This window comes from Oncorhynchus mykiss, chromosome 21, assembly GCF_013265735.2.
Source record: "Oncorhynchus mykiss isolate Arlee chromosome 21, USDA_OmykA_1.1, whole genome shotgun sequence".
NCBI classification, from domain to species: domain Eukaryota; kingdom Metazoa; phylum Chordata; class Actinopteri; order Salmoniformes; family Salmonidae; genus Oncorhynchus; species Oncorhynchus mykiss.
The window spans coordinates 32,102,210-32,163,157 of NC_048585.1; the positions used below are offsets into that span (position 1 = coordinate 32,102,210).

A 60,948-nucleotide genomic window follows, 5' to 3' on the forward strand; every position below is an offset into this window, starting at 1 on the left:
CAACACTGAATCGAAATGCCATTCATGGGAGAGTTGCTAGGAAGAAGCCTCTGCTGTCAAAAAAAGAACCAAACTGCCCGTCTTAACTTTGCCAGAGACCACCTGGAGAAATCTGAAGGTTTCTGGAAGTCAATGCTCTTGACCGATGAGTCCAAAATTGACGTTTTTGGTCACAATCAACACAGCTTTCTGATGAAAACCCAACACTGCCTACTCCCAAAATAACCTTATTCCAACAGTCAAGCATGGTGGTGGGAATGTCAAGATCTGTAGCTGCATTTCCTCCTCTGGACCTGGACAACTCCACATCATTAAGGAAACCATGAATTCTGAGGTATTACCAGGAGATTCTTGAACAGAACGTAAGGGCATCAGTCAAGGAGCTAAAGTTGGCTGAAAATGTGTCTTCCAACAAGACAGCGGCCCAAAGCATTCAAGCACATGTAACAGTATAGCTTCCGTCCCTCTCCTCGCCCCAACCTGGGCTCGAAACAGGGACCCTCTGCACACATCAACAGTCACCCTCGAAGCATCGTTACCCATCGCTCCACAAAAGCCATGGCCCTTTCAGAGCAAGGGGAACCACTACTTCAAGGTCTCAAAGCGAGTGACGTCACTGATTGAAACGCTAATAGTGCGTACCACTGCTAACTAGCTAGCCATTTCACATCGGTTACACACATCTACCAAAGAATGGCTCAGGAGAAAGAAGATGTGTTTTTGATTGGTAAAAGTCCTGACTTAAATCCAATCAAGATACTGTGGGAGGACTTGAAGTGGGCAGTTCATGCCAGACACCCCTCAAACCTCACTCAATTGGCTGAGTTCTATAAGGAGGAGTGGGCAAAAATCCCTCAAAACAGATGTCAGAGACTGATTACTGGCTATAGGTGACGTTTACTCCAAGTTATCGCTGCTAATGGAGGTGCCACAAGCTATTGACTGAAGAGGTTCACATATTTTTTGCACACATCAAATCTGAATGTCTTAAATAAACAATGAACATATCTTTTTTTGTTTCTGTCATTTAATTGGGATGTCTTTATTACAAATTGGGGTTTAGATAAGGATTGTATATATTTATTTTAATTTATAGCAAAATAATGACCAGCCCTATAGGGTTCATACTTTCAAGCAGCACTGTGTGTGTGTGTGTATGTATGTATATAAATATAATACCAAGAGTGTGCAAATATAAAATATATATTTTGATTTAACACTTTTGGTTAATACATGATTCCATATGTGTTATTTCATAGTTTTGATGTCTTCACTATTATAAAATGGAGAAAATAGTAAAAAATAAAAACCCTTGAATGAGTAGCTGTGTCCAAACATTTGACTGCTAATGTATATGGTTTATTTTATGGAGCCATCCCTTTTATCATTTTCTGGGCCTCCCAGGTATTTGCATTTAAAGTAACGTTTACTGCCGCTAAAGAGAGCTGCGACATCAATGGGGAACGTTAGTGAGATGAGGTTTTGTATTTCTTCAATCTTGGGAACGCCTACTACTGAACACTAAAGTATCGCCGTCTCATTTCACCCTGTTAATTCAGGTATGTAAAGTGCAAAATGAGATTTAAAATATTGCGATAACATGGTTAACTACATAGTCCATGAGTTTGAAGGCAATTGAAAGGAGTTTAAACCTGGTTGGTATTTTCCCCATTGTAAGTAATGGATGTTGGCTAGGTTTTACAGTCCAAACGGTCCAACAACCGTGAGAGAGAGGAAAAAAAAAACGTGGCGCAAACAGCAAATAATCCCGCACAAAGCATAGCAGGCAGCGGAGGTTAATAAACCCACCGAAATTAACTAATAGGACACAGGTGTAAACAAAACAGACAGACACAAACGAAAAATAAAAATGGATCGGTGGCAGCTAGTAGGCCAGCGACGACGACCGCCGAGCACCGCCCGAACAGGGAGAGGAGCCACCTTCGGTGGAAGTCGTGACAGGTGGAGATCAAATGAAGTTGTGGTGGAGGGGTGTCTATAGATACTCCATATTCTGACCTTGATTTAATTCCACAACCTTTACGCTCAAGAAAACCATGAAAAAGGTTGAGCGAACCAGGTTCCAAGTGGAAGAACCATATATTTATTTTCTGATGGAGAATGCTGTTATTTATATGCACTGTAATGTATAAATTGATATAAAGCTATTGATAATAGCTAGGTAAATGAGGAATCCGTTTGGAGAACGGGATTGTAAATACAAAGAGCAATTGTTTTATATTTTATCCCTGGAGAATAATGTGAAACCAGTTATATGGAATCAAACTGAAAATCATATCAACATGACATGTATTTCGGCTATAAATAGCTATACTATAATTCAACATTTTTATTGTAAACCCTCATAATTTGCAGGGATGAAATTTTGAGACCCAAGGGAAGAGAAAGAGGATACCTAGTCAGTTGCACAGCATAATGCATTCAACCCAAATGTCTCTTCTGGATTTAACCCAGCCCCTCTGAATCAGAGAGGTGCAGGGCTGCCTTCATCAGCGCCTTGGAAGCAGTTGTTGTTGGGGGTTAACTGTCTTGCTCAAGGGCAGAACAGCAGATTTTTCCACCTTGCCGGCTCGGGGATTTGAACTAACGACCTTTCGGCTACTGGCTCAACGCTCTTAAACGCTAGGCAACCAGCTAACCAAGCTATCGGCTTTTGTAGCACCGAACCTATCAAGTTGATTTATGCGCTTTCTAATGTTTTAATTATATTCCCTGGCTTTCCTCCATTTTATTTGGCAATTTGTACCATGTTAAATATTAGCCACTCTATGTAATACCCACATACTTGTAGTGTTAGTTTCCTTCAATTTGTAGCCTACATTTTGCGTCATTCCATTCTGTTTACCTTTCCCTGTCACGTCCGTGTAGTTGTTCTTGAGGGTTGCTAGCAATAGTAGATCGTATTATGCTAACATTGTGCAATAATTTGGGATATGTAGCCTATTTGAATCATTATGTAACGCGGACCATACGTAGCCGCTTAAACCTGGAGCACGGCTCACGATGACTGACCTTTGCCATTACAGTTCCATGATTAGTGAGGATTAGGATAGATTTATAGGACTAGCCTATTGTACACTTTTTTCACCTTCCAATATTTATTTCGATGTATTCTAGTGAGTCTGTCGACACAATTGGAAAGGTAAACCGTATTTAGAGGGATTTCTTAAGATAAATCTACTGAAAACTCTTATTAAATGAAAACTCTACAAGAAAATCTGTTGGCCAGCAAGTGGGAGGGTTTTCAGCGGTTGAATACAATTTATTTCAGACTGTGGAAGGGAACCTTGCCTGCAAAGCCAGTTAAGAGCCTGCATAAGGTAAATCTGAATACCAACTACTGAGAAGTGCAAGGTAAGGAAGGGCATGCGTTGGAAAAACGTACATTTTCCTAAGTCTAAATCTACTCCATTATGCATAAAACGGACAACATACCCCATGGACATTGGCTCAAGGTTACCCCAAGGCAAACATTTTGACTATATTAGCCCACACAGCTACAAGGATGCACTTTCATGCTAGGTTTAGGACCTCTTCCTAAATATTTAGTCACATGATTAATTTTGTGTATGGTTTCCTCGAAACAAGTGGTGGTTCAACGAACCCTTTGGCTCAATTTAACCCACTCTCCCCTACAGTTTAGCTAGCATAAAGCCTGGGCAGCAATTTTTCAACTAACCTTTACCTTCAACTAACATTACTTCCTCTCAACCTGGAAGTTACCGCTGTCTTCATCTCCCATCGATAGTTACAGGTGGAAAGTAAGCATTTGGAAAATGATCTTAATAAATGAAATCTATTTTTGCTCCATGAGGTAATCCAATTCATGTAAATAAATTATAGTGAGTGAGAAGCGGAAACTCTCTGATTGGATGAGATGTCATCAGTGCGGGTTTGTTTGCATGAACACCATGGTAACAGCATACAGTAACGTTTCTCATAGCCTATATGACTGACTATGCACTGATTTCTGCAGATGAGCATATGCTCTTAACCTCTCAACCAGGCCCAACATGATTGATTGTTCTCTATCCGTAAAGGGCCTGTGTGGTTGCAAGCTTTTATTCCACCCCAGTAGCATGACGAGTCTGAAGGACTTTGAACATGATCATGTAGACCCCTCCCACAGTATCATATCCTACATCCACTCTATCCCTAATTTATCAAGCTAGAAATGGGAGACCACTAGGGCCAACACAACAACATGCCTGCCAGTGGTGTTCTGACATATTGTTTAAAGGGTAATTCTACCACTTTTCAACCTCATATTCATTATCTCCACCAAGAAACCATGTATTATTGTCTATATATAAGAAATAAAATAATATTCTATAAAGAGCTAGGCACAGAGGATGTATGAGTGGAGTGACTAGCAGGACTCTACTGCCATCTGGTGGCAGCATGCTGCAGGGCCATAGAACCCTCTTCAGGATGCAGTCTTGTCTGTCGAAATGCATAGTGTCACGAGAAATGAGCAGGTCCTGGGGGCAGTGGCAATCTCGATCTTGGTGGGGCAAACTCCCCCCCAAAATGTTGATGCATGCCAGCAAAGCCACTACACAACACTAAACAATACATTCATGGCACTATAATGGTGACAAACAGTGCCCACAAACCTGTAGAGTCTACATAAAGCTGTCCCAACAGCAGAGCTTTCTTTTCAGAACCATGGAGTGAATCCATACCACCGCTACACCTGGCTATCAGCAGAGCCTTGTCTGGCAGCGAAACAGTTAATTCAGCTTAATTTCCTTCCTTTAAAAATACATAGCTGATATGGCTGACTTGCTTAAACAAATGTGGTTTCTACTGACAATTGAGATGTACAAACTATGGCATAAGGGAACGATGAGTGGATCAGATGCAATCCGTAATATCAATGAAGACATTAATGAGAGAGCTAAGACGGATGTAGGCAATATCACTATTTGTTCAGCACTTTTGAAATGAGCAGCGACAGAATTCAGAACATGGGCCGTTCTTACAGTATTCTCCCTGTACACCACGTCAGAATCATATGAGTAATAAAGGGGGCATATATGCAGACAATAAAAGCTCTTACAATATTCGATAATTACATTTCTCTAAAACAGGCTACATGTGCACCACCAAGTCAGAACAGTAGGCTAAGTTATGAGAGGGAAAGGGACCAAATTATTAGGGTGAGGCACATACACTTAGTATTTCTTTCTTAGCTACAGCATAAAATACATTTTTGGACTCACCTTGATGTGCTGTGCTCACTTGAACAAGAAGGTGAAGCGGCAGTCCTTCTTGTGGGCAAACTTTGTCACCAAAGTCTGCCACTCTCTGGATTTATGGTGCTTTCAAGACAACCGGGAACTCGGAAAAACTTGTTTACGTGCTGCTGTGTGGTTTGTTGCTAACCTTACTTTAATACCTGCCAACTTTACGGTTTTTACTTTTTAATTACCGTTTATATTTTTAGTTTATCCCTCGCTCAACTTTTTTCATTCCATTTTTTCACCCCGAACGCTTTATCTGGACGTGGTTCGTCAGGACCTCCACCAGCCGAAGCTAGGTAGTAACATTAACATGATGCCTTCTAATTGCAGTCGCTGTACTCGTATTATACAGGAGAACGATCGCCTGTATATAGGATATAGGATAGCTGTGCTGCAAGCCCAGCTTCAGACGCAATCGTTAGGCAAGGGTAATTTATGTGTAGGAAAGGATGAAACAGTGTCTGTGCCACCAGTAAGTAAAGGTAGTAGTATAAATCCACTCGCACAGTCCCCGCAGCCGGACACTTTTCTCATGGCTTCTGGAAGGAAATGCTGTAGGAATGCTCAACCGGTGTCGCTCATTCAGCCAACAGAATCTTTCAATCGGTTCTCTCCGTTAAGCAACGGGTCGGAGTCAGAGGCAGAGCCTTCTCTGGTCTCTACTCCTCCCGTTACGGGGTCTGAAACGCCGAAGCCTCCCACCATTAGCTCTGACAGATTGAAAATCCTAGTCATTGGTGACTCCATTACCCGCAGTATTAGACTTAAAACGAATCACCCAGCAATCATACACTGTTTACCAGTGGGCAGGGCTACCGACGTTAAGGTTAATCTGAAGATAGTGCTGGCTAAAGCTAAAACTGGTGAGTGTAGAGAGTATAGGGATATTGTTAACCACATCGGCACAAACGATGTTAGGAGGAAACAGTCAGAGGTCACCAAGCACAACATAGCTTCAGCGTGTAAATCGGCCAGAAAGATGTGTCGGCATTGAGTAATTGTCTCTGGCCCCCTCCCAGTTAAGGGGAGTGATGAGCTGTTAGCCAGCCTGCCAGCATAGAGCCTGCCACTAGCACAGTCAGTGTAGTTCGCTCAGCTATCCCCATTGAGGCCGTGTCTGTGCCTCGATCTAGGTTGGGCAAAACTAAACATGGCGGTGTTCGCCTTAACAATCTCACTGGAATAAAGACCTCCTCCATTCCTGCCATGATTGAAAGAGATTGTGATATCTTAAAATAGGGCTACTTAATGTAGGGCTACTTAATGAACTAATAACTGATCATAATGTTAATGTGATTGGCCTGACTGAAACATGGCTTAAGCCTGATGAATTTACTGTGTTAAATGAGGCCTCACCTCCTGGTTACACTAGTGACCATATCCCCCACGCAAAGGCTCCGTGTTGCTAACATTTATGATAGCAAATTTCAATTTACAAAAAAGAATGAAGTTTTCGTCTTTTGAGCGTCTAGTCATGAAATCTATGCAGCCTACTCACTTTTTATAGCTACTGTTTACAGGCCTCCTTGGCCATATATAGCGTTCCTGACCGAGTTCCCTGAATTCCTATCGGACCTTGTAGTCATGGCAGATAATATTCACATTTTTGGTGACTTTAATATTCACATGGAAAAGTCCACAGGCCCACTCCAAAAGGCTTTCGGAGCCATCATCGACTCAGTGGGTTTTGTCCAACATGTCTCAGGACCTACTCACTGCCACAGTCATACTCTGGACCTAGTTTTGTCCTGTGGAATAAATGTTGTGGATCTTAATGTTTTTCCTCATAATCCTGGACTATCGGACCACCATTTTATTACGTTTGCAATCGCAACAAATAAACTGCTCAGACCCCAACCAAGGATCAACAAAAGCAGTGCTATAAATTCTCAGACAACCCAAAGATTCCTAGATGCCCTTCCAGACACCCTCCACCTACCCACGTCAGAGTACACAAATCAGTTAACCACCTAACTGAGGAACTCAATTTAACCTTGCGCAATACCCTAGATGCAGTCGCACCCCTAAAAACATTTGTCATATGAAACTAGCTCCCTGGTATACAGAAAATACCCGAGCTCTGAAGCAGGCTTCCAGAAAATTGGAATGGAAATGGCGCTACACCAAACTGGAAGTCTTCCGACTATCTTGGAAAGAAAGTACCATGCAGTATTGAAGAGCCCTCACTGCTGCTCGATCATCCTATTTTTCCAACTTAATCGAGGAAAATAAGAACAATCCAAAATGTATTTTAGATACTGTCGCAAAGCTAACCAAAAAGCAACATTCTCCAAGAGAGGATGGCTTTCACTTCAGCAGTGATAAATTTATGAACTTCTTTGAGGAAAAGATCATTAGAAAGCAAATTACGGACTCCTCTTTAAATCTGCGTATTCCTCCAAAGCTCAGTTGTCCTGAGTTGGCACAACTCTGCCAGGACCTAGGATCAAGGGAGACACTCAGGTTTTTTAATACTATATCTCTTGACACATTGATGAATGTAATCATGGCCTCTAAAACTTCAAGCTGCATACTGGACCCTATTCCAACTAAACTACTGAAAGAGCTACTTGCTGTGCTTGGCCCTCCTATGTTGAACATAATAAACGACTCACTAAAAGTGGCAGTAATAAAGCCTCTCTTGAAAAAGCCAAACCTTGAACCAGAAAATATAAAAAACGGCCGATATCGAATCTCCCATTCCTCTCAAAAATGTTAGAAAAAGTTGTTGCGCAGCCACTCGCTGCCTTCCTGCAAACAAACAATATATATGAAACGCTTCGGTCTGGTTTTAGACCCCATCATAGCACTGAGACTGCACTTGTGAAGGTGGTAAATTACCTTTTAATGGCGTCAGACCAGGGCTCTGCATCTCCTCGTGCTCCTAGACTTTAGTGCTGCTTTTGATACCATCGATCACCACATTCTTTTGGAGAGATTGGAAACCCAAATTGGTCATCACTGGCAAGTTCTGGCCTGGTTTAGATCTTATCTTTCGGAAAGATATCAGTTTGTCTCTGTGGATTGTTTGTCCTCTGACAAATCAACTGTACATTTCGGTGTTTTGGTAATTTTCATAATTTTGGTGTCTTCACTATTATTCTACAATGTAGAAAATTGTAAAAAATAAAGAAAAACCCATGAATGAGTAGGTGTGTCCAAACTTTTGATTGTGGTACTGTGTGTGTATATATATATATATATTTTGCTAAACAGGTGGGGCTCAAAACAGGTGGGGCTCAAAACCTGCCCTGAACAAAACTCCCGTTCATAACCAAGTGAGAAGATGGTTTTTACCACATACGACTTGGAAAAATCCACATGCTGACCTCTGACGTCAGCTCCGACTTCTCCCACATGCTAACCTCTGACTTCAGCAACAACAAAACAGTATTTATAAAAAGCAATCTACAGTATTTATAAAAAGCAAGTTTTCTAACACTATAATTTGTTTACAAGCATGATAGCTGTACTTTAAGTTTATGGTTGACATAGCTTGTTGCCATTAGCCAATCAAATCAAATACAATTTTTGAATGCAACAGGTGTAGACTTCACCGTGAAATGCTTACGTATGAGCTCTTCCCCAACGATGCCGAGATCAAATTAAGAAAATAAAAACACGAGGAATAAAAAATACACAAGAATGAATTTGCAGTATGTACAGTGCTATATCAATGTGCTGGGATATGACAGTTGTATGTACAGTTAGTGCCTTCAAAGTATTCCTACCCCTTCACTTATTCCACATGTTGTGTTACAGCCTGAATTCAAAATATATATGTACACATTTTGAAAAATGTGAAAACATGTTTTTAGTCATGTTTGCACATTTATTGAAAATGAAATACAGAAATATCTAATTTACATAAGTATTCAAACCCCTGAGTCAATACATGTTAGAATCACCTTTGGCAGTGATTACAGCTGTAAGTCTTTCTGGGTAAGTCTTTAATTTGCCCCAAACCTAACGCTTTGTATCCAGGACATGAAGTTAATTTCTTTGCTACATTTTTTGCAGTTTTACTTTAGGGCAAACAGGATGCATGTTTTGGAATATTTGTATTCTGTACAGGCTCCCTTCTTTTCACTCTGTTGTTTAGGTTGCTATTGTGGATTAAATACAACGTTGTTGATCCATCCTCAGTTCTCGTATCACAGCCAATAAAGTCTAACTGTTTTAAAGTCACCATTGGCCTCATGGTGAAATTCCTAAGCGGTTTCCTTCCTCTCTGGGTTAGGGACGACACCTGTATCTTTGTAGTGACTGGTTGTATTGACACACCATCGAAAGTGTCATTAATAACTTCACCATGCTCAAAAACTTCACCGTGCCCTTCTTTGCGAGACATTGGGAAACCTCCTTGGTCTTTGTGGTTGAATCTGTGTTTGAAATTCACTGTTCACCTGAGGTACCTTTCAGATAATTGTATGTGTTAGATCCAGAGATAAGGTAGTCATAAAAAAAATCCCTATTATTACACACAGAGTGAGTCCATACAACTTATGTGACTTGTTAAGCACGTTTACTCCTTTACTTATTTAGGCTTGCCATAGCAAAGGGGTTTCATTTTTGATAAGGCAATTCAGCTTTTCATTTTTTATTCATTTGTAAACATTTCTAAAAACAGAATTCCACTTTGACATTATGGGATATTGTGTGTAGGCCAGTGACACAAAATCTCAATTGAATCCATTTGAAATTCAGGCTGTAACACGACAGTGTGGAAAAAGTAAAGGACTAGAAAATTACAGAGATGTAGTCTATGTTCCTAGGTCAAGGGGCATGAATACTTTCTGAAGGCTCTGTACATGTAGGCAGGGGTATATTGAAACAATCCGTGTTTCTCAACCAGTTCAAAGCATGTGAATGCATCCAACTGGTAAATACCACTTTCCCACATGGTAAGTTAAAATGGCCAACTAGGACTATTTGAGTTACTCCAGATATATCTAGCTATATTTATGACAATATTCCATAGAATAATTACTGGTAGATTTCAATTAATTGGTTGCCTTTCTAATCAATGCTTGGATAGAGTTAAATCCAGTACTGTGTCCTCAGAATAAGAATTCAATAAGCAACATTGGCTGCATTTACATTTACATGCAGCCCAATTGTGTTCTTTTGCCACAAATTGGTCTTTAGTCCAATCAGATATTTTGCCAATAAAAGATCAGAATTGGGCTGCCTGTGTAAACGCAGCTATTATGGCTTGTAATTTTTCATGCAAGCTTCTAGACCCCCTTTCAACTATAGCCAGTCTTTCTCTGTTAGCACTTACCTCAGAGTTGAAATGTGTCTCCTCCATACTGTAGAAAACAAGTTATTTTAGGCTACCTGCAGGCACGCACCTGTGTTGCACTGCTGACCCAAACCCCCTCTAAATGAATCTCACAAATGACCTAATTAGGATTTTAATAACTGACCTATTAGTCATCCGTAGCGACCTGTCATTCAGGGCCTTTTGAGCCCCATCTGTTTTGAGCCCCACATTTTTAGATTTTTTTTTTGTTGCCCGTTTTGCATGTTATTTTGGCATTAATACCTGTCACATATCAGTTTGCAAACACTGTAAAAATATAATTGAGATTAACAAAGCCACATACAAACATGGTCTCCTTTTTGTTTTCTTGAGTAAGGCAACTCCAAAATGCAGGTGTTTCAGCCTAGCTCAGTGCTTTTTGTGGTGGTGGGGCAAGCCAACAGAAATTACAGAGTGTTGTGCAGTGATTGGCTCAGTGTTGTCACTCATGGGGACTCTACAGTACGTCACCGCCAAGTCTAAGGGTAGAGCTCTAAAATTCTAGCCCCTTGGGTGCTGCCATTGAGTTACATTAGATGTGCCCATCCAAGAAGGCTCAAGGTGATTGGCCACAGATAAAGACATCAAATCACGTTATGTCTACAGTAGCTATGATTGGCCTCCCCTGAGTTCCCAGTTGTCTTGAAAGCAGCATTAATCCAGAGAATGCCAGACTTTGATGACAAAATTTGGCCACTGTGATGCAGAGAGTCGAGAAGTAGGTGCAGGTGGTAAGTTTAATAAAAGAAGGAACATGGACCGATACAACATGTTTCTTGACATGAAACAGAAACAATACTGCCTGGGGAATGAACCTAAGGGAGTGCCAGATAAAGGGGAGGCAATGGAGTCCAGGTGTGCCTCATGATGATGCCAGGTGTGTGTAATGATGGTTGCCAGGACCGGTGGTTAGTAAACCAGTGACTTCGAAGCCGGAGGGGAGTAGCCACAGGACGATGCCGGCCAGAGTAACGGCCCCGAGGAGCGGGCCGGTCGGCGAAAATGGAAATCACGGATGATGTTGGGATTCAGAATGTCATCCACCGGAACCCAACACTGTTCCTCTGGGCCGTACTCCTCCCTGTCCACAAGGTATTGGAGCCCACTCCCCGTCGGGAGTCCATTAGGCATTGGAAAGAGCTGCAACAAACACTCAAAGTGGAAAGTTTTATCTCAATCTCTTCATTCAAAGACTCAATTATGGACACACTTAGTGATAGTTGTGGCTGATTTGCGTGATGTATTGTTGTCTCTACCTTCTTGCTGTTGTCTGTGCTCAATATTTTACCCTGTTTTGTGCTGCTACCATGTGTTGCTGCCATGCTATGTTGTATTAGGTCTCTCTTTATGTCGAGTTGTCTCTCCTGTCATGTGTTTTTGTCCTATATTTTCATTTATTTTTAATCCCAGCCCCCTTCCCCTCAGGAGGCCTTTCGGTAGGCTGTCATTGTAAATAATAATTTGTTCTAAATAACTGACTTGCCTGGTTAAATAAAAACATCTGATTCCATGTGCTTTTTGCCTGCAGCTAAAAAGAACGGGCTCGAATCGAAAAAAGATTTGAGTCACTTCAAACTGCCAATGTGAACAAGGTTTAAGTGGTCACTGTCGGCTTAACTGTCAATCATCTCTGGGTACACGCCCCCGAGTTTCACCCTTTCCCATGGCATTGAGCAGCATGCAGTTTAGCGTAGCTCATAGTTTGTGTGAAAGGTTACTACAGGGTTAGGTCACAGACATAAATTGCACATAGTACTCACGCAAACACCCCGGGAGAAACTCCGGCGAACGAGACGGACCAGTGTTCCGCTGGATTACCTAGTGGGCGTGCACCCCTCTCTTACCGCAGCCCAGTGCGTGTAGGCTTCTGCCGCGCTCATTGAGCTTGCTAATGGGAATTTGTTACTACCTGCTTCCCAGTTGACAGCTCACAGAACCCGTAGCATGGCTCAGGCGGTCACGGGCGGCTCTATGGAAAGGGTGATTCTGGCTGATTGAGCGTTGTATCCGCCATCCCTTGGGGAGGAATAATACATTCTGTTGTTGCGGCAGTGAGTGGATCTATTCCCTAGTATGTAACCTGTGGTTTGCGATAGTGCCTCGGGCATCGTGGACGCGCGGTGGAACGGAATAATCAATATTTGGACCGTTATCTGATTGACCATCGTTAGTGCGCCGACATGTCGAACCTGGTCAGGAGCAAGAAGGACAAGGAGATAATTGCAGAGTATGAGAGCCAGGTGAAAGGTATGTTTTTCTAAGAAACTATCACTAACGCGTCACACATCCACACCCACGCGAACCCGCGCACATGCACACACCGATATGTACGCACACATATACACCCCTCATACACAACCTCATGTTTATACATCCCCCTCTCTCATAGGCACATTCATATACACACACACCTGTCCATGTACACTACACCTGCCTATTATGTCTGATCAACCGCCTCTCACACATGGCTTGTTTGGAAAATGGATGTGTAGTGGGGATGACACCTCATAATGAGAAGTTAGTATCTCTGGGTTCATCCTGAGTGCTGTAAGGTGCCTGGTGGGGAGAGGATGAGGGGTGGATTCTGCAGCACCCTTGATCATTCTCAGCCATGTGGAAGTGAGGGTGTTTGCCAGTAGTAGGCTACACTACAGTCAGTGGGTATAGAGTGGAGTAGTAGTGGGTATTTGTCATAGCTGGGAGCTCTGAATGTCTCTCTGTCTGTGTTGGTTCTGTTCCACTAATGGTTTGCATGTATTGGTTTACTTCAGAGGCTGTGACTGCAGCGGGCCCCCTCCCCCGGTGTGTCTGACAAACTGTATATAATGAGCACTGCACTCTGCGTATGGTGGGAGTGGGACATGGCGTAGGTTTCATCGTCTTGTCAACCCCACTGATGTCCCCAAGGAGAGAGGCGTGTTATGGTTACTGTGACAGTCGGAACTCTGCACAGTGCTGTAACTATGGAACTGCACCGTCTCCCCACCACGATGTCCTGTGGTACGGTATGAGATGAGGGAAGCATCTGGGGAGAGCACTGACTGACTGTACAGGTGTTCCACGTGAGACTGATTCTGTTAAATGTCACATCTTACAATAGCACTGAACTAAATACATCCTCAGTCATGGATGGATGTTGAATACAGACTTGTAATCACGGGTGACCTGGCTACTTTGTGTGGTGAGCGTTCTGGCGCCCGGAGCTGCTGAGGCATCAGCATCCTACACTGTGTTACACAGAGTGGAAGAGGAGAAGTGCAGTGGCTAGAATCAAATCAAATGTTATGTCACATACGCCGAGTACAACAGGTAGACCTTACAGTGAAATGTTTACTTACAAGCCCTTACCAACAATGCAGTTTTAAGAAAAATCAGTGTTAAGTCAAAATAACCGTAGCGAGGCTTTATACAGGAGGTACTGGTACAGAGTCAATGTGTGGGGCACAGGTTAGTCGAGGTAATTGAGGTAATATGTACATGTAAGTGGAGTTGGTGTCCACATCCCCATCAAACTATCAAGGTCCAAACACACCAAGACAAGCTTCCTGCCATCCAGGACCTCTATACCAGGCAGTGTCAAAGGAAGGCCCCAAAAAATGTTAGACTCCAGCCACCTGGCCCAAGTGATGTACTTCCTTCCGGTCGGAGGCCGAGCAGTTGCCATACCAGGCGGAGATGCAGGATGCTCTCGATGGTGCAGCTGTAGAACATTTTAAGGATCTGAGGACCCATGCCAAATCTTTTCAGTCTCCTGAGGGGGAATAGGCTTTGTCGTGACCTCTTCACGACAGTCTTGGTGTGTTTGGACCATGATAGTTTGATGGTGATGTGGACACCAAGGAACTTGAAGCTCTTAACCTGCACCACTACAGTCCCGTAGATGAGAATGGGGGTGTGCTCGGTCCTCCTTTTCCTGTAGTCCGCAATCATCTCCTTTGTCTTGATCACATTGAGGGAGAGGTTGTTATCCTGGCACCACACAGCCAGGTCTCTGACCTCCTCTCTATAGGCTGTTTCATCGTTGTCAGTGTTGTGTCGTCGGGAAAAACTTAATGATGGTGTTGGAGTCGTGCCTGGCAATGCAGTCATGGATGAACAGGGAGTAAATCAAATTTTATTGGTCACATACACATGTTTAGCAGATGTTTATGCGAGTGTAGCGAAATGCTTATGCTTCTAGTTCTGACAGTGCAGTAATAACTAACAAGTAATCTAACAATTCCCCAACAACTACCTAATACACACAAATCGAAATAAGAATATGTACATATAAATATATGGATTAGCGATGGCCGAGCGGCATAGGTGCAATAGATGGTATAAAATACAGTATATAAACGTCCCTTTTTCAGGACCGTCTTTCAAAGATAATTCGTAAAAATCCAAATAACTTCACAGATCTTCATTGTAAAGGGTTTAAACACAGTTTCCCATGCTTGTTCAATGAACCATAACCAATTAATGAACATGCACCTGTGGAACGGTCATTAAGACACTAACAGCTTACAGACGGTAGGCAATTAAGGTCACAGATATGAAAACTTAGGACACTAAAGAGGCCTTTCTACTAACTCTGAAAAACACAAAGAAATATGCCCAGGGTCCCTGCTCATCTGCGCAAACGTGCCTTAGGCATGCTGCAAGGAGGCATGAGGATTGCAGATGTGGCCAGGGCAATAAATTGCTATGTCTGTACGGTGAGACACCTAAGACAGCACTACAGGGAGACAGGACGGACAGCTGATCGTCCTCGCAGTGGCAGACCACAGACCTACAGCTGCAACATAGAGAGCATCCTGGTTGCATCACTGCCTGGTACGACAATTGCTCTGCCTCCGACCACAAGGCACTACAGAGGATAGTGCGTACGCCCAGTACATCACTGGGGTTAAGCTGCCTGCCATCCAGGACCTCTACACCAGGCGGTGTCAGAGGAAGGCCCTAAAAATTGTCAAAGACCCCAGCCACCCCAATTATAGACTATTCTCTCTACTACCGCATGGCAATCGGTACCGGAGTGCCAAGTCTAGGACAAAAAGGCTTCTCAACAGTTTTTATCCCCAAGCCATAAGACTCCTGAACAGGTAATCAAATGGCTACCCGGACTATTTGCATTGTGTGTCCCCCCAACCCCTCTTTTATGCTGCTGCTACTCTCTGTTTATCATATATGCACAGTCACTTTAACTATACATTCATGTACATATGTACATACTATCTCAATTGGCCCAACCAACCAGTGCTCCCGCACATTGGCTAACCGGGCTATCTGCTGTGTGTCCCGCCACCCACCAACCCCACTTTACGCTACTGCTAATCTCTGTTCATCATATATGCATAGTCACTTTAACCATATCTACATGTACATACTACCTCAATCAGCCTGACTAACCGGTGTCTGTATGTAGCCTCGTCACTTTCATAGCCTCGCTATTGTATATAGCCTCGCTACTGTTTTTCCCCACTGTCTTTTTACTGTTTTTATTTCTTTACTTACCTATTGTTCACCTAATACCTTTTCTGCACTATTGGTTAGAGCCTGTAAGTAAGCATTTCACTGTAAAGTACCTGTTGTATACCTGTTGTATTCGGTGCACGTGACAAATAAACTTTGATTTGATTTGAGACCATGTGTAACAACACCTGCACAGGATCGGTACATCCGAACATCACACCTGCGGGACTGGTACAGGATGGCAACAACAACTACCCGAGTTACACCAGGAATGTACAATCCCGAAAGGCTGGACTGAGGGCTTGTAGGCCTATGCAAGGCAGGTCCTCACCAGACATCACCGGCAACAACGTCGCCTATGGGCACAAGCTCACTGTTGCTGGGCCAGACAGAACTGGCAAAAAGTTCTCTTCACTGACGAGTCGCGGTTTTGTCTCACCAGGGGTGGTTGGATTCACGTTTATCGTCGAAGGAATGAGCATTACACCGAGGCCTGTACTCTGGAGTGGGATCGATTTGGAGGTGGAGGGTCCGTCATGGTCTGGGGCGGTGTGTCACAGCATCATCGAACTGAGCTTGATGTCATTTCAGGCAACCTCAATGCTGTGCGTTACAGGGAAGACATCCTCCTCCCTCATGTGGTACCCTTCAGGCTGATCCTGACATGATCCTCAAGCATGACAATGCCACCAGCCATACTGCTCGTTCTGTGCGTGATTTCCTGCACGACAGGAATGTCAGTGTTCTGCCATGTCCACTGAAGAGCCCGGATCTCAATCCCATTGAGCATGTCTGGGAACTGTTGGATCGGAGGGTGAGGGCTAGGAAATGTCCAGGTGCCTTGGCGGAAGAGTGGGGTAACATCTCACGAGGAGATGCACTGCAGTACTTAATGCAGCTGGTGGCCACACCAGATACTGACTGTTACTTTTGATTTTGACCCTCCCCCCTTAGTTCAGGGACACATTATTCCATTTCGGTTAGTCACATGTCTGTGGAACTTATTCAGTTTATGTATTTGTTCAGTTTATCTCTCAGTTGTTGAGTCTTGTTATGTTCATACAAATATTTACACATGTTAAGTTTGCTGAAAATAAACGCAGTTGACAGTGAGAGGATGTTTCTTTTTTTTGTTGAGTTTACATATGATATGAGTAATATTAGATATGAAAACATTATTAAAGTGGCATTATTTAAAGTGACTAGTGATCCATTTATTAAAGAGGCCAGTGATTTGGGTCTCAATATAGGCAACAGCCTCTCTGAGTTAGTGATTGCTGTTTAGCAGTCTGATGGCCTTGAGATAGAAGCTGTTTTTCAGTCTCTCGGTCCCAGCTTTGATGCACCTGTACTGACCTCTCCTTCTGGATGGTAGCGGGGTGAACAGGTAGTGGCTCGGGTGGTGGTTGTCCTTGATGGTCTTTTTGGCCAGCCTGTGACATTGGGTGCTCTAGGTGTCATGGAGGGCAGGTAGTTTGCGTTGTGCAGACCGCACCACCCTCTGGAGAGCCTTGCCGTTGAGGGCAGTGCAGTTCCCATACCAGGCTGTGATACAGCCTGACAGGATGCTCTCGATGGTGCATCTGTAAAAGTTTGTCAGGGTATTGGGTGACAAGCCAAATTTCATCAGCCTCCTGAGGTTGAAGAGGCGCTGTTGCCCCTTCTTCACCACACTGTCTATGTGGGTGGACCATTTCAGTTTGTCTGTGATGTGTATGCCGTGGAACTTAAAACGTTCCACCTTCTCCACTGCTGTCCCTTCGATGTGGATAGGGGGGTGCTCCCTCTGCTGTTTCCTGAAGTCCACGATCATCTCCTTTGTTTTGTTGACGTTGAGTGAGAGGTTGTTTTCCTGACACCACACTTCGAGTGCCATCACCTCTTTCCTGTAGGTTGTCTCATTGTTGTTGGTAATCAAGCCCACTACTGTTGTGTCATCTGCAAACTTGATGATTGAGTTGGAGGCGTGCATGGCCACGCTGTCGTGGGTGAGCAGGGAGTACAGGAGGGGGCTGAGCACGCACCCTTGTGGGGCCCCGGTGTTGAGGGTCAGCGAAGTAGAGATGTTGTTTCCTACCTTCACCACCGGGGGCGGCCCGTCAAAGTCCAGGACCCAATTGCACAGAGCGGGGTTGAGACCCAGGGCCTCCAGCTTGGAGGGTTCTATGGTGTTGAATGCTGAGCTCTAGTAAATGAACAGCATTCTTACAAAAGTATTCCTCTTGTCCAGATGGGATAGGGCAGTGTGATGGTGAATGCATCGTCTGTGGACCTGTTGGGGGGTATGCAAACTGAAGTGGGTCTAGGGTGGCCGGTAAGGTGGTGATATGATCCTTGCCCAGCCCCTCAAAGCACTTCATGATGACAGAAGTGAGTGCTACAGAGCGGTAGACATTTAGTTCAGTTACCTTTGCCTTCTTGGGTACAAGAAAAATGGTGGACATCTTGAAGCATGTGGAGACTGCAGACTAGGATAGGGAGCGATTGAATATGTCAGTAAACACACCAGCCAGCTGGTCTGCGCATGCTCTGAGGACACGACTAGGGATGCCATCTGGGCTAGCAGCCTTGCAAGGATTAACACATTTTAAGTGTCTTACTCACGTCGGCCATGGAGAAGGAGAAGGGGGGGTGGCACAGTCCTTGTAAGCTGGCCGCGATGGTGGCACTGTATTATCCTAAAAGCGGGAGGGGACTGAGCACGGGGCCCACGTGTTGAGGATCTGCGTTGCAGGTGTGTTGATACCTACCCTTACCACCTGGGGGCGTCCCGTCAGGAAGTCCAGGATCCAGTTGCAGAGGGAGGTGTTTATTCCAAGGGTCTTTAACTTAGTGATGAGCTTTGAAGGAACTATGGTGTTGAACGCTGAGCTGTAGTCAATGAATAGTATTCTCACGTAGGTGTTCCTTTTGTCCAGGTGGGAAAGGGCAGTGTGGAGTGCAGTAGAGATTGCATCATCTGTGGATCTGTTGGGCCGGTTTTCAAATTGGAGTCGGTCTAGGGTTTCTGGGATAAGGGTGTTGATGTGAGCCATGACCAGCCTTTCAAAGCACTTCATGGCTACAGACGTGAATGCTACGGGTCGGTCGTCATTTAGGCAGGTTACCTTCGTGTTCTTGAGCACAGGGACTATGGTGGTCTGCTTGAAACATGTTGGTATTACAGACTCAGTCAGGGACAGGTGGTCAGTACATGCTCGGAGTACACATCCTGGCAATCCGTCTAGCCCTGAGGCCTTGTGAATGTTGACCTGTTTCTAAAGGTCTTATTCACATCAGCTATGGAGAGCGTGATCACACAGTCGTCCGGAACAGCTGATGCTCTCATGCATACTTCAGTGTTGCTTGCCTCGACGCGAGCATAGAAGTAATTTAGCTTGTCTGGTAGGCATGTGTCACTGGGCAGCTTGCGGCTGTGCTTCCCTTTGTAGTCTGTAATACAGTTGTTTGCAAGCCCTGCCACATCCGACGAGCGTTGGAGCCGATGTAGTATGATTCAATCTTAGTGCTGTATTGACGCTTTGCCTGTTTGATGGTTTGTCTCATGGCATAGCAGGATTTCTTATAAGCGATCGGGTTCGAGTCCTGCTCCTTGAAAGTGGCAGCTCTACCCTTAAACTGCTGCCTGTAATCCATGGCTTCTGGTTGGGGTATGTACGTACGGTCAATGTGGGGACAACGTCACTGATACACTTATTGATGAAGCCAGTGACTGATGTGGTCACTGCCATCGGAAGAATCCCGGAACATATTCCAGTCTGTGCTAGCAAAACAGTCCTGTAGCTTAGCATCTGCATCATCTGACCACTTCTTTATTGACCGAGTCACTGGTGCTTCCTGCTTTAGTTTTTGCCTGTAAGCAGGAATCAGGAGGACAGAATTATGTTCAGATTTGCCAAATGGAGGGTGAGGGAGAGCTTTGTGCGTGTCTCTGTGTGTGGAGTAAAGGTGGCCTAGAGTTAGTTTTTTTCCTCTGGTTGCACATTTAACATGCTGGTAGAAATGAGGTTAAACTAATTTAATTTTCCCTGCATTAAAGTCCCCGGCTACTAGGAGCACTGCCTCTGGATGAGCGTTTTCCTGTTTGCTTATGGCCTTATACAACTCATTGAGTGCGGACTTTATGCCAGTATCGGTTTGTGGTGGTAAATAGACAGCTATGAAAAATATACCAACTCTCTTGGTAAATAGTGTGGTCTACAGCTTATCATGAGATACTCTACCTCAGACCAAACCTCGAGACTTCCTTAATATTAGATTTCGTGCACCAGCTGTTGTTTAAAAATATACACAGACCCACACCCCTTGTCTTTAACGGAGGCAATAGTTCTATCTTGCCGATGCAGCGTAAACCCCACCAGCTGTATTTTATCAATGTCGTTGTTCAACCATGACTCGGTAAAACATAAGATATTACAGTTTTAATGTCCCGTTGGTAGGATATTCGTGATCGTAGCTTGTCTATTTTGTTATCCAATGATTGTACGTTAGCTAATAGGACTGATGGTAGAGGCAGATCACCCACTTGCCGTCGGATCCTTACAAGGCACCCCGCCCTACGTCCCCAATGTCTCTTTCTCCTGCGAATGACTGGGATGTGGGCCTTGTCGGGTGTCTGAAGTAAATCCTTCGTGTCCGAATCGTTAAAGTAAAAATCTTTGTCCAGTACAAGGTGAGTAATTGCTGTCCTGATATCCAGAAGTTATTTTCGGTCATAAGAGATGGTGGCAGAAACATTATGTTCAAAATAAGTTACAAATAATGTGAAAAAACACACAATAGCACAATTGTTAAGAGCCCGTAAAATCTCCTCCGGCGCCATTCAGGTCCAAGTGTAAGACGCCCTCTACAAGATCATCAGCGGACTCCATAACAATGATCTACCACCCTCTGACCAGCTCTCTCCATTCACCCATGAACGGACACTCACCATCTTTGTAGGATGCAGCTTTCAAAGACTTGGCCTCTATCGGTTGACCTGAATACAGTGGGGCAAAAAAGTATTTAGTCAGCCACCAATTGTGCAAGTTCTCCCACTTAAAAAGATGAGAGGCCTGTAATTTTCATCATAGGTACACTTCAACTATGACAGACAAAATGAGAAAAAAAATCCAGAAAATCACATTGTAGGATTTCTTATGAATTTATTTGCAAATTATGGTGGAAAATAAGTATTTGGACACCTACAAACAAGCACGATTTCTGGCTCTCACAGACCTGTAACTTCTTCTTTAAGAGACTCCTCTGTCCTCCACTCGTTACCTGTATTAATGGCACCTGTTTGAACTTGTTATCAGTATAAAAGACACCTGTCCACAACCTCAAACAGTCACACTCCAAACTCCACTATGGCCAAGACCAAAGAGCTGTCAAAGGACACCAGAAACAAAATTGTAGACATGCACCAGGCTGGGAAGACTGAATCTGCAATAGGTAAGCAGCTTGGTTTGAATAAATCAACTGTGGGAGCAATTATTAGGAAATGGAAGACATACAAGACCACTGATAATCTCCCTCGATCTGGGGCTCCACGCAAGATCTCACCCCGTGGGGTCAAAATTATCACAAGAACGGGGAGCAAAAATCCCAGAACCACACGGGGGGGACCTAGTGAATGACCTGCAGAGAGCTGGGACCAAAGTAACAAAGCCTACCATCAGTAACACACTACGCCGCCAGGGACTCAAATCCTGCAGTGCCAGACGTGTCCCCCTGCTTAAGCCAGTACATGTCCAGGCCCGTTTGAAGTTTGCTAGAGAGCATTTGGATGATCTAGAAGAAGATTGCGAGAATGTCATATGGTCAGATGAAACCAAAATATAACTTTTTGGTAAAAACTCAACTCGTCGTGTTTGGAGGACAAAGAATGCTGAGTTGCATCCAAAGAACACCATACCTACTGTGAAGCATGGGGGTGGAAACATCATACTTTGGGGCTGTTTTTCTGCAAAGGGACCAGGACGACTGATCCGTGTAAAGGAAAGAATGAATGGGGCCATGTATCGTGAGATTTTGAGTGACAACCTCCTTCCATCAGCAAGGGCATTGAAGATGAAACGTGGCTGGGTCTTTCAGCATGACAATGATCCCAAACACACCGCCCGGGCAACGAAGGAGTGGCTTCGTAAGAAGCATTTCAAGGTCCTGGAGTGGCCTTGCCAGTCTCCAGATCTCAACCCCATAGAAAATCTTTGGAGGGAGTTGAAAGTCCGTGTTGCCCAGCAACAGCCCCAAAACATCACTGCTCTAGAGGAGATCTGCATGGAGGAATGGGCCAAAATACCAGCAACAGTGTGTGAACCTTGTGAAGACTTACAGAAAACGTCATTGCCAACAAAGGGTATATAACAAATTATTGAGAAACTTTTGTTATTGACCAAACACTTATTTTCCACCATAATTTGCAAATAAATTCATTAAAAATCCTACAATGTGATTTTCTGGATTTTTTTTCTCATTTTGTCTGTCATAGTTGAAGTGTACCTATGATGAAAATTAAGTCGGAGAACTTGCACTATTGGTGGCTGACTAAATACTTTTTTTGCCCTACTGTATTGCTTGTTTGTTTTTTGCTTTTGAAGTGCTTTGAGATTCTATGAAAAACACTATACAAATGTAATTTATTATTATTATACTGAGGACTGCACACATAACAGTAGGATATTCCAACCAAGGTGGTTGCCAGGCCACATACACTGAACATGGCTCTACACCCATCATAATTACATGGGCATGTTGTAGGGCTGTGTGGGATGAACTCTCTTACTCTTTCGCCCTCACATGCTCTCTCACAGCACCACAGAGCACATAAAACACATTCTGACTTTATCACCTGCACTGCAGTGCCTTCATGATCACTTATCTCAGAAAAGGAAATGGCTTTCACTTTTCACAGGAAAGAACTCCACATTGTTGTGAAAAAGCCTGATGTCCCTGCAGGTTGATATCAAAGAGAAAGGAGGAAATGGAGAGGACTGTTAAGAGTTTGGACTGAAATGGCATTGTGTGTGTGTGTGTGTGTTCTGATCAGGAAAGGTCACGAATACATCCTCAGCTCAGCCACGCACACAGACACACATTGCTGAGTGGATCTCAAGAGTATATAGAAGAGAATTTCCTCCTTGCTTCTTTACTCATCTCTTTCTCTCCCTGTCTCTCCCTCCTGTTGTGCTCTTTCTGTCACTGATGAACTCGGAATGCACAGGCTCTTCCCTGGGCACACAAATCAAATCAAAGTTTATTTGTTACGTGCGCCGAATACAACAGGTGTAGTAGACCTTACAGTGAAATGCTTACTTACAGGCTCTAACCAACAGTGCAAAAAATGTATTAATTAGATGAACAATAGGTAAGTAAAGAAATATAAACAACAGTAAAAATACAGTGAAAAATAACAGTAGCGAGGCTGTATACAGTAGCGAGGCTATAACAGTTGCGGGGCTATATACAGGCACCGGTTAGTCGGGCTGATTTGAGGTAGTATGTACATGTAGATATGGTTAAAGTGACTATGCATATATGATAAACAGAGAGTAGCAGTAGTGTAAAAGAGGCGGTGGTGGGACACAATGCAGATACCCCGGTTAGCCAATGTGCGGGGGCCCGACCACTGTTTGGTCGGGCCAATTGAGGTAGTATGTACATGAATGTATAATTAAAGTGACTATGCATATATGAGTGTATCCGGCGCCAACAGAGATGGCTGGCTCGCTTCGCGTTCTTAGGAAACTATGCAGTATTTAGTTTTTTTGTGTATTATTTCTTACACTGTTACCCCAGGAAATCTTAAGTCTTATTACATACAACTGGGAGGAACTATTGGATATAAGAGCAATGTCAACTTACCAACATTATGACCAGGAATACGACTTTCCCGAAGCGGATCCTCTGTTTGGTCCACCACCCAGGACAATGGATCGGATCAAAGCAGGCGACCCCAAACAACGGCGCCGCAGACGGAGCGGTTTTCTGGTCAGGCTCCGTTGACGGGCACGTTGCCCACCGCTCCCGAGTATACTACTCGCCAATGTCCAGTCTCTTAACAACAAGGTAGACGAAATCCGAGCAAGGGTCCAAATCTCTCAAATCCAGAGAGACATCCGCGATTGTAACATTCTCTGTTTCATGGAAACATGGCTTACTTGGGATACGTTATCAGAGTCGGTACAGCCACCTGGTTTCTTCACGCATCGCACCGACAGAAACAAACATCTCTCTGGTAAGAAGAAGGGTGGGGGTGTATGCCTTATGATTAACGAGTCGTGGTGTGATCATAACATCATACAGGAACTCAAGTCCTTTTGTTCACCTGACCTAGTATTCCTTACAATCAAATGACGACCGCATTATCTACCAGGAGAATTCTCTTAGATTAAAATCACAGTCGTGTATATCCCCTCCCAAGCAGACACCTCGACTGCCCTGAAAGAACTTCATTGGACTATGTAAACTGGAAACCACATATCCTGAGTCTGTATTTATTGTAGCTGGGGATTTTAACAAGGCTAATCTCCCTAAATTTTATCAGCGTAACGAATGCGTGACCCGGGCTGACAACATTTTGGATCATTGTTACTCTAACTTCCACGACGCATACAAAGCCCCCCCTCGCCCATTCCTTCAGCAAATCTGACCACGACTCCATTTTGTTGCTCCCAGGTTATAGACAGAAACTAAAACAGGAAACGCCCGTGCTCTGGTCTGTTCAACGCTGGTCCGACCAATCTGATTCCACGCTTCAAGATTGCTTCGATCACGTGGACTGGGATATGTTCCGGATAGCGTTGAACAACAACATTGATGTATACGCTGATTCTGTGAATGAGTTTATTGGCAAGTGCATCTGTGATGTACCCACGGCGACTATTAAAACCTTCATCAATCCAGGGTTTCTGGTTGGGGGCAGCATTCGCACAAAACTGAAAGCGCGAACCACTGCTTTTAATCAGGGCAAGGCGACTGGAAACATGACCGAATACAAACAGTGGTAGCTATTCCCTCCGCAAGGCAATCAAACAAGCTAAGCATCAGTATAGAGACAAAGTAGAGTCGCAATTCAACGGCTCAGACACGAGAGGTATGTGGCAGGGTCTACAGTCAATCACGGACTACAAATAGAAAACCAGCCCCCTCGCGGACCCCGATGTCTTGCTCCCAGACAAGCTAAACAACTTCTTTGCTCGCTTTGAGGACAATACAGTGCCACCGACACGGTCCGCTACCAAAACCTGCGGGCTCTCCTTCACCGCAGCCAACATGAGTAAAACACTTAAATGTGTTAACCCTCGCCAGGCTGCAGGCCCAGATGGCATCCACAGTCACATCCTCAGAGCATGCGCAAACCAGCTGGCTGGTGTGTTTACGGACATATTCAATCAATCCCTATCCCAGTCTGCTGTTCCCACATGCTTCAAGAGGACCACCATTGTTCCTGTTCCCAAGAAAACTAAGGTATCTGAGCTAAACAACTATCTTAACTGTTTAGCACTCACTTCCATCATCATGAAGTGCTTTGAGAGACTAGTCAAGGATCATATCACCTCCACCCTACCTGTCACCCTAGACCCACTCCAATTAGCTTACCGCCCCAATAGGTCCACAGACGACGCAATCACAATCACACTGTCCTAACCCATCTGGACAAGAGATATCTATGTAAGAATGCTGTTCATCGACTACCGTTCAGCATTTAACACCTTAGTACCCTCCAAACTCGTCCATGGGTCTCAACCACACCCTGTGCAACTGGGTCCTGGACTTTCTGACGGGACGCCCCCAGGTGGTGAGGGTAGGAAACATCTCCACCCCGCTGATCCTCAACACTGAGGTGTGTTCTCAGCCTACTCCCGTGCTTCCTGTTCACCCATGACTGCGTGGCCACACATGCCTCCAACTCAATCATCAAGTTTGCAGACAACACTACAGTAGTAGGCTTGATTACCAACAACGACGAGATGGCCTACAGGGAGGAGGTGAGGGCCCTCGGAGTGTGGTGTAACCTCACACTCAACGTCAACAAAACAAAGGAGATGATCTTGGATTCAGGAAACAGCAGAGGGAGCATCCCCCTATCCACATCGACGGGACAGTAGTGGAGAAGGTGGCAAGTTTTAAGTTCCTGGGCGTACACATCACAGACCAACTGAAATGTTCCACCCACACTGACAGCGTGGTGAAGAAGGCGCAACACTTGTGTGTGAAAGGTAGTTGTTGTGAAATTGTTAGATTACGTGTTAGATATTACTGCATGGTCGGAACTAGAAGCACAAGCATTTCGCTACACTCGCATTAACATCTGCTAACCATGTGTATGTGACCAATCAAATTTGATTTGATGAGAAACAGAGTAGCAGCAGCGTAAAAGAGGGGTTGTGCGGGGTGGTACACAATGCAAATAGTCCAGGTAGCCATTTGATTACCTGTTCAGGAGTCTTATGGCTTGGGGGCAAAACCGTTGAGAAGCCTTTTTGTCCTAGACTTGGCACTCCGGTACCGCTTGCCATGTGGTATAAAGAGAGAACAGTCTATGACTAGGGTGGCTGGGGTCTTTGACAATTTTTAGGGCCTTCCTCTGACACCGCCTGGTGTAGAGGAACACACACACTGGATCGACATCGACACAGTGAATTTGAGTGATTAGATTTAATGAGAGCACCAGAGAGAGAGGGAGTGTGCGCTTGTGTGTGCGCCCATCCCAGTCTGGCAGCTGGCCAAAACACACTTGGGGATGCCCTGCATTACAATGACCACTTAAAGATACAGCACTGCTTTGCTGCTGCTTTCTCCCGTCTTAGTGGAGGTACATGTATGTATCTGAATTGTCGCTATGTGGATTTGCAGTCTGCCTTCCCTCCCCATCCTGTGATTGGTCAGGAGCAACTGTGTTTATGAGGGGGGCTGTTCTACTGACGTGATGATGTGACAGTGAGTGTTGAGTATTGATCTGAAGCCCAGGTATACCCAGGTATTCTGACCTCTATGTATTTCACAGTGCTTATGTCTGGCTGGCGGTCTCTGTGTGCAAAGATATGAGGCATTTTTTAAATGTTTGGTAACATCAAGTGATGGCTTGGATCATATAAGCCTGAATGATAAGTGCAAAAGAGGGAAGGGGAAAGAGAAATGGAAGGGGAGTGGAAGAGATAAGGAAGGAGGGGGACCCTGTGAAAGTGAGCTCTTCTGCAAGCAGCTCTGCTTTTGCCTGCGTCTGCATGTGTGTGATTACTGACCACACATCTGCATGCCTGAGAGGATAGGAGGGAGAGAATGAAGGGAATGGAAGGAGAGAGGGAGGAGGGAAGAGATGGAGAGAGAGCACTCACAGCAGTGTGTGGTTGTGAGACTGAAGGAAGAAGAAATTGGTGGCCAATGCCAACACTTACGTGTGTGTTCTGCTCTTGTGTCCTTGGACCTGTTTGTCATGGAAATGAGCCAGGATGAGCTTCCTCTTCCTGTTCAGCTGTGACATCACACACACACACACACACACTCCAGGTGTCTAAGCCACGAAAGGTAGTGTCAGATTGGTGAAAGTAATTGTTCTTGGTTTGTGCAGAGTTGTATTATTCACAATCATACATTCATATCAAAGACACCCTCCACTCCTCTTAGACAACAAACAAGAGCAACAACATGGATGGAAGAACAAGAGAAGGGAAATGTTTCTACAGCATCCAACAGAAGTCATGTATCTCACTCACTCCTCAGACCCGCTGTCTCTCTCTCCCTCCCCTGTATCACAACCATGATTGGGTGGCACACAATTGGTCCAGGTTTGGCCGGGGCTGTTTCTAAGGAGTCATCTTGGACCGCATCCTTTGCCCACAATAACATTAAATATACACACACACATTATACAAACACACACATTAAATATACACACACACATTATACAAACACACACATTAAATATACACACACACATTATACAAACACACACATTAAATATACACACACACATACCAATCCCACAGTCAGCATGGCAGTGCACACTTCAGTGGTTGTGCTGTTTCAGAGCGAGGGATCAGAAGTTTACATACACTTAGATTGTAGTCATTACAACTCGTTTTTCAACCACTCCACAAATGTCTTGTGAAACAAACTATAGTTTTGGCAAGTCGGTTAGGACATCTACTTTGTGCATGACACAAGCAATTTTTCCAACAATTGTTTACAGACAGATTATTTCACTTATAATTCACTGTATCACAATTCCAGTGGGTCAGAAGTTTGCATACAGTAAGTTGACTGTGCCTTTAAATTTCTTGGACAATTCCCGAAAATGATGTAATGGCTTTAGAAGCTTCTGATAGGCTAATTGAAATCATTTGAGTCAATTGGAGGTGTACCTGTGGATGTATTTCAAGGGCTACCTTCAAAATCAGTGCCTCTTTGTTTGACATCATAGAAAAATCTAAAGAAAACAGCCAAGACCTCAGAAAACAAATTGTAGACCTCCACAATTCTGGTACATCCTTGGGAGCAATTTCCAAATGCCTGAAGCTACCACTTTCAACTGGACAAACAATAGTATGCAAGTATAAACACCGTGAGACCACGCAACCGTCATACCGCTCAGGAAGGAGACGTGTTCTGTCTCCTAGAGATGAACGTACTATGGTGCAAAAAGTGCAAATCAATCCCAGAACATCAGCAAAGGACCTTGTGAAGATGCTGGAGGAAACGGGTACAAAAGTATCTATATCCACAGTAAAATGTGTCCTATATCGACATAACCTGAAAGGCCGCTCAGCAAGGAAGAAGCCACTGCTCCAAAACCGCCATAAAAAAGCCAGACTACGGTTTGCAACTGCACATGGGGACAAAGATCGTACTTTTTGGAGAAATGTCCTTTGGTCTGAGGAAACAAAAATAGAACTGTTTGGCCATAATGACCATCTTTATGTTTGGAGGAAAAAGGGGGATGCTTGCAAGCCGAAGAACACCATCCCAACCGTCAAGCATGGGGGTGGCAGCATCATGTTGTGGGAGTGCTTTGCTGCAGAAGGGACTGATGCACTTCACAAAATAGATGGCATCATGAGCGAACAAAATTATGTGGATATATTGAAGCAACAACTCAAGAACTCAGTCAGGAAGTTAAAGCTTGGTCTCAAATGGGTCTTCCAAATGGACAATGACCCCAAGCACACTTCCAAAGTTTTGGCAAAATGGCTTAAAACCTCTTAGAACTACCCCCCTACTTTGTGCAATATCCGCCTGAAGACATACCCAAATCTAACAGCCTGTAGCTCAGGCACAGAACCAAGTATATGCATATTCTTGGTACCATTTGAAAGAAAACACTCTGAAGTTTGTGTAAATGTGAATTGAATGTAGGAGAATAACACACAATAGATCTGGTTTAGATAAAACTAATTGGTGAAGGTATTCTATTTATTTTTGTATCATCATCTTTAAAATGAACAAGATAAAACAAACATTCAGATAAGACGATGGCGACAATTTTAGTGAAAAAATTAAGAGGGCAACAGTACTTGTGCAAAGTTTCAGAATGATAACTTCCAAAATGAGTGTGCTACATGACATTTATCATGAAGTCACCCAGGTGTCCCACACAAGTAGCCCAAAAGTACCCAAGTGGCCAAATTGGTGAAGGTATACATTTTGAATGGAATAACTATATACAAAATACCAACATGGTATTCTAGCACACCCCCCCACAAAAATGCTGAAAATTAAAAAATATATATATTTTTTTTTCCCCCAAAAAATTAACATTTTTTTTTGAAAAAAATGTTATGAAAAAAAAAATGAGTTTAAATGTATTTGGCTAAGGTGTATGTAAACTTCTGACTTCAACTGCATCTGACACAGGAAGGAGAGGACTGGCAGAGAATACACAACGATAACCCCCCCCACCTCTCCCACTCTCCCTCTCTCTCACACATACACACATTCTATATTTCTCCCTTCCTCATTTTCTTTCTCTCTCCTTATCTTGGTCTCTCCCTTTCACAGTCTCTCTCACACACACATGGACACGCAGACACACCAATCTCCAGGGGACCCTCTCCACTCCACTACCTGTTGTCTTGGCAACCACACACTGTGTGTGGACCATGTGACGAAGAAGGTGAAGACCGAGCTCATATCTGCCGCATCGAGATTGACACACACACACACACACACACACACACACACACACACATATACTGGTGTGCATGCACAGATATGCTTCATAAAGATCCCAATAGAATAATGTCATGGCCTTTAGCCTGAAGAATCTGATTTCCAGTCACGCATGCTCGTGTGTGTGTTTGCACACGCATGCACGAAAGTGTGCAGAGACATGCACGTTCCCCACTGTGATAGTGGATTATCTTGTGAGCATGTGTTCTAACGCAAAATGGCTGCCGTGTGCATTACCCAGGTGGGTGCCTAGCTACACATTAGTGGGTGATGAAGAGCGGTGTTCCCATCATCTGTAAAGGGCTTTGAGACCTGGTGAAAAACACAATATGAATACAATTCATTAGTATATGGGCCAGTACTCTGCAAAAGTGTTATGTTTGCATCTGTTAGTGAGTGTGTATTACTAGAGATGTCTGTGTAACTGAATGATTGTGTTTGTCTGTGGAGGTCTGGTTTAGGGTGTGTGCATGTAGTTCTGTGTCCATGTCAGTGCAGGGAAGTGTGTAAACATGTCTGATTGGGTTTACAGTATGTCTCTGAGGGTGTGTGGTGTGCATTTCTATAATCGTATGTGTATATATTCCTGCTTGTGTGTATACCCTATATATCTGATTATAAGTGTATCTGTGTGTAGATGTGCGTGCCCAGCTGGTGGAGCAGCAGCGGTGTTTGGAACAGCAGACAGAGATGAGGGTGCAGCTGCTGCAGGACCTGCAGGACTTCTTCAGGAAGAAGGCTGAGATCGAGACGGAGTACTCCAGGAACCTGGAGAAACTAGCAGAGCGGTTCATGGCCAAGACACGCAGCACCAAGGACCACCAGCAGTACAAGTAAGATGGTGTGTGTGTGTGTGTGTGTGTGTGTGTGTGTAGTGTGTGTGTGTGTGCATAGCTCATATGTGTTTAAGTGTAAACAGTGGCTTTATGTTTGTGTTGATTCGAGTACAACCTCCCCGATGTTTCTCTCTCCTACAGAAAGGACCAGAACTTGCTGTCTCCAGTTAACTGCTGGTACCTGCTGCTGAACCAGGTAATGAATCTGTTTGTTTGCATGTGTGCTCAATCCTGAAGGCACATATTGCTGACATGTTGGTTCTCTTCATTGAAAAGTTGCCTGTGTTCAGGCAATGTAAGCACATGATCTATCTCGCTCTTCAGGTGAGGAGGGAGAGTAAAGACCACGCCACACTCAGTGACCTCTACCTGAACAACGTCATCACCCGCCTCACGCACATCAGCGACGACTCCGCCCGCCTGCTCAAAAGAGTGAGCCAATCACAGCCTCTTCTCATACACGTGTCACAGAACATCAGGGGTCAGCGTTCAAAGTTGACTTTCCCAAGGGAATAGAGGGTTTAATAGCTTTGACGACAAGTCTGTTAGTATGAGAGGGAGCAAGAAGAGGACTAGAAGAGTTCATGTTTTCTAAGGAAAAGTAAAGGCTCATATTTCCCCCTGTGTATTTTCCCAGAAGCCTCTTGGTTTGAGAGGGCGCTTTAAAAGGAGCCACAAAGAATTAACCTGATTGGTTTTAATCAAAAGTACAGAAGTGGTCCACATTTCCCCCCGTGTATTTTCAGAGAAGCCTGCCTCCGAGTGCTGTAGAACAAGTTAAACACACACACCCTTTCCGAATTCAGCTCATCATGTTCATTATTCATCTCTATGTGGCTCCTGTTTTATTAATGAGAGCTAAAGTGCTTAGAGATCTGCTAGCTTGTAGCTACATACAGTACGCCTAGACATAGAGGCTTCGTAACTGTGTTATAACTGCTTATGAAGCCAGGGGCGCAACTTTGGTTTTAAAAGTGGGGGGACATAGTTATTTATTTTTTATATAAATATATATATATATATAAAAAAAAAATATCTACAGTCGGATAAACACTCAACTGCCTACCCAACCGCTTGGAGGCGTCCGCATGGTCCTAAAGCACATTATTGCCTCGTTTTGTATATCATTCCAATGATAAAACTGACTGCTGTCCCCCAGTCCCTAGTGAAAGTTGCACCCCTGTATGAAGCTCTAGCACACAGATGACACTTGTCAGTCACTGTGAGTGAGCCGAGGATGACACCGGCTGGTGACCATGACAACGCTGAGTTTCTGACAGCCTGGTGTCCATGGTGACCGGCTCAGCTGGTCCACCTCACAGTGAGAAGGCTCGTGGAATGGGATTCATCCATTCTGGGATTTTAGAGTCATTTGGCTTAATGCAATATTAATGCTGTACAGAATGCTATAACTCAAACTCCCAGACTGGAAGGAGATGTTTAATACATGAGGACTCAGACACACACACACACAGGAGCTAGGAGCTACAGCCCGGCTCCTGCCACTATATGTTTTATTTATGGATTCATCTGTTTATGGATGGATTTATTTATTCATATGCCCTCTTTATCTGATTATGAAACGTTTCTCATTTGCAGTGATGACCTCCCTTCTCCACTGTGTTGACGAAATATCTCTCTCCTCCTCCGTACCTCCTCTCTCGTCTCCCCACTCTGCTCCCCTCCTCCCCTCCCCTCCCCTCCTCTCTCAGAGTAAAGAGATCACCTTTCAGCTGCAGGAGGACTTGATGAAGCTCCTTAATGAACTCTACACCGTAAGTGACATCTATAACTGCCCCACACACAGTCTCCATTAAACATATAACTTTAGGGAGTTGAAAGATTTTCTTACGGTCACTTTTCCTGTTCTTAAACAATACATCGTCAAAAACTGCCACACTTTCATTTTAAACATTGCAACATGAACTTTGAGGAATGAGCCACTTTTTTCTGTGCTCTACCAATACTTGTAATTTCAGCAAAATGCTGCAAAGGAAAGTTGCTGAGCGTTAAGTTTAGTTAAGTGAAGGCTTGGCAGCCTCAAATGCTTCTGGTGTAAATAAATAAACACATGAGCTAGAAAGAACTTAGAGGGGACAGGTCTGTTCCTAACCTCACAGGGTGAAGGGAGGTTTAGGTTGGGTGCAACTCTGCCAATGGTGGGCAACATTTGTCAGGTGCATTTCTATAGGCGACTGTGGTATGAGCAGTAAGGTCATGTTGAGTAGGCACGAAACAGGAGAAAACACTTTCAAACGGAGGAGGTACTACCTGAACACGTTCAATGAGGAGCATTCTTTCTGCTTTCCATGTCAAAACCTTTCCGTCTATTAGTGCCTTCTGAACACGACCCAAACGATTTGCCCTGGGCAGAGTTGTTGACAGATGGATGCATTGTGGGCTGTGGTTGCTAGGTGATGAAGACATACCACATGTACCATGGGGAGACGCTGAACGCGGAGACCAAGCTGAGGGATGCCGAACGTCAGGTGGGGGTTGGCAAAGTGGGGCCTGGCGGAGGGGTGGAGCCGCTATTCGGCATGCGTATAGAGGAACGCCACCAGAGACGCAACGCCGCCCGCAAGATGGAGAAGATGAGGGAGAAGGTACAGAAACCCATGATGGACAACCTTTCCATTCCTGTATTAATTTAGATAGACTAAAAAAATATATAACTTTTATTTTCTCCTCACCCTTCTCTCTCCTCCTTCTCTCTCTGTCACTCTCTCACCAGAGGAAGGCTAAGTACTCTGAGAACAAGCTGAAGTCCCTGAAGGCCAGGAACGAGTACCTTCTGACGATGGAAGCCACCAACTCCTCCGTGTTCAAATACTACATCCACGATCTGCCCGATATCATAGACGTGAGTTCACACACACACACACACACACACACACACACACACACACACACACACACACAAGCCAGTTTCAGTAGATTTCACTATTACCTAAGCAGTTGACAAAAAGTGTTAGGTGTGTCTTTCTTTCTCTAACACATTACCATCCCCTCCCTCCCTCCCTCCCTCCCTCCCTCAGTGTTGTGACCTGGGGTACCATTCCAGTCTGAGTCGTGCGTTGAAGACCTACCTGTCTGCAGAGCTGAGTCTGGAGGCCTCCAGGCGGACAGGGTTGGAGGTACTGGAGGGGGCCGTAGAGGGCCTGGATCCTGCCCGAGACAGGCAGCGCCTGCTGGGCCTCTACCCCACTGCCTTCTGCCCCCCGCCACGCTTCAGCTTCCAGCCCCACATGGGGGACCCCGTGAGTGCGCAAAAGAGCAAAAACACACAAGCACGGATTCACAAGCCCCCCCCCCCACCCCCCCCCGGTAGGCGCCCGGTCATGCTGTGTGTTGTTCCTGTTTCCTGTCAGGTGACCCAGATAGCCGCCCAGCCACAGGTGCAGGCAGAGCTCACATCTAGGCTGCAGCAGCTCCAGTCACGCCTCTCCACCCTGAAGATAGAGAATGAGGAGGTGAGAGACACACATTTATCACACAGTCAAATGTACTTCAGTTTCCCAGTGTGCTTTGCTGGAGAGGGGATACCAGACATCTACAGTTTCCCAGTGTGCTGTGTTGTAGTTTGGTTGACTCTCTGACCACATGCTGTGGGACGAAGGAGAGGGAGATTGGGTTGGAGTGATTTTGTGACAGAGGTAGACTTGTAAATAAACAATTTTCGTGCCCTGAAGCTAGAGCTTTTTTTTGGTTATTTATAGTGTGGTTTTGGAGTGTGTATTACGGTTGAGAAGATTATATATAGATTGCTGTGGAATGGGAGGGCAGCTGTTATCTAACCCTGAAGGGCACAGAAGTGCTGATGAAGACTGGAGTAATGAGCTGCATCTGCATGTCTCAGCACACACACACACACACCGTAATTACCATACACAAATAAACACTCACACACCACCTGCACCATACAGATTTAAGATGTGCACACACACTCGCTCAAACCTCATATCCACAAGTACATGAACACACACATACACCACACATCCTCTGTGAGCGACTACTTTGGTCTAACTCTATTTACCCGCAGGTGAAGAAGACGTCAGGGGCCACTCTCACCACCCTCCAGGACATGACAGTGCTGGATGACTATGACGTTTCCCAGAGTTTCACCCACAGTCCCTCTTCAGAGTCGGTCAAGTCCAGCGTGTCGGACGGCTACCTAAACAAACCCAGCCTCGCCAAGCGCCGTGCCAACCAACAGGAGACTGAGCTCTTCTACTTCACGGTGAGACACGCACTCAGAGACAGACACACACACACAGGCTAGTTGATGTCGACAGTTAGGTAGATGTACTGTTAATAAACGCCCCATGTGCTTCTGTCGGTGGTCCACAGAAGTTCCGTGAGTATCTGGAGGGCAGTAATCTGATCTCCAAACTACAGGCCAAGCACGACCTGCTGAAGAAAGCCATGGCCGAGGGTAAGAGACCTCACGCTCTCTCTTGCTTTTTCGATTCTTTCTCGCGGCCTACCCTCTTTCTTTCTCTGTCTCTCTCGTTCTCTTTGTTGGCCTGATTCACGCTGGGCTTCACTTGAACCCGTGTAGTGAAACAGAATGTGAGCTTGCGATATCAGGGTGGTCAAACAAGGCTATCTTATTGTAACTACTATCTCTCTCACTGCCTCTTTTATGGCTTAGAAATATACCTTATGTGCTAATGCCCTCCCTGTCTGACAATTAAAAAACCCTGCCCTCTCTCTGTCTGCCTGTGTCTTTCATGTCTCTCCAGGGCATATAGCAGACACGCTGACCACCAGGTATAGCTCTTAAACATGTTATTGACTGAAGCACTGTTCTATCCGTTTCTATATTTTAAATTGTCTCACCTCTCGTCTTAGTTTTAATTTGCAGAGCTCTGAGTCACTGTTGTCTCTGTTTCTCTCCCTAGCCGTGGACGAAAGAACTCCCATAGCAATCACCAGGTAATGTTTCCACTGTTCCTCCCGCTGCTTGTGTGTGTCTGTGTGTGGTTGGCCTCTGGCGGCTGCTTAATTGCCTGGATGTGTTTTTTAGGACTCGACTAAAGCCATTCCTCTGCTGGTGGAGAGCTGCATCCGTTACATCAACCTCCATGGTGAGTCCTTCTGTTGAAAACAACATGGTGGATCCTCCCCTTAGCCAATTTGGAGGCTAGGGATTAGGAGCCAAGTCCTTTTCAAGTCCCTCTAATGTGTACTGACACATGATTAGACTCTCATAACCGCCTCCCATCTCCTTCAGGTCTTCAGCACCAGGGCATATTCCGTGTGTCGGGGTCGCAGGTGGAGGTCAACGACATCAAGAACTCATTTGAGAGAGGTGAGAGGTCACTGTGAGGTCATCATACTTGTGCTTCCAGGTCAGGGGAAAGGAAACTAACCATGTCCGTCTCTCTGTTGCCAAGGTAACGACCCCCTGATTGACGAGGAGAATAACCATGACATCAACTCGGTGGCCGGTGTGCTGAAGCTCTACTTCCGGGGGCTGGAGAACCCCCTCTTTCCCAAGGAAAGGTTCAACGACCTCATTTCCTGTGTCCGTGAGTAGCAATTCTTTCCTCTAGGGTGTGGGAGGTGGCTGGACAGGAGGACAGGGGTCACTGTTTTAAAGGTGGGAGTGGTGTTTTTTTTGTGTGTATGCAATTAGTGTGTGTTTGTAAAAAGCATCAGCTGTGAAGGTTTTGTGATTTACCATGAATGCAGCTGACATTTGGACAGCTCTAACACGCAATGTGTTGTAAAAATGACCTTTTCACCAGTCGATACGGCCCTTAATTCAAAACGTATTTAAAATGCAACAGATTCTAATTGCTTTACATGCTTCACATAAATGCACTGTTAGTTTTAGGTCTCCATAAATGATCAGCGCCTGTTCATTGACAAAAAGAGCCGTTTTGAAATGCAGTAATAAAAAGTCTTATGAGTAATACATTCCATTTTGGCACTGTCAAAATGGGTCCCGCTATCTCTCTCTCTCTGTATCTCTCTATCTCTCTCTTCCTCCCACACACGTCTCCAATGCCATGTCTCTTTCTGTCTTTCTGAAACACACACAGAGAGCTAGCTGCCTCTCTCGCTGGGCTGCTTATATTTCAGGATGTTTCAGGATTACACCTCATGAGTTCCTGGGAATATTACTGACAGTGTGTGTGGGTGTGTGTGTGTGTGTGTGTGTGTGTGTTCCCACAGGTATAGAGAGCCTGTATGACAGAGCTCAGTGTATTCGTAAGATTCTACTGGGTGTTCCACGGGCGACTCTGGTCGTGAATAGATACCTGTTCGCCTTCCTCAACCAGTGAGTGTCTGTACGCTAACACAGAACCACACATGAACCACGTCTGGGCTAGTCTAGAACCCACAGATCCACACAGAAGCAGTACTGGGTTCAACTAGAACACATATAACCACACAGAACCAGGTCTGGGTTAGTCTAGAACATATAGAACCAAGCTGAACTAGATCTGGGCTCGTTAAGAGCACACAGAACCAGGTCTGGGCTAGTATAGAACCCAGAGAACCACACAGAACCAGTACTGGGTTAGTCGAGAGCACACAGAACCAGGTCTGGGCTAGTATAGAACCCAGAGAACCACACAGAACCAGTACTGGGTTAGTCTAGAGCACACTGAACCACACAGAACCAGTACTGGGTTAGTCAAGAGCACACAGAACCAGGTCTGGACTAGTATAGAACCCAGAGAACCACACAGAACCAGTACTGGGTTAGTCTAGAGCACACTGAACCACACAGAACCAGTACTGGGTTAGTCGAGAACACACAGAACCAGGTCTGGGCTAGTGTTGAACACACAGAACCAGTACTGGGTTAGTCGAACATGTAGGTCTGCGGTAGTCTAGATCACACAGAACCACATACAACACGGTCTGTCTATTTGGCTGAACACGATGTCTCATCTCTGCAACTCCAAATAGAGATGGAGGAGGAAGTGTGAACGGGAGGAGAGAGGGAGAAGTGTGAGGTGCAGGTGTGATCTACCACAGCAGAGTCTGAATGTTAGATTGCAGAGTGTTAGATTGCAGTATTCAGTATGAGTATGATGAACATCCCGTATACTTCTGTTTGTATCCTGGAGTTAGTGTTTTACTTCCTGCCTGGTCATGTGATGTGGTGTTTAAGTAGTAACATTTTGCCCTGTGCCCCCTGCCCAGCTTATCCCAGTACAGCGATGAGAACATGATGGATGCTGGGAATCTGGCCATCGTCTTCGGCCCCACCCTGCTGCCCACGCCCGACGCCCTGGACCAGGTGGCCTGCCAGGCGCATGTTAATGAGGTCATCAAGACGGTCATCCTGCACCACGACAACATCTTCCCCGACCCCCCGGAGCTGCCTGGGCCCATCTATGAGAAGTGCATGACCGGAGACCAGTACTGGTGAGACAGATGAACTATACTGTATACTCCAGCCTTGCAACCAACCATCTGTGCTTTTATCCTTCTGTTCATCCATTTTGTGAAGTACCAAGGGGGCCCGGTTCTAGCAAGTCTGTCTAATATTGCTGACTGCTGCAGTTATGGTGCTTACACTCCCTTTTTCATCCTTTCCCTCCCTTCACACCCAAACTCTCTTTCTCTCCCTTTATCCTCTCCAGCGAGAGTCCGTTCAGCGAGCCGGGTGGGGAGGCGGAGCCTGATGGCGGCACAGAGACTCAGACCAGTGAGGAGGGTATGCTCTGACCTCTGACCTCTGCACAATCACCCAGTGGGCTTCTCTCTCTTATCCACCAATGGATAGAGAGCTGTCTCCATGGCAACAGCTAGCATAGAGACTCCCCTCTCTCCCTCTGTCGTCTTTCGATGTGTGCAGTGTGTGATTCCCATTGTAAGGGGGAGGCGGTGGGGTGATGGCCTGCTAAGATGCTCTGATTTCTCTTTTGCGTCCTCCTCGTTCCTCATTGGCTGAGCTCGGAAGGTCAAGCCGGGGACATAAGTGATTGACAGGTCCCCCTCGATCATACGATTTGGCTCTTATCTCTCTGTCCTTCTGCCTCCCACCCCTCTCTCTCTCCATTTCTCTCTTTCCCTCTCTCGCTCTCTCTCTCTCAGAGGGGGAAGCAGTAGAGGCAGTGGCCAGGTTTGACTATACGGGCCGGTCGGGGCGGGAGCTCTCCTTTAAGAAGGGAGTGACCCTGCAGCTGTTCCAGCGTGCATCACATGACTGGTGGGAGGGGCGACTCAACGGCACCCATGGCCTGGTGCCTCACCAGTACATAACACTGAAGGACAGGCAAGTACACGGCTACAGCATAGCTAGCACATAGCATACACGCTAAGTGACAAAACAATGCCAAGAGAACATGTCTGTAAAATATGCCTACAGCGGCATCCCATTGTGGATTGATATCAAGTTAACTGTTGAATGAAAATGTACGTGCTCAACTCCATTTTACTGTATCAAAGGAACTGCCCCTTTTTGACTCTTTAAACATGTTTTGGGGGATTGATTGACTGACTGAATTGATTGATGACCTAATTTATTAATTAAATTGATTGGAGTGAACAATTACTGGCCACTAGTATTGATTGACTAACTGATAATTTGTCTCATTTGTTAGTGCCCTGATTGGTTGGCTAACAGGTTCTGTTTAACACTGATTAGTTGGTAAGAGGTGCTGTGTGGTGTTTCAGGCCTGACTCTGCATCAACAGTGGACAGCGACAGTGGGAGCACTAGCAATGATGACAAGAGAGCCAGAAGTGAGCTGAGCTCTCCTACTGACAGACAGCCTGAGACCTACAACAGGTCAGTAGTTAGATCGCCAGAGACCTACAACAGTTCAGTAGTTAGATCGCCAGAGATCTACAACAGGTCAGTGGTTCGATCGCCAGAGACCTACAACAGGACAGTAGTTAGATCGCCAGAGACCTACAACAGGTCAGTAGTTAATACACCACAGATCACCACAAACTTATAAAATGCACAAAGCTAACAAACTAAGCTAGCGGTTTGTGGAGTGTATTGATTTAGTCAAGCTCTAATCTTAACTAACGTTCCATATTGTATGTCTCTCAACAGCAGCCACCGCAGGAAGCGGACTGACATTTTCCGTCGCCCCCTCGGTCGCTCTAAAGACCATGGTAACGGGAGTGTGTTGGAGAGGAACTCGCCACCCGTCACTGGTCACTTCAGCCCGCGGGAGCTCCTTCTGGGGCGGGGCACTGGTTTAACCCCGCCTCTCGACAGCCCTGAGCGTCGTCGCCGTTCCACTGCCGCGGTAACGGTTACCGTGAGCCGCCACGATTCACTGCGTCGGCCTGAAGACACGCCCATCCGGCGCTCCAGCAGCGGGCAGCACGGCTTCAGCTCCAGAACCCTGGACCCAGACACACTGGCACAGGTACACTCTCTCACACACACATACTTTCACACACACACAAGTACATACAGTAATTATACAAAAAACAAACATACTTCATCTTATATTTTCTCTCTGCCACTCTCTCTTTCCTTGTTCCCTTTTCTCTGTAGGACATAGAGGAGAGTGTGAGTGTGGCTCTGGGGCAGCTGAGGCAGTTGGAGCGTGGGGGCTGCAGACCGGCTCCTGACGTGGTCCTGGACACTCTGGAGCAGGTTAAGAACAGCCCAATCACTGCCTGCTCCTCCGAGTCGCCCAGCCCCCACAGCACCCCCTCCACCCCAGGGACTCCTGGTACCCCTAGTCCCCTCAGCCCTCTGAGCCCCCTCATTCCCCTCCCTGGCCCCCCTCCCGCACCCATCCGATCTACCAACCCCTCCCCCGACACCCTGGGCTCCTTCAAGCCCGTAGTGGGGGCTCCTCTCCGTATGGGAGCTCCGCTTCGCCCCCCGGCCTTGAGGCCGAAACCCCTGGTGCCGCCCAAGAGCAACACCCCCCCTCTGCCCCCGCTGCTGGACAAGTCCTGCACCATGTGATGAGCCAAACCAGGTCAAAATAAAGAGTGGGAGAACAGGGTACCTGCTTACTGTTTAGAAACCTGAACAAGGGTAGAAAGTGGTAGGACAGATCTGAAACAAACGGTTTTTATGTAGTAATACAAAATAATATATGATCTATGATATGCCATGATATTTATGTGTGTCGTCAGGTTGGTGTGTACTCTCTTCTTGGTGTGTAGGAGTTAACGTTCTCCATGTATCAAAGCATTTATCAAAGGGTAGCTGTGTAAAATGGGACTGCTGAATGGGAGAAGTACAAGGAAAAAAAGTATAAGCTAAAGCAAGCAGAAACCCTATCCTGTAAAAGAGATGTAGTCACAGATGTGTGGGAAGTGTAGTTCTCCTCCAGTGAAATGTAGTTTCAGTGACGTGAACGTTGACTATGTAATGACAAAAGGCTCCTCAGCTAATGAAGGTCTATCACCAAAAGGCTGCTGTGTTCTTAGTGTATTTCGATTGGCTGCTGCATCTACGAGCGATTTTCATTGGCGACGCGAAAGAAAAGGACAATGCGGAGTGAAGATGGGTCAAGGGAGGCTCACACAGAATGGAAACATAAGGGCGGATGTCTGTGTGATCTTTTTTTAAATTATTTTCTATTTCACTTCGTTCCGCTGCTAAGCTCACTAATGCCTCAACCGAAGCCTCTCGAGGCATTGGTGACAAAACTCACGTTCTATTTAACCAATGTTCAGCTATTTAATGAATGTTCCAGTATTTAACGACTGTTCAGCTCTCTATTGAATGTTCAGTGGGCAATAATGTCACAGGGGCCGGCAGCGGCGTTAACCCTCACTACTAGAAAACCGCCTTCTCGTGTTCAACCGATACACACACAGGCCAGGTACACACACACAGGCCAGGGGAAATAGTTTGGAGGTACAGTGGTGGAGGGGGTTAGGAGTTTGTAGAGTACGTTTCCCTCGGCCTGTGTGTGTGTGTGACTTCTTTCCCCTTACCCTGTTTGTCTGTGGGTGTTTCCTCTGCCTGCCCTCGTTCTGTTCCTTTGTAAGTGCGATGGTGGATAAAATGATGGATTATTCATGTTTGCCTTTAGTAACAGAACATGTGCAGGACAGGGGTGCGTGTTGCTGGCAGTTGGTGTGTTTGGGAATATGGTGTATCTGGTTGTGTTAGACTGAAGTCACTAAATAACCTTAAGTTCACAGTAAGCAAACAGGCTGTGGGGCTTTTGAGTGTAAATGCCCAAAATACACTTGGAACAGCAGCACACTGAATGTGTCCTCTTTACTGGGTTGGGAACTGTTGCGTGTGTGTTTGAGCAGTACTGGGGATGTGTGTCTTTAAGAATGGGCTATGGGCGTGCATCGGTTTGTGTGTGTCAATGTGAAAGTGCCTTTTTTTTTTTTACCCTCGTCTTTGTGGGGAGTTTTATCCACTCGCGCATGTCCCGAACAGAGAGCAGCAGCACTTAGAATGAAATAATCTAAGCGTTTAGTAGAAGACTGAATTATGAATCCTAGAGTTAATCTATTGTGACATTGCACTTTGATATATTGGGGAAATTGTGTACTTGGCATGTAGCATTATAACATGTGAACAGGTGCATTTTAAGGGACGTTGGTTTCTCTCTGAATGTGTCTGATAATTAAAGGAAATGGTTTAGTCTGTTGCTGTATCTGAAACTCCTGAGCTTCCTAAAGACAAGCTCTTATACCCAAGTGGATAGTATTGATGTTGTGTTTATATGATAAATAAAAGGGAAGAAATGAACAAGTGCGTTTTGGTTCGTCGAGCCTTATCACCTGCGGCGTGTGAGTGGGGTCGGAAAAGGGGATGGGACTGTCTGAACACTCACTAATGTCCGTATGTTATTTTTTTACCTTTATTTAACTAGGCAAGTCAGTTAAGAACAAATTCTTGTTTTCAATGACGGCCTAGGAACAGTCTGTTCAGGGGCAGAACGACAGATTGTCAGCTCGGGGGTTTGAACTTGCAACCTTCCGGTTACTAGTCCAACACTCTAACCACTAGGCTACCCTGCCGTCTTAAGTAGCTTCCGAAACATGTGAAAACACCTCTTACACACACACACACACGTCATGCTGCTTTTTTTCTACAGTCGTCTCAACTTTATTCGGGAATTAAACGGCAAAATAAGTACAACTACATAAGATGACATTCAGTGAAACCAAATTAAGCACTTTTGTTAAAACGGTAAACAAACAAAAATGTTAAAAGTATACATAAATTAAGCAAAAGACTTCAGTACATAGCATCATTATATCCCTGAGAGGGATAGGAAGTTGGCTATCCTGTGTTGGAATAGAAACAGCGCAAACGTTCACTGTGAGAAGGCCACACTGCGTCTAAGAGTCAGTGACGCACATCTTTGGTCTGGAACTGATTTGGCAAAACAAACTAAAGGATTCAAAGCACGATGCTCAACAGAACCAACAGTTGGACCATGGGTTCAAGCCATTCTCTGATTTAAAACAAGCTAATGCTGAGGTTCTAATTATATTTTAAATATCAAGTCGTAAAGCAAAAGGTCCTGGCCACCCATTTTTAATAAGCTAAAACCAATCAGAATATTGCAACAATGTTACTCAATAAGCTTTCCTAATGATTAGACAACTTCGTCCATCCTGTCTTTCTACGGAACTGGAACAATCCATTGTTTCTCTTAACGATACACACACACACTCTGCCCCTTTTATGGGGACAGTCAGTTTACGATGTATATGAAGTAGGGCATCTCTCTCTCAGCCTTTGGAGCCAGGTTTGAGGGTGCTGAATGGTTTGGAATTCCTCAGCGAGCCAGAGATCTCCTGCAGGAAGGCGGTGATGTGCGAGTCCTTCTCGGACTTCCTGCCATCGAAGATGACCACCAGGGTGAAGTGTGATTCTGGTCGGGTCAAGTAGTAAGTGCTCTGGACTTTGTCGTCGTAGAAGTGTACCACCTTGTCCAGCGTGTTGAGCTCCGCCTCACGGTCGCCCATCATCATGATGACGTTGGGCCAGTGCGTGAGTGGCCGCTCGCCCCCGGGAAGGGACACCACGGCGGGGAACTGCTCCACACCCTTGGGCGCCTCGCGGTACGAGTGCGGGTGGTGGTAGCCGTGGCCCTGGAAGCTGTCCAAGCCGCGGTTGTCGAACACCAGCGACACGTTGTTGGCATCGTGTTTGCGGATAAACGAACAGATCTTGCCGTGGTAATCGGGCGCCGTGCGTGCAGTCAGGGCCTTCATGTCTGCGGACACCGTCTGCCTGCTCAGCGCCTCATGGAAGTAGAAGCTAAATTTAGCCAGGAGCGCCCCCTGGAGGCGCTGCAGCCACACGTACAGGTGGGGTGGCTGCACAGCCTTCTGGGACTGGCCTCCGAACAGGTGCTTTCGGGTTTCCCTCTGGCGCTGGAAGAGCTGTCCCCAGGCTGTGAGCTTAGAGCTAGCCCCGTGCAGGCTGAGCAGGGCGGGCAGGAAGTGCCACTCTGACACCTGGGCCTGGCAGCGCAGGAGCTGTGTCACCACATCCACTTCTGTCTGGAAGCCCCCCTCCAAGCGGCCCAGGATGGGGTGGTGGAACCTGGGAGGAGGGAGGAGATGGAGGGGTCATTGGAGAGAAAGCTATATCTAATATAAGGGAGAAATGCTGCTGGTGTCAAGATGGTAGCCTTAACTGATCACACTCCACTACGAATCAATCGTGTTCACTATTCTGTAGGACCAATTATCCTAATGATAAATAGCCTCATTAGCACTAATGCTAATTAATATACTGTAAGAGATGGACTGTGGCCGTAGAACAGAATTGGATGTCTCTGGTGTTCTGTGCTGCTAAGGGTGTGTGCACTATGCACATTTGTGTGTGTGACTGGGTGTGGAGGTTCTGGCCCTGATTAGCAGTTAATATCCTGTGTATTCTCAGTGCTGATTATGTTTCCTGGCAGTGTCGACTGCTGTGTGAGAAAGTCACCTTCAACCCTGACTGCACAACCACCCATGTGTGCCAGATTGTGACTCGCTGCAGTGTGAACTGCGACTCCGCCGCACAGTGGGCAATTCTGTGTTGGGCTTGCTTTGGTTCCGGCTGAGCTCAATTTTACATCTGCTGATTTCAGCAGAAATCTCCCCTCCCCTGTCGTGCTCGCCCACCACCCGCCCCTTCCTCCCCATACTCTCGTTTCTGCAATTTCTCAGCCACTCACACACTATCACAGCCTGCACACACAGCTGAGCTTACACACATGGCACGTCCCACCCACCTGGAGCTGTACTTCTGCAGCACTGCCTCGAGGGTGGTGACCAGCTCCTCTGAGTTGATGTTCTTCTGGCTGCCTAGCGCATGCATCTTCTCGTACAGGTCAGCCATCTCCATGCGGGCCTGGGTGAAGTGGCACAGCTGCTCCGACAGGTGAGACAGCAGGTCCTCCAGGTAGGGTACGGAGCCTGGCTGGGCGTGGCGCCCCATGGTCACCACCTTCCTCAGCGCGTTGAACAGGGAGGTGTAGATGGTGCGGATGGAGTCCTTGCGGCTGAAGAACGACTGGCCGCCTGCAAGAGTGGGTTATGATCCTGATTAACATATTGGAGCAACTTAGAGAAAACAGTCCATGTTGGAAATTGTTGTTTGTGGAGCTATAACCTAACGTAGCTGATGTTTTAAAGTCCCAACAACCGAATTTTCAGGGGAAATGGAAACTGGGATAAATACGGTAAACATCCACTTCCACGTCAGTGTGGGGTAGACGTGATGTGCTGTCTTCTGTGGGTTTTATCGGCGGTTGGCATCTAACATTATGGTGCATTACCTCCACCCTCGTACTAGATCTCATTCTCCCTCTTTCCCTCTGATTCTGCCCACACTGTAGCAATACGTGCTCAACTATCTGTTTCCTGGCAATAATCACACTTTCCTATCACATTTAAAGTCTTATTTCAACCGGCGGTGTCCCATCCTTAATCTTGTAAAAAATAGCACCCTCTCTTCTGTTCCTTCCTGCCATCCTCCACTCCCAGACTTTCATCTGTACTTCAAATAAACACCTGCCCTCAGTATCTCTATTCCACTGTTCCTGCCATCGCTGCACCATCACTGTCCATATCAGGATTTTTGCCTCTGCCTTGCTCATTGAAACTACAACATCCCCACTACTAAGTGTTTGTTTAGCCAGTACATCAACTGCCTCGTTCCCCTCCACCCACACATGGGCTGGGACCCAAGTAAATCGTATCCTGCCATGGGTTTGTAGTACCTCAAAGCAGGTACTCAAACTCATCAACACTGAATGAATCAAAGCAAATAACTATTCTGGCTGGCTTGACTTCTTCCACCCACATCCAGACCAACAGTATGCCCATCAGCTCCGCCGTAGATACAGCCAGATGATCTGTAATACGTTTCCTGGCTGCCACCCCACATTCCTGCACCACAAATGCTGACCCAGTGCATCCTGTCCTTGAATCAGTTTTGAACCATCTGTGTAAAGGGCCACAGAATCCTAATACACAGTATCCAGATGTCTATTAAACAAATCCGATGGATCAACACCCTATCTTTCTGTCGTCTCTCCAACACTTCTCAATCAACTAGGCAGGAGTAGCCATGGTGGACTTACAGGAAGCTACCATTCGACTAAACTCCAATGTATTTCAATTAACAGGTGTACCTTGTTAATTTGTGGAATTTCTTTCCTTAATAATGGGTGGTAGACAGAAGATAGCCTTATTTGGTAAAATACCAAGTCCATTTAATGGCAAGAATAGCTCAAATAAGCAAAGAGAAATGACAGTCCATCATTCCTTTAAAACAAAGGTCAGTCAATTCCGAACATTTCAAGAACTTTTAAAGTTTATTCAAGTGCAGTTACAAAAACCATCAAGCGCTATGATGAAACTGGCTCTCATGAGGACCGGCACAGGAAAGGAAGACCCAGAGTTACCTCTGCTGCAGAGGATAAGTTCATTAGAGTTTCCAGCCTCAACATCAACTATTCAGAGGAGACTACGTGTATTAGGCCATCATGGTCCAATTGCTGCAAAGAAACCACTACTAAAGGACACCAATGTGAAGAGACTTGCTTGGGCCAAGAAACACGAGCAATGGACATTAGACTGGTGGAAATCTGTCCTTTGGTCTGATTAGTTGAAATTCAAGATTTATGGTTCCACTCGCCGTGTCTTTGTTAGATGTAGACGGATGATCTCCCCATGTGTGGTTCCCACCATGAAGCATGGAGGAGGTGTGATGGTACTTTGCTGGTGACACTGTCAGTGATTTATTTAGCGATCTGCCATCCCATGTGGTTTGGGCTTAGTGGGACCATCATTTGTTTTTCAACAGGACAATGACCCAACACACCTCCAGGCTGTGTAAGGGCTATTTGACCAATAAGGAGAGTGATGGAGTGCTGCATCAGATGACCTGGCCTCTACAATCACCCGACCTAAACCCAATTAAGATGGTTTGGGATAAGTTGGACCGCAACTCCTTCAAGACTGTTGGAAAAGCATTCCAGGTGAAGCTAGTTGAGAGAATGCCAAGAGTGTGCAAAGCTGTCATTAAGGCAAAGGAAAGCTTCTTTGAAGAGTAAAAAATATTTTGATTTGTTTAACTTTGTTACTACATGATTCCATGTGTTATTTAATAGTTGTGATGTATTCACTATTATTCTACAATGTAGAAAATAGTACAAATAAAGAAAAACCATTGAATGAGTTTGTCTGGTACTGTACATGGTAATCAATGAGGAATGCCCAGCCCCCCACTCCTTCCCCATCAGACAGCGCATCACATTTAGCACCTTCTTACACCTTACACCCTCCCATCACTCAATCAATGGCTTCTGCCCAGGTCAGGTTAGTGTCAAAGTACACCACGAGGAACTGGAAGAACCCCACCCTCTCCAGGTTTCTTCCATATAACCTCAAGCATATATCATCTCCCACCTGGTAAAGAACACAGTTCTCTACAGAGAACCTGAATCCCCACATTAATGCCCACCGCTCTACCTCATCAATCGCTTCCTGTACCTTCCTGACTATGTACAGTGCCTTGCGAAAGTATTCGGCCCCCTTGAACTTTGCGACCTTTTGCCATATTTCAGGCTTCAAACATAAAGATATAAAACTGTATTTTTTTGTGAAGAATCAACAACAAGTGGGACACAATCATGAAGTGAAACGACATTCATTGGATATTTCAAACTTTAACAAATCAAAAACTGAAAAATTGGGCGTGCAAAATTATTCAGCCCCTTTACTTTCAGTGCAGCAAACTCTCTCCAGAAGTTCAGTGAGGATCTCTGAATGATCCAATGTTTACCTAAATGACTAATGATGATAAATACAATCCACCTGTGTGTAATCAAGTCTCCGTATAAATGCACCTGCACTGTGATAGTCTCAGAGGTCCATCAAAAGCGCAGAGAGCATCATGAAGAACAAGGAACACACCAGGCAGGTCCGAGATACTGTTGTGAAGAAGTTTAAAGCCGGATTTGGATACAAAAATATTTCCCAAGCTTTAAACATCCCAAGGAGCACTGTGCAAGCGATAATATTGAAATGGAAGGAGTATCAGACCACTGCAAATCTACCAAGACCTGGCCGTCCCTCTAAACTTTCAGCTCATACAAGGAGAAGACTGATCAGAGATGCAGCCAAGAGGCCCATGATCACTCTGGATGAACTGCAGAGATCTACAGCTGAGGTGGGAGACTCTGTCCATAGGACAACAAGTATATTGCACAAATCTGGCCTTTATGGAAGAGTGGCAAGAAGAAAGCCATTTCTTAAAGATATCCATAAAAAGTGTTGTTTAAAGTTTGCCACAAGCCACCTGGGAAACACACCAAACATGTGGAAGAAGGTGCTCTGGTCAGATGAAACCAAAATTGAACTTTTTGGCAACAATGCAAAACGTTATGTTTGGCGTAAAAGCAACACAGCTCATCACCCTGAACACACCATCCCCACTGTCAAACATGATGGTGGCAGCATCATGGTTTGGGCCTGCTTTTCTTCAGCAGGGACAGGGAAGATGGTTAAAATTGATGGGAAGATGGATGGAGCCAAATACAGGACCATTCTGGAAGAAAACCTGATGGAGTCTGCAAAAGACCTGAGACTGGGACGAAGATTTGTCTTCCAACAAGACAATGATCCAAAACATAAAGCAAAATCTACAATGGAATGGTTCAAAAATAAACATATCCAGGTGTTAGAATGGCCAAGTCAAAGTCCAGACCTGAATCCAATCGAGAATCTGTGGAAAGAACTGAAAACTGCTGTTCACAAATGCTCTCCATCCAACCTCACTGAGCTCGAGCTGTTTTGCAAGGAGGAATGGGAAAAAAATTCAGTTGTTGATTCTTCACAAAAAATACAGTTTTATTTCTTTATGTTTGAAGCCTGAAATGTAGCAAAAGGTTGCAAAGTTCAAGGGGGCCGAATACTTTCGCAAGGCACTGTATGTCACATTTCTCCCCTCTTCCATAAGGCCCCATAATCTGCAAATAATGACCTCCCCATATCCGGCCATAACTGCAAGTAAACATCATTGATTATGATTGAGAACAACAGAGGTCTAATCACGCTCCCCTGTGGTGTACCGTTATCCACCATTTAGCTGCCTGAGACTTCCTTACCCGGACAGACCTTCCAAATAGGAAATCCTTCATCCAGTTGTACGTTCTTCCTCCTACCCCCATAATATCAACGTTATGTGCTGCTGAATACATAAATCATAAAAATCTGGGCTTGTATCGCCACCTGCTGTTAGAAACCTACACTTCAACTTTCTATTATGGAACGTGACTTTCTCGTCTGGATAATAACATCATGGTGATACTAGTCCCACTTGTGATAGGTCACATTAATTGCACTGAGGGGTGTCATTTTGCCACACCAATGAGTTTTGTAGTGCAACAAAAAAATGCATTTTCTGTCGGTGCTTCTTACCCAGTTTTTGTCCCAGGAACGTCATGTTGTGATAGGCCTTCTCCGCTGCGGCAAGGTGTGCGAAGGCGGCGAGGAGAGCGGCCCAGATGGCCCCTGCGCTCTTGCTGCTGTCCTTCTCTTTCTCCACATAATCCTTCGCCCGATCGAACGAGAACATTCCGAGCTGCGTGAAGAAACTCTCCAGAATCGCCCGCTCACGAGGCACCGGCCGCAGTTCCTCCTCACGCGGAGCCTCCATCATGCTTTAGGATAGCTAACGTTAATACAGCAAGACAACATGTGAATAGAACATTTATTGCCGTACTAAACTGGTCGCATAATTGCTCAATACTACTGCTATCATGCTAGCTAAAGATCTAGGTAAAACAATTTAGCAACACCTCTCTCGTGTCAAACTGAATTTGTCAGATTGTATTGTTAATCCAGCACTGGCATAGAACAAACGAAATGTATAAAACATTATGCGGTAAATAAAATATTGTATACCAATTTAACTTGCTATTCCGTCGCCGCCATCTTGGTTTCAATTCACATCATAACACTACGGCAAAGCAGAAGGCGGAATCGTTGCAATCTGAACGTCTAGCGCCTTCTTCTGACTTGGAGGGGTTAAAAAAAAACAGTTACAGAAATACACTTGAATGGAAATATGAAAAAAAGTGTTTAATTCCATCATTTTCGTTGGATAGAGCTGTGTTAATATTTAAGTACTTACCAAGTTGTAGGGAGAGTCATGCCACCCCTATGCCATGGGAACGAAAACCCATCTTGATTTACCTTACAAGACCTGCCAACAAGCACTCAATGTGATTTAATTTGTCTGTTAAAGTATCCTTGAACACTTTTCAGATTTCTGGGGTGAGTGTTAGCAGCATTTGACGTCAAACACAAACGACTGTTTTCAATACTCTGCTAAAACCTGACACCGCACATTTTTGCCACACAGCAAGAAGAAGAAGGTTAGGGTTATTGTTAAGGTTAACAAGGGTACTGGATAGCACTAAGCACTTTTTCATCTCACACTGTTAATCATTCACAGATGGATGAAATAATCCGTGACCACAGACCCAAAGAGAAAGGGGGAAATTATACCACAACTACCAATCATTTTTATCAACAGTATAATATTGGGGGCAAATCTAATTAATGTGTGGCTTATTGGTAACAGATTATTGAAAATAGAATGTTTGATATTTAGAAAACTTTCCACTTTTATTTCTGTGATGCTCTGAATTGAACGCGATCGCCCCTGCGTTGAGAAAGTAGAACTACTAGCACTGCCAATCTGTTGCTGGTTTTCTACTTCCGCCTTCTCATCCGCAAGTGAGAGGCACCAAAAATGTCCAGTTACTCCAGAGTAATTAATCATGCCACCAGTATATTATGCAGCAACAAAGGTTCCCTGGCCTTCCAGCAATTGTACAGGAAAGTATTCCAGCGTGTTGAAATAACTGAGGACGACTTTTGGTACATTGTAAAGAAGTGTTCTCGGTTTGTTGTGGTGCGGAACCGAGAGAGAACGGACGAATGGGGAACTGACTGTGTGATTGTCGCCAAAACGTCGCTGCGACTATGCAAAAATTACACAAAACAAGATTGCAGAGATTGCCAGGAGCTTCACCTTTGCAAATATTTTGTTTATGGAAACTGTAGATTTGGGAAAGGCAGGTAAGAGAAACCTCGACCCTGGTGAGTAATTTTTTACAAGGTTGAGGAGGGGAGTGGCTAGCTAGCAGCAGCATAGATGAGATGGCTGTCACGCCCCTTTTATTCTGTATTGCTCAATTTGGACGAATAACACCTGCATCCTCTAGTCTAGTACACTAATGTGTGTAAGGTAGTGGTAGCACATTTATTATTATTATCATCAGAATGACCTATGTTTCCTTAAAGTCCTTGATTTGGAACAAGGCATATAATGATAATGAGTTTTCAGTAGCCTACACAAAAGCAAAATGATGCTTGATGTCTTTATGGTACGTTCCTGTCTGTTTACATACTCTACTCCGGTCTGTCTGTGTGTGCTGTTTTCTCTGTAGGAAGCAGTGCAAGTTCTCACATGACGTGCGTTCAGAGCATAACTACACGCTCCTGAGGGAGTGCACTCTGCATGAGCTGCACGAGGATGACTTGTTCCTGTTACTGCTGCAGAATGATCCCACCCTGCTGCCGGAGGTAAAACACATACGCACAGAAACAAACACACAGAGAATATACAGCACAGGCCTCTCCACTACTGACTAGAGCCCCACTACACACCTGGATGGAGCCTTACCAAGGCCTGGCGGTCTTCATTAAGAAATGAGCCCAGCTCAAATCCCTAGCATCTCTCCCTAAGCCCCTGTAGACTTTCATATACCCTTTCTCCCTTAGATGAATACAGTAGAAATGCAATGCTGTGTCTCATACTCTCTTTGTATGTAAATTTGTCTCTCTTGATCCATGAAGTCTTGGTCCCTTAAGTAAAATGTGGGATGTTTCTGCATTACAGGTTTCTGCCCTCAGGGAGTGTAGCAGTGTTCTGGGTGCTCTTTGTCTACCAGCTCATGGGTAGAAGGCTTAGACCTCCTCAATCTTTCTCTTTTTCTCTCACTCTTTTATCTCTTACTCATTCTATCTCCCCAAAGAGGGAAGGACAGGAGTAGCTTACATCCTGTCATTCCAGGGAAGGGAATTCTGGATGAGTTTATAGGCAGGTTCAGTGAGAAGTGAATCCTGCACACTGATTGGACGATACCTCTTCAAACCAGATGCACCTGGAATCTGATTGGCCAACTATATGGAGGCCTCGGAGCCACAAACAAGTTACTCAACAAAAAAAGGAAAAAACGTGTGTTCAGTTGTCCGAGAGTAATGTTGGCTCATCCAGTCTAAACAAATATCACAGTAAATTCATGAAAATGTTTAAAAGACGAAACTAAAAAACAAAAAACACTACAAATACCACCACGTCCAGCCTAAAGCCCAATGTCGGAGAAGAGTGATCTGAGATGAAGACACCTTGGACCTGTGGGACTTCCTGTGTGCAAAAAATAAAAAATAAAATAAAAAAAAATAACAAGAAAAAAGCGAATAAAGATTTTTATATTTTTTTTTAAGAATACAAAAAAAAGGAAATGTAAAAACTTACGCTGTTGATGTGGGTTTGTCCCCGGGAAGTATTCGTTACCCAAAGAGGTAAAGTAGAACTTCTTGGTGTGCGAGGTTAGATAATTTTGACGATGGCCATGTATTCTAAAGGCAACTGCTTGGCCACTCTCTGGTTGGCTATGTGTGACTGCATTGCCACAATGATTGTCTCTGACATTGTTGCTGTGTGTTCCTGACATCAGGTGTGCTCTCACTACAACAAGGGCTCCGGGCCCCATGGCGCATGTACCTTCAGGGATGGCTGCACCAAGATGCACATGTGCATGCACTTTGTGCAGGACGACTGCATGTTCGGGTCTAAGTGCAAGAGGCAGCACGTCATCGACCAGCATGGCCTTCACATGCTGGAGGAGAGGGGCCTCAGCGGTGACATCATCAAAGACCTGCCTTTCGTTTACCAGAACCTCCACCGCCTCAACACACCCACTACACCCTACAATGCTAAAGGTACGGAATCCCTCACCTGGAGCGTGTGTGTTCTTTTGGCTTGATCTGCAGTGTTTATGCAACTGAGCTGTTCTCTTGGCCTGGTCTGCAGTATGTGTATAATCCCTCTGTATATGTGTGTATCAGAGCATGTAGGTGAGCTGGTCTCCAGGCCTGTGATCAAGAAAGAGGACAGGAAGGAGATTTGTCTGCATTTCATACGCAGGAACTGTAGATTCCAGGGTGAGCTCTCTTCTACTTGTTTTTATGTATTTTTGCCTGTTCAAATTTTATTTGTCACATGTGCAGAATACAACAGCCTTACCCTGAAATGCTTACTTACAAGCCGTTAACCAACAATGCAGTTCATGAAATGCAGTTAAAAAAACATTTACTAAATAAACTAAAGTCAAAAACGAAATTAAAAGCAACACAAAATTACATAATAATAAGGAGGCTATATACAGAGGGTACCGGTACCGAGTCAATGTGCATGGGTACAGGTTAGTCGAGGTAAGTTGTACATGGACAGTACCAGTCAAAAGTTTGTACACCTACTCATTCCAGGGTTTTTCTTTTCTTTTTACTATTTTCTACATTGTAGAGTAATAGTGAAGACATCAAAACTATGAAATAACACATATGGAATCATGTAGTAACCAAAAAAGTGTTAAACAAATCAAAATATATTTTATATTTGAGATTGTTAAAAGTAGTCACCGTTTACCTTGATGACAACTTTGCAGACTTGGCATTCTTTCAACCGCCTTCATGAGGTAGTCACCTGGAATGCATTTCAATTAACAGGTGTACCTTGTTAATTTGTGGAATTTCTTTCTTTCCTTAATGAATTTGAGCCAATCAGATGTGTTGTGACAAGGTAGGGGTGGTATACAGAAGATCGCCCTATTTGGTAAAACACCACTGGCAAGCACAGCTCAAATGGGGCGGCAGAGTAGCCTAGTGGTTAGAGCGTTGGACTTAACCGAAAGGTTGCAAGTTCAAATCCCCGAGCTGACAAGGTACAAATCTGTCGTTCTGCCCCTGAACAGGCAGTTCCTAGGCTGTCATTGAAAATAAGAATGTGTTCTTAACTGACTTGCCTAGTTAAATTAAAATAAGCAAAGAGAAACGAAAGTCATTAGTTTGACATGAAGGTCAGTTAATCCAGAAAAGTCAAGAACTTTGAAAGTTTCTTCAAGGCAGTCACAAAAACCAGCAAGCACTATGATGTAAATGGCTCTCATGAGGGCCTCCACAGGAATGCCACAGGTATGCCAGCAGCATACCACTGCTGGCTTGCTTCTGAAGCTAGGCAGGGTCCTGGTCAGTCCCTGGATGGGAGACCAGATGCTGCTGGAAGTGGTGTTGGAGGCACCCTTTCCTCTGGTCTTAAAAATATCCCAATGCCCAGTGCCGTCTTTCGGATGGGACATTAAACAGGTGTCCTGACTCTCTGAGGTCATTTAAAGATCTCATGGCACTTATCGCCGGTGTCCTGGCTAAATTCCCAATCTGGTCACCTAATAATCCACAGTTTACAATTGGCTCATTCATCCCCTTCCTCTCCCCTGTAACTATCCCCCAGGTCGTTGCTGTAAACTTACCTGGTAAAATAACGGATAATTAAAAAAGGAACACCCGGAGTTACTTCTGCTGCAGAGGATAAGTTCATTAGAGTTAACTGCACCACACATTGCAGCCCAAATAAATGTTCACAGAGTTCAAGTAACAGACACATCTCAACATCAACTGTTCAGAGGAGACTGCGTGAACCAGTCCTTCATGGTTGAATTGCTGCAAAAAAACACTACTAAAGGACACAAATGAGAAGAAGAGACTTGCTTGGGCCAATAAACACGAGAAATGGACATTAGACCAGTGGAAAGCTGTCCTTTGGTCTGATGAGTCCAAATTTGAGATTCTTTGTTCCAACGCAATGTGACACGTAGAGTAGGTGAACGGATCATCTCCGCATGTGTGGTTCCCACCGTGAAGCATGGAGTAGGAGGTGTGGGGGTGCTTTGCTGGTGACACTTCAAAACTCTTGGAAAAGCATTCCTCGTGAAGCTGGTTGAGAGAATGCAAAGTGTGCAAAGCTGTCAAGAGAAAGGGTGGCTACTTTGAAGAATCTAAAATCTATTTTGATTTGTTTAACACTTTGTTTGGTTACTACATGATTCCATATGTGTTATTTCATAGTTTTGATGTCTTCACTATTATTCTAATAAACACAGAGTAGCAGCAGTGTAAAACAAAGGGTGGGGGAAGGTCAATGTAAATAGTCCAGGTGGCCATTTGATTAATTGTTCAGCAGTCTTATAGCTTGGGTGTGGAAGCTGTTAAGGAGCCTTTTGGACCCAGACTTGATGCTCCGCTGTTGGTATATGTCTATGCTTTTGGTATGTTTGGTTGTGGTTCTCGCATGCTTGTTTGTGTAATGCATTTGTGTGCCCAGACCAGTGTATCCGTGTGCATTTTAACCTGCCTTATAAGTGGGAGGTGTTTGATGGGAACGACTGGATACACCTGCATCACACTGAGGACATCGAGAAAGCCTTCTGTGATCCCCGGAACACACACAGGTCAGGGTTCACCACTGCCCACTAAAGTTAAAAGTGGACTCTTGTGCACCTTTTCAAACCAATATGTTTTCCCGCCAACTTTATCATCCTGCTAACTTTTATTTACGCGAACTGACCTAGTCATGATTGAGGTAAAGTTCTGCCTATAGCTTAGTACAAAATGTAGCCATAATGCTGAGGCGGCATTGGCGCGCACTATGCTCTTAAAGGAAAATCCCACTCAAAATACTGTCTGTATTTTTCTATTATGAAAGTTATGTAACTTGAAAACTTGATTGCTGACATGAAAAATATTTTGGGACTATGTCAACAATGGACCAATGATGGTTGCTAGGCAGCGCCCTTTCTACTTTCCTCCTGGCAGTTCTAAACTTTGCGAGGCATGTCACTTCACCCATCTCTTTACATAACCCACTACATTAACTGTTTTCTTAACCACAACTGGATGGATCTATATATAATTTCTTTGGGAATAAACATCACTGAATTGAAAGGCATTAAATTGTTGCTTACTGAAACTCCGAAAGTCATCAAATTGTTATACTACATTTGAAGCATAGCCTACCCGTTCTAATATTCATATGTGTAAACATACTGAATTATAATTGGATGCATTTTACCACCGTATCATACTGTGCTATGATTGGTTAAGACCACCCAGGTGGTTAGGTCATGGCAGTTGATCATGGTTGGAGATAAGTGAACATGCAAGTTGTAGCTAGCTAATAAAAGAGCTACGTTAAGAAATATCCCGTAGTACTGCATTTTATTATTTTGTACAAAGCGTGCAAAACAAGACACCCGTGTGTAGTCAACTATTTCAGCGCCGTTTTGCGCGGCTTTGAGACAAGCGTGGGGACTCTTGATAAATCAATCAATCAATGTCAGATTTGTATTTTCACTGAATCTCCATTTGGATATGGGTTAGGCTACAATTAGGCTGTGGAAACGTTAGCTAAGTTTAGGTGGGTGTTGCTTATGATCATCTTGTTTAGTTGACTCATTCATTAGCACTGATCAGAACATTTTGCCAGTATGTGATGTACAGTGCCTTGCGAAAGTATTCGGCCCCCTTGAACTTTGCGACCTTTTGCCACATTTCAGGCTTCAAACATAAAGATATAAAACTGTATTTTTTTGTGAAGAATCAACAACAAGTGGGACACAATCATGAAGTGGAACGACATTTATTGGATATTTCAAACTTTTTTAACAAATCAAAAACTGAAAAATTGGGTGTGCAAAATTATTCAGCCCCCTTAAGTTAATACTTTGTAGCGCCACCTTTTGCTGCGATTACAGCTGTAAGTCGCTTGGGGTATGTCTCTATCAGTTTTGCACATCGAGAGACTGACATTTTTTTCCCATTCCTCCTTGCAAAACAGCTCGAGCTCAGTGAGGTTGGATGGAGAGCATTTGTGAACAGCAGTTTTCAGTTCTTTCCACAGATTCTCGATTGGATTCAGGTCTGGACTTTGACTTGGCCATTCTAACACCTGGATATGTTTATTTTTGAACCATTCCATTGTAGATTTTGCTTTATGTTTTGGATCATTGTCTTGTTGGAAGACAAATCTTCCATAAAGGCCAGATTTGTGCAATATACTTGTTGTCCTATGGACAGAGTCTCCCACCTCAGCTGTAGATCTCTGCAGTTCATCCAGAGTGATCATGGGCCTCTTGGCTGCATCTCTGATCAGTCTTCTCCTTGTATGAGCTGAAAGTTTAGAGGGACGGCCAGGTCTTGGTAGATTTGCAGTGGTCTGATACTCCTTCCATTTCAATATTATCGCTTGCACAGTGCTCCTTGGGATGTTTAAAGCTTGGGAAATATTTTTGTATCCAAATCCGGCTTTAAACTTCTTCACAACAGTATCTCGGACCTGCCTGGTGTGTTCCTTGTTCTTCATGATGCTCTCTGCGCTTTTAACGGACCTCTGAGACTATCATAGTGCAGGTGCATTTATACGGAGACTTGATTACACACAGGTGGATTGTATTTATCATCATTAGTCATTTAGGTCAACATTGGATCATTCAGAGATCCTCTCTGAACTTCTGGAGAGAGTTTGCTGCACTGAAAGTAAAGGGGCTGAATAATTTTGCACGCCCAATTTTTCAGTTTTTGATTTGTTAAAAAAGTTTGAAATATCCAATAAATGTCGTTCCACTTCATGATTGTGTCCCACTTGTTGTTGATTCTTCACAAAAAAATACAGTTTTATATCTTTATGTTTGAAGCCTGAAATGTGGCAAAAGGTCGCAAAGTTCAAGGGGGCCGAATACTTTCGCAAGGCACTGTAGCTTAACAAGTGGATTATTTTGCTCTTGCAGTCATTTAGTAGCCTTGTCCTACCTGACCAAAATATTGTGACTTGTCTTAATCAGTGTGATTTTCTGTAGGCTATATTTGGTTAATGCTCATAAAATAAAAAATCGTCCTCCCTCATCTTAAACGGCATCGACCGCCACTGACCGCCCACATGTACTCTCTCTTAAACTTGCCGGCATGTGCACAGGATATATAAAAGGCTTATCCAAGCAAGAATGTGGTAAAAAATTTGACTGTTTTAATTGGGTTCTAAAAAACATTTGCAGATTTATTTATTTTTTACAGGCAACATACCATAAAGTCTGACTGTAAAATGAAAATAATCCATGAACATGTCTCTCTCTCTCTCTCAGTCCAGGATCTCGGCCAGTAGACTTCCTAACGATGACACAGGAGTCGGACCCCGTGCGGCGCCTCTCCACGGTTTCCTCGGTAACAAAGCCGGCTCACTACATCCTGACCACTGAGTGGCTGTGGTACTACAAGGGCGACCACGAGAACTGGATTGAGTTTGGAAGACCTGTGAGTCTGGAGGGAAAATGGGAGGCATTGAGTTTTGCGGTTGTTGTTTTGTTGTTGATATGGTTGTGAGGATTCTGTGATGTTAAGTAGTGGTGCTGTTCTGGTTGAGTTACAGTTTAAGAGAATTCGGTATTGATAAGAGCTTGGATTCAATGCCAGGCGCTCTATAGAGCAGCGCATTACTCTTGAGTTTTAATTTAGCATGAGCCCACATGCGCAGCGTTTACCGTTAATTCTATCTCCTGCGAACGTCGGGAAATTACCATTAAAAGTTGCGTTGTCGGCTGTCCAGTGTGCTACTCTATAAAATGCCTTGGATTGAATCCCGGCCTAAGTATGTGGTGGTGTTGCGGTTGTCTTGCGGTCAGGACGATAAACAGCGTATGACCTCCCTCTCGTCCCGGGAGCTGGAGGAAGCGTACCTGGCAGACGGATCTGCTGAGGTCACCATTATGAAAGGTCACCGCAACTACTACCTCAGTTTTCAAGGTAAAGCCCTTAGTACATCCCCAACATACACCTGCACTAAAATAGCTTAAATAAACCCGATCAATATGTTTATATCAAAACATACAGTGATCAGGACGAGGTGTCATTCATCTTTGAACTCCTCTTTTTTTCTACCCTTCCTTTCTCTTCCCTACCCTCATTGCCTCTGCCCCTCTCCTCATCAACTTGTCCTCCACTTTCACACCTTCCTGCAGACATGTACCAGCGGAACCCCAAACACAACACCAAAAGGAGGGTGCGTCGCCGACCACGCTTCATCTCCATCATGGAAGTGGAGAACAAGACTGCACCGTAGAGAGAGAGAAGGGAGAGAGAGAAAATAAAGAGGAGGAATAAATGTGCAGATCTGTTCCTCTCTGAATGAATGGAGTACCTTTACTCTGGATCTGGTGAGTGGGGATAACTTGGACTGGCTTGACAGTCACCCTAATACAACACGGTATGTAAGTCACTCAATACCACAGGGATGACTACTTGGTACAGCCATGAAGAGCCAGCAACAGGAAATCACAGTGTGTTGCTAATTTCAAATAATGTTACTGACGTAATATGCATTTTGTTAGCAATTACTTTCTTTTTTTTGCTAATTGGAAAACCCGGTGCTCTCAGATGGTGTCTGTTTTTACGTTTCCTGTAATCAAGTATCAATACCTAAATACAACTCGTATTTTATGTACAAACTGTCTGACTGTAGACAAATGAGGAAGTATTTAAATGTTTCTGTGTATTTTAACATTTGGAATATCTATCACGTTTTGAGTTCATCGCAGTCTAGTATATAACTCTATTCCCTAGCATGCATCTCTATATTTATGTAAAGATGAAGATGTGATAATAAAACTATAGACTGGTCTGGCATGTTTATTTGTGGAATCATTTTTCTACATGTCTATTTTCTGTTACTCAAGACCATACTCAGATTTTCATGTCTCCCCATATTTAACATAATTATTTACACAGAAGCCTTATTATGAACATCATTTGGCCCTAATATTCTAAATGAAAACCATATCGATCAGCGTTTCTTAAAGTATGGGTCGCGGACCTGTTAATGGTGGGTCGCGACGTAAATGTATAATTATGTCATTAATTGAATTAGTTTGGCCAAGTGCGACTGCGCTCTCTTATCCACAGTCTGCTCAGTTTGGGGAGAGGTTGTAGAGGGAGATGCCCATGTGCTTCGCGGTTTACTGGATCTTTTTTCTGCAGTTTTCTTGAAGATCACTCCGCGACCCACACCCTGCAGTGCTGTAGTTCAAACCACTGACTTGTTATTCACACTCGCCATCACTCACCGCTGTTATGAAATGGATTCCAGCTAGCCACCAGTTCTGACTGAGCAAAATTGTCATGAAACGCAAATACAGTAATGACTATTTGTCTCTTTCATACAAACTTTGAGAAATAAAGAGGAGCACCCACAATGTGTTTTGTGTGGGGAAGTGCTTAGTAATGAGGCTCTCGAAACGAACAAATTATTAAAACGACACGTCCTGACCAAACATCTAGGCACAACATGACAGTAAACCCAAGGAGTTCTTTCAGAACAGGGCAGAATG

General features: G+C 44.7%; 3 protein-coding genes across 5 annotated transcripts; 2 read left to right on the forward strand and 1 right to left on the reverse strand.

The window, feature by feature from the left end:
* The first annotated feature begins 12,203 nt into the window (after window positions 1-12,203).
* Window positions 12,204-42,677, forward strand: LOC110501063 (SLIT-ROBO Rho GTPase-activating protein 1-like). Of its 2 annotated transcripts, none has more exons than XM_036957659.1 (23): window positions 12,204-12,819; window positions 30,815-31,010; window positions 31,155-31,209; window positions 31,338-31,445; window positions 32,726-32,788; window positions 33,428-33,619; window positions 33,748-33,876; window positions 34,052-34,273; window positions 34,385-34,486; window positions 35,056-35,253; window positions 35,364-35,448; window positions 35,759-35,786; window positions 35,918-35,951; window positions 36,043-36,103; window positions 36,250-36,327; window positions 36,413-36,547; window positions 37,197-37,302; window positions 38,178-38,402; window positions 38,621-38,694; window positions 39,075-39,255; window positions 39,657-39,902; window positions 40,044-40,365; window positions 40,497-42,677. In XM_036957659.1, exons 1-23 carry the CDS (start codon window positions 12,753-12,755, stop codon window positions 40,917-40,919), a joined length of 3,330 nt encoding a protein of 1,109 aa, XP_036813554.1. In that variant the 5' UTR covers window positions 12,204-12,752; the 3' UTR covers window positions 40,920-42,677. The 2 variants fall into 2 exon arrangements, with proteins under 2 accessions (XP_036813554.1, XP_036813555.1); XM_036957660.1 differs by having other exon boundaries at window positions 12,206-12,819; window positions 39,657-39,770.
* Window positions 42,678-43,013: 336 nt separating this feature from the next.
* Window positions 43,014-50,826, reverse strand: LOC110500251 (KICSTOR complex protein C12orf66 homolog). 2 transcript variants are annotated; one of them, XM_021577507.2, is made up of 5 exons: window positions 50,580-50,826; window positions 50,351-50,463; window positions 49,865-50,106; window positions 45,169-45,457; window positions 43,014-44,489 (listed from the first exon to the last, which is right to left on the reverse strand). In XM_021577507.2, exons 3-5 carry the CDS (start codon window positions 50,103-50,105, stop codon window positions 43,670-43,672), a joined length of 1,350 nt encoding a protein of 449 aa, XP_021433182.1. In that variant the 5' UTR covers window position 50,106; window positions 50,351-50,463; window positions 50,580-50,826; the 3' UTR covers window positions 43,014-43,669. The 2 variants fall into 2 exon arrangements, with proteins under 2 accessions (XP_021433182.1, XP_021433181.1); XM_021577506.2 differs by having other exon boundaries at window positions 49,865-50,117.
* An 80-nt stretch (window positions 50,827-50,906) lies between these two features.
* LOC110500252 (protein mono-ADP-ribosyltransferase PARP12) lies at window positions 50,907-60,247 on the forward strand. The gene is made up of 8 exons (XM_021577508.2): window positions 50,907-51,532; window positions 51,904-52,039; window positions 53,197-53,461; window positions 53,588-53,683; window positions 55,899-56,025; window positions 58,711-58,879; window positions 59,248-59,368; window positions 59,584-60,247. The coding sequence occupies exons 1-8, from the start codon at window positions 51,204-51,206 to the stop codon at window positions 59,682-59,684; spliced, it is 1,344 nt and encodes a 447-aa protein (XP_021433183.2). The 5' UTR covers window positions 50,907-51,203; the 3' UTR covers window positions 59,685-60,247.
* The last annotated feature ends 701 nt before the right edge of the window (window positions 60,248-60,948 follow it).

Coding starts and splice junctions, on each gene's coding strand:
- LOC110501063 (XM_036957659.1), top strand. CDS start 12,753: ATGTCGAACCTGGTCAGGAGCAAGAAGGACAAGGAGATAATTGCAGAG. Junction 35,254..35,363: donor CTGAGCTCTTCTACTTCACG/GTGAGACACGCA, acceptor GGTGGTCCACAG/AAGTTCCGTGAGTATCTGGA. Junction 36,104..36,249: donor CCGTTACATCAACCTCCATG/GTGAGTCCTTCT, acceptor CATCTCCTTCAG/GTCTTCAGCACCAGGGCATA.
- LOC110500252 (XM_021577508.2), top strand. CDS start 51,204: ATGTCCAGTTACTCCAGAGTAATTAATCATGCCACCAGTATATTATGC. Junction 53,462..53,587: donor TACACCCTACAATGCTAAAG/GTACGGAATCCC, acceptor TGTGTGTATCAG/AGCATGTAGGTGAGCTGGTC. Junction 56,026..58,710: donor GATCCCCGGAACACACACAG/GTCAGGGTTCAC, acceptor TCTCTCTCTCAG/TCCAGGATCTCGGCCAGTAG.
- LOC110500251 (XM_021577507.2), bottom strand. CDS start 50,105: ATGATGGAGGCTCCGCGTGAGGAGGAACTGCGGCCGGTGCCTCGTGAG. Junction 45,458..49,864: donor GTTCCTGGGACAAAAACTGG/GTAAGAAGCACC, acceptor CCACTCTTGCAG/GCGGCCAGTCGTTCTTCAGC. Junction 44,490..45,168: donor CTGCAGAAGTACAGCTCCAG/GTGGGTGGGACG, acceptor CCCTCCTCCCAG/GTTCCACCACCCCATCCTGG.